Source organism: Lissotriton helveticus, chromosome 11 (assembly GCF_964261635.1).
Source record: "Lissotriton helveticus chromosome 11, aLisHel1.1, whole genome shotgun sequence".
Taxonomy (NCBI): Eukaryota; Metazoa; Chordata; class Amphibia; order Caudata; family Salamandridae; genus Lissotriton; species Lissotriton helveticus.
The window spans coordinates 617,330,728-617,402,816 of NC_136072.1; positions in this window are offsets into that span (position 1 = coordinate 617,330,728).

The following is a 72,089-nucleotide window of genomic DNA, read 5'->3' on the forward strand; positions in this document are numbered from 1 at the left end:
TTGCAGCGGACTCAAGTTAGCCCTGCTCGCACCCCGCCCAAGTTATTTTTAGCCTGTTCCTTAATGTGCTGTGCTTTGTAAGTTGTTTTATTGTGGTGCTGTTTTTCTGTTTTAATACTGCCATTTTATATGTCTTTTTAAAACCTTATTATACGCTGCTGCTTTATTCAGAATCGCTCTAACTCAGGAGGTACTCATAGTACGGCCCGGCAAGACTTCCTTGGCGGCCAGTGGACCTTGCGACATCCTACCTGTGTTTTTTTTATATTTAAATAGTGTCCTATGTCCGCAAACACTGCCGGTTGCAGCAGAGCTCTATGGGGGCCGGGGGATTCCAGCGAAGGTCAGAGTGGAGCTGCAGGGGCGCTAAGAAGAGGTGAAATACAACAAAGCCTCATTAACAAGTAAGTGGTCTTTTAAAGACCCGTGAAGTACTCGAGTGCGGCCGAGAAGCTGTCTCAGCCCTGGCTGACGCACACTCACGCCAGGTGAGGTGACAGAGGGAGGGAGAAGGAGGGAGACAAAGAGAGGGAGACAGAGAGAGGGAGACAGAGAGAGGGAGGGAGACAGTAAGAGGGAGGGGGAAACAGAGGGAGGGAGGGGGGACAGAGGGTGACAGACAGAGGGAGACAGAGGAGACAGAGAGAGGGAGGGAGACAGACATAGGGAGGGAGACAGACAGAGGGTGACAGAGGGAGGGAGAAAGACAGAGACAGACAGAGGGACGGAGACAGAGGGAGACAGAGGGAGCGAGAGGGAGGGATACAGGGAGGGAGGAAGAGGGTTACAGAGGGAGGGAGGGAGACAGAGAAGGAGGCAGAGAGAGAGGGAGAGAGAGGGAGACAGGGAGGGTGACAAAGAGGGAGGGAGACAGAGGGAGAGGGAGACAGAGGGAGAGGGAGACAGAGGGAGGGAGACAGAGAGAGGGAGACAGAGAGGGAGGCAGAGAGAGAGGGAGACAGAGGGAGACAGAGAGGGAGGGAGACAGAGAGGGTCGGCAGAGAGAGAGGGAGATAGAGGGAGACAGAGAGGAAGGGAGACAGAGAGGGAGGGAGAGGGTGACAGAGGGAGGGAGGGAGACAGAGAGGGAGGCAGAGAGAGAGGGAGGCCGAGGGAGCAGGAGACAGGGAGGGAAATAGAGGGAAGGAGACAGAGGATGATAGACAGAGGGAGACAGAGAGAGGGAGGGAGACAGACAGGGGGAGTAGGGCAACAGAGGGAGGAGGGAAGAGGGAGGGAGGTAGAGGGAGGGAGGGAAGGAGACAGAGGGGGAGACAGAGGGAGGGAAACAGAGAGAGGGAGACAAAGGGCGACAGACAGAGAGAGGGAGGGAGACAGAATGAGACAGAGGGAGAGGGAGACAGAGGGAGAGGGAGACAGAGGTAGGGAGACAGAGGGAGGAATACAGGGGAGGGATACAGAGGGAGGGAGACAGAGGGAGGTTGAAAGAGGGTGACAGACAGAGGGAGACAGAGAGAGGGAGGGATACAGACCGTGGGCGATGGAGGGAGGAGGCCGACAGTCAGAGTGAGGGTGACAGAGGGTGAGAGAGGGTGAGGGAGAGGGAGACAGAGAGAGAGGGAGTCAGAGAGGGAGACAGGGAGGGGGGAGGCAGAGAGGGAGGGAAACAGAGGGGGGGGACAGAGGGAGGGAAACAGAGGGAGAGTGAGACAGAGGGAAAGTGAGTCAGAGGGAGTGAGACAGAGGGGAAGTGAGACAGAGGGGAAGTGAGACAGAGGGGGAGTGAGACAGAGGGGGAGTGAGACAGAGAGAGGGCGACAGAGAGAGGAAGGGAGGCAGAGAGAGGGAGGGAGGCAGAGAGAGGGAGGGAGACAGAGAGAGGGAGACAGAAAGATGGAGCCATAGGGAGGGAGGGAGAGAGATAGAGATAGAGAGAGAGAGAGAGGGAGACAGTCAGAGTGAGGGTGACAGAGGGTGAGAGAGAGAGAGGGAGGGAGTGAGACAGAGAGAGAGAGGACACAGTCAGAGTGAGGGTGAGAGAGAGAGGGAGACAGAGAGAGAGGGAGACAGAGAGAGTGGGAGACAGAGAGAGAGAGGGAGACAGAGAGGTAGGGGGACAGAGATGGAGGGAGGCAGACAGAGGGAGGGAGACAGAGAGAGGGAGAAAGAGGGAGGGAGACAGAGGGAGAGAGCGAGAGAGAGAGGGAGACAGTCAGAGTGAGGGTGACAGAGGGTGAGAGAGAGAGGGAATGAGATAGAGAGAGAGAGGGAGACAGTCAGAGTAAGGGTGACAGAGGGAGACAGAGGGTGAGAGAGAGAGAGAGAGAGAGAGAGAGGTGTGTGTGTGTGTGCTGGGTCTGGTGGTTCAGTGGACGAAGGCGTCCGCTGAAGTGACCTGTGTTCAACCTCATGGTCACAGTTTTTTTTGCTCTAGACCAGCCCCCCTCCCCCACTGACCCCACCCCTACCAGTGCAGCCCTCGGCCACAAACCACACTGTAAATTTGGCTCCCGAGAGAAAGTTTATGAGTACCCATGCTCTAACTGGTCTGCTTACCCGACACATTTACCGCTCTTCGCTGTACCACCTGGGTTGAGTGGGCGCTGACCCAGTTCCACCGCGGCTGCTGTGTCGATTGTGCGGAGGGCGGTGCCACCTCTACCACTTTCCCTCACTTCCACCAACAGGCACTTTGGTTGGTCACATTCTAGTATTCCACCGGCGATATTGCATTTAAGGGCCAGATGGTACGGATGCGTAGTGGACTCAAGTTTGCCCTGCTCGCGCCTCACCCAAGCTATTTTTAGCCTGTTCCTTAATGTACTGTGCTTTTTAAGTTGTTTTATCATGGTGCTTTTTAGCTGTTTTAATAATGCCATTTTATATGTCTTTTTAAAACTTTATTATAAACTGCTGCTTTATTCAGAATCACTCTAATACTTCTGCTTACCTGACTTATTTACCGCTCTTTGCTGTACCCCCTGGGTTGAGTGGGCGCTGACCTCGTTCCGCAACATCTGCTGTGCTGATTGCGTGTGACTTTGGTGTCTATTATCTGTTCATTGAAGTTGTCGTAGAGGGACTAGCTCTTGAGATAGAAGTGCGAGATGAGTTTGTTGCAGAGGTCCTGGGAGGGCGTGATGTCTGAGGCTGCCCTGGGAGGTCTGGTGATTCTTAAGAGTTCCATGACTTGCTGGAGTTGGCCAGAATCTTGTCCTGGATGAAGTTCCTTTTGGTGGATATGATGCGTTTGTGGTGCTCTGCCATGGCGTTTTTGTAGCTGGTCCACGCTTCAGGGGTTTTGCTGTTTCTCCATACTTTCTCGAGACATCTGCAGATGCGTCTGTATTCTCTGAGGTCAGTGGTGAACCAGGTGGCTTTCATGGGGCGCTGTCTGTCGAAGTTCCAGAGGGGGTCAAGCTTGTTTGTGCAGTCAGTGATCCATCTGTGGAGTTTGTTGGCTGCAGAGTTGATGTTGGTCGTGGCGAGAGAGGGAGCATGGTTGAGGATGGAGTTGAGATGCTCTTCAGTCATCTTGCTCCAGTTCCTGCTAGGGGGCATGGTGTAGGTTTGTGTATGCGATGGGTTTTGAGACTGGAATTACATGTAGTGTATTGCTCATCTCCATTTGTGGCTGAGTGGCATAATCCCACCATGTTCTACATTTTGTTTAGCATGAAAAACCTCATCATGCACCACAGTGTTGGGCGGGAACTCGTTTGCCATTATGTTCATACCGAGATTTGCCAAGGGTGACCCGGACCCATTACCTGGGAGATGTATATTGGGGGATCTTTATTCTAATGGCTAAGTGCCCAACTCTGCCTCACTCAGGGGCATATGCACAAGCCCCTATCACCACCACAACATCAGTGTTATCGACAATGTGGTGGCGATAGGGGCTTAGCCGTATTGACAAGGCAGTGTTAAGCCACTTAATGTGGCTTAACGCTGCCTTGTAAATAAGGTCCCCTTTCATGCTATGCTTAGCGTGAAAGGGGTGGGCAGTGGGTGTTGCTGTGGGCATTCCACCGTAACACCTATTGATTTTAACGCTGACCCCTCTGTACAAGTTCAGCGTACCAAGGAAGCAGCGCAATAATTAAGACCAGGTAAAACCTGGTCTTAAGTTGGCGAAACAAGGAGAAATGCATTATTTCTCCTCGTTTTTGCTTTTTCATTGTGAGCTGCCATATGCAACACACATGGAAAAAGCAAAATGCCATGGATTGTTTATGTAAATAAGGCACCCTTTCATGCTATGCTTAGCGTGAAAGGGGTGGGCAGTGGGTGTTGCGGTGGGCATTCCACCGCAACACCTAATGATTTCAACGCTGATATGCAGCACACATGGAAAAAGCAAAATGCCATGGATTGTTTATGTACAGGAAGGTCCACCTTCCTGTACATAAACAATCTTAAAAAATAAATGCCATTGTGCGACTTTCATGTGTGCTGCATTAAGCAGCACACATGAAAGTGACAAAATGATATTTCAGGATTGTTTATGTGCAATAAGGGATACCTTCCTACACATAAACAATCCTCCCCAGTGACTGCCAGCAGATACCAGTAATGCGATAGCCACAATTCATGCTACAGCAAAGACAGCCCACCGTGACCATCAACACAAAGCTACAGCTATGACTATCTGTGAATCCTCACTCTACAGTGACTTCAGCCTGCATTGGCCAGCTGGCTCTTCGTGCTACAGAGATGACCACCCACAACGCTCTACCTGATCCTCATGGACTCCTCCACAATGAATGGAACTCTTTGCACCAGACTCAAAGGTAACTCTTCATTGGGACTAACTTGGTTTCTGTATCTGAGCTGGGCTTCCTTGAGGTCAACCTGATCTTGTGGAGATTCCGCCACGACTGCAGGGCCTCCACCACAAGTACAGAGTCGCTTACTGCATCAGACATGTGGTGTGTTTTTTTCTATAACCAAATAAGGTAACCAGAAATGAAAATATTTACGATATGCACATATTTGGAGGCAGGTTATGTGAGCTGTAATGCCCCTTCAATACTGCAACTTATAATGTGTTTTACAGACGTCAATAGAAACTAAAAGATGACACATTAACTACTGTTCAATATTTATTTTAGAGAATAAGGCCTAGATGTGTCAAAATTCCATTTTGCGATTTCTTAATAGCGATTTTTAAGTTATCGCTATTTAGAATTCGCAAAATGGAATGTATGTAAAAAATCGCTATTTAAAAAAAAAATGTATTTATACAGAAACACATGAGTCGGTTGGAACAACAACAGAAAAAAAAAGAGAAGACCTTTTGTCGAGCACATACAAATCAAATCATTTCATTTTGACCCATACAAAAAAATATGAATAAAACCAGCTGTTAGGTATACATTTCGTCAGGGCAGCCACAGTAAGGACCGAGATAAATTATAGACATTTCCCGCACATCCCCCCTTACATCTCCAAATAATTTGTAACTAACCCCCATATCTGTTCCCCAATCTTCCTTCTGCGGGAGCCCTTTAAAACATACAAGCTGTGCTCCATATTATGTACCGAAAAGAACCGGGACCGCCAAGCTTCAAAGGCAGGCGGTTCCTGTTGCAGCCATGCAGATGCAATACACAGCCTATAGACTGCAGTCACTAAGAAAATTAATTTAACATGCTTCTTCAGAATGTTGGTGCTCGGTATGCCCATTTCAACACCAAATAATATCTGTGTTGCTGTTAACTGTATCTGACCACCCACAATTGCCGAAATACATTTTTCTATCTGAGACAACAAGGGAGCTAGTTCAGTGCATGTACAGAAAATGTGGACATCATCCGCTGAGACAAGCCCACAACGAAAGCATTTCCCTATTGCATCGCCCGGCCATTTGGACACTTTGTCTGGGGTGTAATATAAATTGTAAATTGATTTAAAATTTTGCGCCGCCAACTTTGGAGACAAGAATAAGTCTTTAGCCATGCCTAATGAAATTTCTACTTGAATATCCTGTCTGCCGAGTTTAGCGCCCCATTTACTATTCTGTTGCTCTATATCATCTTCTTTAGTATTTAACATATGATTATATAGAACACCAATCCTTGCCCCTTTCATAATGTCCTCAATCAGAGGATTTGGTTTGAAGTTACTCCCAGTACAAATTAAATAATTTCGAATCTGTAGATATTTCACAAAATGCTGTCTAGGGAGTAGATATTGTTCTCGTAGTTGTTCAAAAGATTTAAAATAGCTAGCATCATACAAGTCACCCACCACTCTAATACCTTTCTCCCTCCAATTGTATACTACTCTATCCCACACATCTACAGGTAAGAAGAACGACGATGACAATGGAGTGTACCACGTTATTTTCTCCAGGCCCAGTAGCCCCCTAACTGTACGCCAGACCTTATATGCAGCCTCCATTGTCTTAAAGCGCGTGCGTTTGTAATAGCTTTGTTCTAGATACATAAATAGGCAATTTTTAACTTTTACCCCCAGCAACATTTGATAGATCGAAGGACAGTCCGCAGGCCTTGCCGGACCTTTGCCGGTTAATAAAATCCCCATACCTTGCAACATACAGGCGTAGTAGTATAATGTAACGTCTGGTACCGACCAGCCCCCCAAGTTTATTGGCAGAATCATAAAGCGCCTAGCCCTTCGTGCTTTGCCCCCGGACCACAGAAAGCGCATACATATTGCCTGCAATTGTTCTAAACTTGTCTTGGGAACCTCTAGGGGTACACATCGAAAAAAATATAAAATTTGAGGAAGAATCAACATTTTTAATAGGTTACATCGTCCCAATAATGAGAGATATAAGCATTCTGCCTGGTCTAATTTTTTCCGTACACCGACCAGGTTAATTGATCCCAATTAACTTTAACTAAAGAAGTTTTACATGCTTGTAACGTAACTCCCAAATGTACCACCTCTTGGCATAGTCTTGAATCAGTATAGCTTGGTATATTTATACTGAGTAGCTGGGTTTTGGCCGAATTCAACTTGTATCCTGACAATTTACCAAATTCTACCGCCAGCTGCTCGATAGCCATGATGGGTTTGGACGTGACCACTGCCACGTCATCGGCATATGCCAACACCTTGACCTGATATATATGCACCTTTAACGGGGTTATATGCATATTAGTATCCAGCATTCTTAAAAAAGGCTCAATATATAAAGAAAATAATAAAGGGGGAGCAGGGGCAGCCCTGCCTGGTCCCCCTACAAATTTGTACTACCGCCGATTCCAAACCCATAGTACTAATCCGGGCTACCGGATGGTGATACAAGACCTGTACTGATTTAATAAACTCTGGACCAAATCCTCGACCCTTCAAAATATCCCACAGAAAAGACCATGCAACGCGGTCAAAGGCCTTCTCAGCTTCTAATAAAATTAAACAAAAGGGTTCCCTAGTTGCCGCAGCATAGTCAAGTAAAGTTATCACTCGATTAACATGATTGGTAGTGCTGCGTTGAGGGATAAACCCATGCTGTGTTTTTGATACAAGACCCGAGATGACCTTGGAAAGTCTGTTCGCTAAAATCTTCGAATATATTTTTCCATCTATATTTAGAAGCGATATAGGGCGATATGATCCCGGTAGATTCGCTGGTTTGCCCTTTTTGTGAAATACCACTATACTTGCTTCTTGCCATGATTTGGGAGATGAGCCTTTCTGTGCTGCTAGCATTGTTGCCAAGAGATCCTTTTTTAAAAGCGTGAAAAACGTTTTGTATATTTCCAATGGCAATTTATCTGGGCCTGCAGCCTTTCCCAGAGCCAATCCATTTACTGCTAATTCTAGTTCTTCCAAAGTAATGGACGCCTCCAGCATTGCCCTATCATCTACCGAAAGATCCTTCAGACAGTATTGACTAATCAATAATGCAGCATTATCACCATTATACTCGTCACTCTGATATAGCGCCTCGTAAAACTGCCTGAATAACTCCAGGATACCCTGCTCGTCCTTGACAGAATCACCATTCTGATCTAGTAACTCATCAATACGCTGGGCTGCGATTTTTGCTCTTATTTTTTGGGCGAAACATCTGCCACTTGCCTCGCCATATTCATAGTGGATTTGTTTTTTAGCAAAACATTTCTTGGCTGCTTCCTGGGATCACCTCAGATTTACCCTTGCCTTCAGACGCGCTACTTCATTGATCTCATCATCTATATTAATCCCTGCCTGTACCCCCACCATGAGCGCCTCTTCGGCCCTAATCAACTCCTGCTAGAGTATCTTTATTTCAGCTGCCTGCTTTTTTTGATTATAAAGACCCAAACTCAATGTCTCCCCACGAAAGGCAGCCTTGAAACAGTCCCACACACAACCCTCATTACTACTCCCGCGATTGATGTTAAAAAAGGATACGATCCACTCATTCATATGCTCAATGAAGAATTGTTCAGTCAATATTTTACGGTCAAAGGAGAACTGTCGTGGAAGCTCACTAGAAATGATGCTAGATAGAGTCAGTACAACTGGCCCATGGTCTGATGTCACTCTAGGATATACTTGGATCGCAGCCTGATTTACCAACAATACAGAAGTAAAGAAATAATCTAATCGAACCAATGTCCGATGTGGAAAAGAAAAAAAAGTGTACCTAGGTGACCCACCCCTTAAAAACGACCACACATCCACCAATCCATGAGCTCCCATGAGTGCCTGTAAGGCTTTAAATACTCTCGGCTATCTGCCAGTATATCTCAACTTCTCATTATTTAACGTGTTGGGTGCTAGGTTTATATTGAAATCACCACACATGATCAATGGTGTGGGCCAAGCTGCTAATTCTACGTTTAGGACATTGAGAGTTTCTGCTTCATCTAGATTTGCCCCATATACCACACACACAGTAACTTTAGAGTGGATCACAACACATTCTGCAATTGCCCAACGTCTTAGCCCATCAGATTGTATCCTCCCAGTAGTACCTATATAATTCTTGCCTAGAATTGCCACTCCTCTAGCCGCCCCTGAATATTTAGTGCATACAATTAAATTAAACCCTAGTTCTGTTAAAAGTTGTCTCTTAGACCAAACCACATGGGTCTCTTGTATGCATATGATATCACATTGCAAAGCCCGTATCTCCTGTGCAACTCTTCGTCTTTTCTCCACTGAGTTCAGCCCCCTGACATTCAGCGTGCCCACCCTTAGACCCCTTAGACCCCTACCTGCCATTTAGCCACTTCAAAGTTTGCGCCTTTAATCCAACTAGTTTTCGCAAAGTGCTCACCGACAACAACAAAATACAAGTTTCTTCCCAACCTTATCCCATGTGTTATTTTCTTTTTCCACCCCACTTCCCCACACCCCACCTTATTCCCGCCCTCCCCGACCCCACCCACCCACCCTCGCCACCACCCTTCGCGAGGCTTAAGGACCATGTCCTCTGCGATGTAGAAGTGCCTCACTGCATATCATGACTCCCCTTCTCCCCCCACAGACTCAGTCGCTCCACACCCTGAATCACCGGCCTTGCTTCAGGCTTATTATATCCTCTTCAGGATGTCCCCCATAAGTTCTAACTCAAGAGCATTACATCATGCATATAGTGTTTCTCCCATCCACAGATAATCTTAGGGAACAGGCCTTTTTTCTACGACCAAGTCAAACATTACATCATGTTTATAGTATTTCAGGTCCTTGTCCCCGGGGCACCAATTACCTAACCAATATTCCTGCACTAAGTTTCCAATGCTAACTCCAGAAAATGTTTTACCTAAAAAGAAAGTTAGATGGGGGAGAACAGACCATCAAATGTGCAGGGCCTATACTCTAAAAACAAAACAAAGTTACCTCCCCTACACCCCTGATCACCCTTAGTCACCCTCTTAGGTTACAACTCAACTCAAACGCCCTCCCACAAATGCAACATGTCCTTTATGGCTTATTCTCTTAGGGCAAGTACTTGGAATTAAATTTTCGTCTGTTTATCCATTTGATCCAAATATAGCTGAGCCTCAGACCCAGAAGTGAAATATCGAGTTTGTCCTTTAAATATAATCTTCAGTTTAGCCGGGTTGAGTAGAAAGCATTGAGCGCCTTTTTTCCTGGAACGGCGCGATTAATTTCCGCATTTGCCATCTCTCGTTCACTGTTGTTGGACAAAAGTCAGGGCGGACAAAAAACTCACACCCACCCCCGTTCCTCCTTTTCTTTGGGCGTGCGAGATCATACAAAGCCTCCCTTAAAAGAAAGTTGTTCAAACAGATCAAAATGGCCCTTGGATGTGTTTTCTGACCGTTGTCACGCCGCCGATTCGCAAAAGGAAACCTATGTGCGCGAATAATTTCAATGTCCCAATTCCAAGATTTTAATTCCGGAAAGGCCTCCCTGAACGCCTGGATGATAAAGCTACGAGGGCACGACCCCTCTTTACCTTCCGGGATGCCCAGAACACGTAGATTATTGTGCCTAGCGCGATTCTCAAGATCTGTGAGTTTCCAGTCTGTGTCCGACTTTGACTTTTGCAGTGTCTCAATGGCCGATTGTTGTTTTCCCAAGCTGTCTTCAGTTGAGGAAACTCGCTGTTCCACCTCCGTCACTCGGGTGGTTACGTCGGTGCAGGTTTTCACTAGGCGCCTTACTGTATTCTGGAGTTTTTTCACCGCTCCTTGTGTCCGCAGTCCTTCAGCTCTAGTCTCATTTCGGTGAGCCATTAAACTTTTGTATATCAGCCCTAAAGTGACTGCATCTTTGGTAATCTCCTCCTCATCCAGATTGAGCTGGGCATATGGGGCACCTTGATTCTGGTCTAGGTTTCCTGCAGCTACTGCCACTTTCCTGACTGTCTCACAGATTACGCCGTGTTCATAATCGTCATGTTGTTCCTCACCCGGCTTTGTCCCCCAGTCACCAAGGTTACTTAGGCTGTCTTCATCATTTTCTTAATTTTCCTTATCTGATGGAGTGGTCAGATCTGACATTGAGTAAAATTTTCCATCTGAGCCTGCGTATTCTGACCCGTTACCTCTCTCCTCCCCCAGAAGGGTGTCTGTAGCTATAATATTATCCGCCCCTGTGCTAGTGGTATTTACTACACCATGTGCCTCCCTCAGTATATGCTCTTCATCGCTATTGACAAAATCAATTTCCTCCCCCAGTTCGGGCTGAGATATTAAAGACGGATTGTTATCAGATAACGGAGTTTTCTGCGGGTCATATTGAGATCCAACCTTCACTTGATCACTATGGATCTCCAAATTTGGGACGCCGACCTTCAGCTTGTTACCCTTTTTGTTAAAGATTGCTGGGACGACTCGCTGTTGCACTGCCCCCTCTTGTGAACCTTGGCTTGACTGAGTCGAAACATTTTTTTGAGGCTGCTGGGAGCTGGGAATAGAGAGAGTTGCTGATGCATCTTGTTGTGCATTACTCGCGCCCATGGAATGCTCAGCATTACATACAGTCTCTAGAGTTCCATCCATAATACCGGGTTGCATGGTATTACCGGCCGTATTCACTTCTGCACCCCCTTCTGTTGACGCACCCACAGGGGCTGATGCAGCTGGGGCCCCCCGGTTCCTTGTGCCACCTCTCCTTTCGGTGCCATTTATGATTCCAAATAAGAAAAGCAGGCTCTCTCTTCAAAAACCTCCCAAAATTGGGCGTTTTGCTTTGCTTTTTTTTCCCCCCACTATAGTTTATACTGGGTTTGCATTTGCAATAAGCAATAGAGCACCGTGCATGTAATAGGCAATATACGACGGTATATAAAGTGCAGCACCAATTGTTTTTTTTTCCTCAGCGCAGCTCACCGTTTCAGTGTGGGTTTCAGTATCAGGAATTTCTTTTATGCCAATAGTGTCCCAGCCGCCGCGTTTCAGCTCTCACCAGCGGCGTTCTGCCGCACTCAATCCAAAAACTGACCGTAGGAGCACAGCTGTAGTGCATTTGCAGGCTAATGGCCGGACACTCCCTGCTCACTCCAGGGGCCGCCTCTTCCTCGAGCACCTCAGCGGCTCCACCAAACCGTTGACCCGAGCCGACACACGAGCCGACAATTCCGTGCCCAAGGAACACCTGCTCGAGAAGCCTCATGTTCTATAGACCAAAGACGGCATCGATATCTGCGGTAAGCCGCCGTCTCATGAGTGTAGAGGTGTAGGGAGGGTCTAGCAGGGGGGATTAGCGAGGAGTCATGCAGAACGCAGCTCACAACACTTCACCGGCCACAGCAGCGGCCGCCATCTTGTCTCGGAAGTGATTTCTCTCCAAAGCTTTTTTAGCGATTTCTTAGTCTTCCTTATTTGCGAATTCGCACTTTGCGAATTCGCAAATAAGGAATAATTTCCCATGCATTCCTATGGGCCAGGAGGCCCATAGGAATGATTGCAAAATATTTCTCAATTTGCGAATTGCATTTTGCGAATTCGCAAATTGAGAATAATTTCAAGGGTGCAGGGGTGTCTCAAAGACACCCTGCTGCACCCCCTGAAATTTACATGTGTGTGCATATGGCGCACATACATGCCGTATGGGTATGTATGTGCGTCACATGCCACCTTCACAAATGCCAAATAGGGCATTTTTATATGAAATCGCAAATTACCACCACAAGTTGGTGGTAATTTGCGATTTCTTAACCAAACTTCGCAATTTTAGAACACCACATACATCGCATTTAAGGAATCGCAAAAGTTGTGATTCCTTAAATGCTTCGGCCTTTGCGAATTGCAAAAAGCTTGATACATCTAGGCCCTTGTCTTCTATGCCCCACACACTGACTGACTGAGTACCAGCTCATCTATGGAGTACACCACCCACCTCAGATTCTTGGCACTATATATCTTGTACTGTATATTGGTGCATAAGTGAATAGGTGTTCTTTTAAATACCAAAATTGTAAATTTGTAATTTTAAATAAATAGCATATCTTCACCTTTATTATTTACGTCCTTTTGCTGAAGCTACCTCAACATGTTGGAGCAGAAAATTAAATACATTTACAACGCTACACGTTAAACAGTCACCTCTGGTCAATGATCTGCGTTTATTTCATCGTTATTTTGCTCGCAACAACATTCCAGTTTGGACACAGCCATATGCAAATCATCCTTGACCCTGCTCCCCGTGTGACTGTCAAGCTAGAACTGCCATGCTAGGTTCTCCCTGGACTAAAAACAAGCATTCTGGGACCTGTTTCAGGGTATCACTTCTCATCAGCCAGGCCAGCTAGAAACCGGTGGTGTAGCTAACACGGGACCCACATCTGGGCACACCCTTCACGATTAGGGGAAAAATGCTACTCAAAAGAAATGGTTCCAGGATGCTTGTTGCTAGTCCAAGGAGGACCTATCCTGGCAGTTCGGGCTGGACTGTTCCCATGGGGAGCAAGGTCAAAACTGAATTGAATGTGGTTTGGTCCAAACTGCGGTGATGTGGGGAGCAACATAACAATGGATAAAACCCAGATCTGTGACTGGATTGTGAGTGTTTGAAAAGTTTCAACACTTCATCCATCCTTTTATTTTGTGATGTTGCTATTTGTGTTCTAAGGGGCTAAGGGTATGCCGAGATGTGGGTCCCTTGCTTACTGCGCCACTGGATTCAAGCTACCCTGGATGATGTAGGGTGATACCCTGAAACCGGTCCCATGATGCTTATATCTGGTCCAGAGAGGAACTGGCCTGCCAGTTCCAGCTGGACTGTTCCCATGGGGAACAGGGTCAAGACTAGGGGTGGGCGGAAGCCGCAGAAGGGACTTACGCGGAGAGGCACAGAGATTGAACCAATCTCCGTGCCTCTCCGCATATTTCCGTTAGGCGCCTCCCGCCCGCCTCCCGCCCGCCATATTAAATGATATTTAAAAGCCTAAAATTAAATTTAAAATAAAACCTACCTTGTTGCAGGCGCATCCTTGCCCATCGCGGCTTCTTCTTGGAACTGCGCATGTGCGGCAGCCTGCGCATGTACATGCGCAGTTCCCAGATGAAGCCGCGGAGATTTGCCTCGTTTCTCCGCCTTCTTTGCACAAGGCAGAAGGGGCAAATCTCTGCACATTCCGTGGGCGGAACGGAGATGTCCGCCCACCCTTAGTCAAGACTCATTTGCATATTGCTTGGTCCAAACTGGGGTGACATGGCGAGCAAAATAACAATGGATTAAACCCAGATCTGTGACTGATGGTGTTTGTTTGAAAAGTTTCAACACTCCGTCCATCATTGTATTTTGTGATGTTGCTACATGCACCCTAAGGGTTAAGGGTATGCCCAGATGTGGGTCCCTTGCTCGCTGTGCCATTGGATTGAAGCTAGCCTGGCTGAAACTGGTCCCAGGATGCTTGTTTCCTGTCCAGGGAGTACTTGGCCTGGCAATTCGGGCTGGATTGTTCTCTTGGGGATGAGGGTCAAGACTGATTTGCATATGGCTTGATCCAAACTGGGGTGATGTGGTGAGCAAAATAACTATGGTAAGCCCAGAACTGTGACTGGGGGGGGGGAGTGTTTGAAAAGTTTCAGCACTCCATCCATCATTTAGTTGTAGTTTCTTTTGTAATGTCCACAAAGTACGTCGGCCACATTCCTTTGAAACTCAGTTAAGCAGATTCGGCTCAACTGAGCCATAAAAGTCATAGCAGAAAAAAGAAAAAACATATACAGTATAAAAAAACATAGGAATGAGGCAAACACTTGTTAAAAATACTGAAAACAGATATTAAAAGACAACTATTCCTGGTCTTCTTCAGTGCTCCTACCCATTTTCAAAAAGGGAGAACGCGACAACCCGGCTTGTTACAGACCTATTTCCCTCTTGGACTCGCTGGGTAAGGTCGCTGGGAGACTAATCCTGGAACGTCTCCAAGATTGGGCTAAAGAGAAGAAGATCTTAACAGACCTACAGTTCGGGTTCCAAGAGGGGTTGGGTACTGTCGAGCAGGCCCTTAACTTGACGCTACTCATGGGCAAATATGCTTGGGCTAAAGGCGGTAAGCTTTACCTGGTCTATGTGGACTTAAGCTCCGCCTTTGACTGCGTAATTCACTCTAAATTATGGGAGATTCTGAATAATTTGGGCATCGATCCTCCACTCTTGAAATTCCTTCGTGAGCTCTATTCGGATGCCAAAGCATGTGTGAGGTATGGCTTAAATGGTGAGCTTACGGATTCTTTCAACATCACACAAGGCGTCAGGCAGGGGTGTGTCCTTGCTCCATTTCTATTTAATATTTATACAAATGGATTGGAGCAAGCGATGTTGACGGACAATAAGGATCTTCCCTGCATAAACGCCCGGCCAATTCCCGCATTATTGTATGCCGATGATTCGGTCATTCTAGCGAGAACACCGATCCAACTTCAGCTCCAACTGGGCAAATATTGTCAATATATGCTTTCTCTTGGTTTAAAAGTTAATAAATCCAAGACCTTTGTTATGCAAATCGGTAAGAAAGCCCCAAAATGTAAACCTCTCTACATTGACAATACTAGGCTAGAAAGTGCTAGAAAATATCCATACCTAGGGATCCTTATCGACGATCGTATGTCCTGGAAACCTGCCACATCCAGTAAGACACTGCAGTTTCAGCGCACTACAACGGCGCTGACTTCTTTTTCAAGGAAATTGGGTAAACCCGCTCCTGCCGTACTAATGAAAATATATCAAGCTAAATGCCTGAGTGTGGCCACCTATGGAGCGGGTGTATGGGGCCATGCTCCTGTTACTGAGCTCCAGGTAATTGAAAACGATTTCCTGAAGTATGTATTAGCCCTTCCTCGCAGCGCCCCTAACTATGGTAGCCATGTTGAGCTTGGTTGGGATTATCTTTCTGACACCATTAGATACCAACCGATCCTCCTCTGGCATCATATTTGGACTAAGGAGCAATGTCTCCTTACTCGGTTGTTAATCACCGATTGCCTGACATTGGCTCACTGGAAAAAGATTCCCTGGCTTTTGTATGTCTTTAATTTCTTGAATGATTTGAATTGCCCAGCGTTTTTCACCAATCCTGTCTTACTAACGGCCATACCTAGAAAGACTCTGAAAAACCTATGTGCCACACATTTAAGAGAACTACGCTTGTGCTCTGAAATCGGCAAACAAACAAATATTCATTTAATGATGGCACAATCCTCCTACGGAATTCAACCATATCTGTCTTTTTATTTATCAAATTATGATAGATACGTTCTAACCAGATTTAGGTTTGATTGTTTTTATCGCCTTGTTTCGTTCCCTGAGCCCCTAGATTGGTCCCGTGAATTAAGCAGATGTCCCTGTGACGATTGTTCCATTCAGTCTACTTTGCACGTAACACTATTCTGCAGCCTGTATGAGACCCCGCGTAAACGCTGGTTGTTCCCATTACTTCGACAATTCGGGCTGAGAAGATGCAGACCTGCTCTTTTGGCATTACAGTTTTTAGATACTCCATATGTTGCCAAATCTATTGCTTGCTATTTAAAGGCCTGCCTGAAGATTCGCTTTTATTTTACTGTTTCTGCAGCTTAAATTTTCTGTTTATTGTGTGTATAACTTTTATTCTTCCGTCACACAGGATATTACTGTACAGATGACTCTTAGGAGGATTCAATTTATGTTTCTGTATATACCAGTCAATATTGTCTTTTTAACCGTTGTACATTTTTACAAATGAACTTTTATGATTGTAAATTCAATCGAAATAAAGTTTGATTTGATTGATTGACAACTATACCATGAAAAGAATCATTCTAAAATAAGATTGTACCTTTATGGTACTTAACATGTAATTTAAAACAGCATGAATAACGGTTTTGCTTCCCAGACAGTGGAACATGGGATCTGATTTTTAATGCTCGTAGTATATGACGGATAAACTGCACTCTTTGTGCAGTGTAAAATGTGCAAAAAAGCAAAAAGTGCATAGTGCTTTGTTTTGCTGGGAATTCAGTAATAGCGAGGAAGAGTCGAAAACCACGTGCCTTTTACCCAGAAAGCTAGCTGAAAGTGTATGGTTTGGAGACGGAATCCATGTCAGACACTGTTATAATGATCTGTAAATAAAGTGTGGGGAGTGCAGGAAAAACCCTAAGTGTGTTTTCTTGCCGTCCTGCTCTAGTCTCAGTTAAGCAAATTAAAATATGACATATAATACATGAGATTCTGGAATCTATGTATAAATATCCATGTCTAATTTCTTCTTACTCAGTGACTTGTGGCATACCTTAGTCACCCATTATAGATACATGACATCAAAACTCAACTGTAATGCCGATTATAGATAAATGACATCAAAACTCAACTGTAATAACTTATCACTGTTGATTTCTGAGAACACTGTGCCTGTTGCCAGAGCCAGTAGACAGAAGGGAAAGGCAAATCAGATTACAGAGCATAACTAAATAGCTGCTTTCCTTTCTTCTGCTCTATTTTTCTAGCCATATATTGATAAAAAGATAAAAGATATTTATGGCAACATTTATTTTTTGCACCCCTGTAATTATAAAAAAAATAGAATATTTCTACAAGTTGCTACTGTGCCTTTCGTTAAAAAAAATTAACCTGTATTAAACTGCTCTAATATCGTTTTGCAACATATATCTAACAGCTTTTTTGATATGCCAAATTTTTGCTTTAGGGTTTGATGGACAAAATTGCAGCGAAATAATCGAAAATGTACATTGTTCCTATCATAAGATAAAAGTAGTCTTTAACTGGAAAGAGGAGTTGAACGTATTGCAGTCATCCAAGACATGTAAACAAAATATTACCAGAGAGGAAATACTGTGGGAAAAAAAGAGGACTGCAGTGAAGATGCGCTCCATTCAGGCAAAACCAAACAAGCAGTGAACCAATCAGGGGACAGACCCAAAATCATATCTACAGCAGTAATTTTAAACACACAACAAGAGAGAATGAGACAATTCCTCCTCCAGATCAGCGAACGAAAACAAGAAAACCAAATTATAAAACTTACCATTAGCTGCCATGAAGGACATACATGATGTCATAAAAGGCACTGGCATCTTTTAGCTAACAATCCTACATTGTCACAATGCACATCCACTATGCAAAAGTCGCCCTTCCAGAAAGGTACTAACCTCAAGACAATTTGAAGTCACTCAGAATTCGAAGACAATAGACTAAAAGAAACCTCTTTTGGGGATATTCTCAAGAACGTACGATAATCACAGCAAAATTAGCTTAACGAAACTTTTCATATCACAGTCTGTCGCGGGAAACAATGTCATGTTAACTCAGTATTCACAACACGGAGGTACTATGCGATAGACCCACAACAACACGCCAAATGTCCACGATAAAGACAACGCGATGCCGCAAAAATGTGAAACACCAACAGAAAAAAAGTTGTGATGAGGCCAACAGCAATACAAAAAGCGGGGAATATCGGCGACAGGCCTGAAAATCCCATGCGTCGGGTGGGAAAATGCACTATAAAAGCAACAAAAAGAACACACCAAAAAGGAGGAGGGAGTACGGACACAACTCGATAGGGCCTGACACAACATCAACAGGTTGAGTAACAACCAGGGGTGGGGGGGCGGGGGGAGAAGGGCACAATGACACACATGCACCACGATGTGTAGCACACTGCACACCCACAATTACCCTGGATCATGTCCCAGATCGCCGTCTCACACTGTAGCACACACACATAGCAATCACAGCACATCCCACGACATTGTGGTACAAAGTGCAACACCAACACTGCAGAACAGAGGACACAACTGGGTCCGCTCATTAACAGAAACAGGACAATCACATCGAACAGAGAAGGAAACTGTGAGATTCATATGCACTTGTACAACCTCACATCCGTCACGTAGTCCAAATGTCCACTGTCCCGCATTAAATTGCCAGCACCACCCACACAGTCACAATGTGCATGTCAACAAGAACAATGCGCCAACATACATGTCAACACTATGTCAACATGCATCTCTCCTTCACATTGCAGAGGGACAAATAACACCTCTAGCAGAGCAGACCAGACAACCCATCAGTGATACTGGAGACGACCACCACACCTTCGACACCGATGCACCACAACAGCTCATGGACATCTCAGGCAACCCAACCCCAGGAACAGGGCAGCTAGGCTACATAGAGGAGACCGCAGACCCTGCACTGACCACACAGCAGGAAGCACCCACCACCACGGCTGGCTCCCATCACGCCACCAAGGTACACATTGCATTCAAATGTCAGGTGTCAGAATGCCAAAAGGAGGTGTCTGAACAGGTGCAGGTGGGGTCAGAGCTCATGGAAGCCAAACTACATGACATACGGGGTGTCTAATTCCCATCAGGGACCACCCACACCCCACAAAGGAGACCCACACTGTGACAAAGACACATGTATTTGCACATTTCCTGTACTGAACGACGCCCAGAGCCTCGGAATTACCATTCACACACCGTCGCTGGACCTCCGTACAAAGGCCCAGTACACTCATCTTACGTATTGAGTGGCTGATGACAAAGCTACATGTCCAAGCTCTAACCCGCTGCCTACGATGACATGGTTGCGCCCGCTGTACATAGCACAATGTAATGTTGTAGGGCCTGGGGTCCTCATGCACACACCATGACTACACGGACACACGCAGATAGTTTGTGGAACTGGCTACGGGCACATGCACCCGGCCCCTTAATTGGCAGGGTCACATGTACAGTGATGTCTGTGCTGGATGTGTGTGGGGTGAGTGTAAGCCAGCCCTCAGGGAGTTGTTGGTGTTGGCAACAAATACAACAGTGAACACTTTTAAGATGGAAACAGAAAACACCAGCATTACAGAGACAACAGCAGTGCATTATGGTGGTAGCCGGAGCAAGTACAGAGGTCACCCAATGAGCATACAGAAGTGTCCGTGAGTTGCAGTGCACTGAGGTTGGGGCACTAGAGCTGAGCACACTCATGTGAAGAAAATGTCTAGGAGTGGGTCCCTTTGGGATATTCCTGATGCAGCTGCAGTGGGGTGTGTCACACTGGCATCATATTCCTCATCATCGTCCCAGGTCTCCCACACTGCCTGAGGTGACATTACTGCTTCAGCTTGCCACAGCACATTACCAAAACAGAAATGAACGATGACTCTTGGTGTACTGAGTTAGTGGCACTTGGAGGGCTGAGCAGGGTATCAGGCAAATGTTGGCATCCACGACAAGTGTGAGCAATTCCGTTGGTCTGCCAGTGCGACTGTTTCAACACTGGCAGTTGGCGGTGGTGGCATATGCCTCCTGCGGTGATGCGGCATCCGGGCCGACTGTACTCGATTTGATGTGTGAGCCTTGGTGTACCCAAGGCCTTCATCTCAGAGGCCATCCAATATCTCAGAAGACAGGGTGCCAGATTTTAGCTGCACAGAGTTAGTGGCCCCAGATGCACAGCGGCCGGCACAGGCACCCAGCCATGGGACGGTGCCTTGGGGTGGACTGAAGCAGGGCCACGTTGACTGAGCGGGTCCTCGTCGATCTACAAGGGGAATGTGGTGGAGGGCTGCATGGGACAGTGGAGGGTGTCCTCCACAGCATGATGCAGTGGGCATAAGCTGTCTGGAAGCAGCAAATGGAGGAGTGGAATGGTACAGCCACGTTTTCACCACCATTTCGGTATCAGCTACATGAGGATGAAGACAACCCCCAGTCCATAGACTCAGACGCCACCGAAGTTCTACCAGAGAGTGCCCATGAATGTCGGGGAACAGACTTAGTGGCACCGAGGCTGAGAGGGGATGTTATGTTTTGTTATCTGGTATTTATAGAGCACGTGGCTACTCCCAAGAGTGTCCAGGCACTAGGAAAAAGACCACACAACAGCAAACTGATACTCGCCCTCACCGCAGAATCGGAGAGGCCTAGAGCTGGAAGAGCCATGTTTTCAGATTCCACCTAAAAGTCAGGAGGTCCAGGATCTGTCTCAGAGGAGGAGGGAGGCTATTCCATAGTCAAAATGCTACTGCTTGAAGGATCTTCCCCCAATCTTGGAGAGCAGGACCTTCGGAGTCGAAATCAGGCATTTGGTGGAAGACCTCAAGGTGCGCTGCGGAGTATAAGGCTGAAATCTTTCCATTAGGAAGGGAGCACCAATCTTATGAAAAGCTTTGAAAACCAGGACTAGAGCTTTAAAATTAATTCTCTTAAGCACTGGAACTCAATGAAGTGGGGACAAAAAAAGATGAGACGTACGAGTCCTAGGTCTAGTCAAAAAGATGGCCCTGGCCGCCATGTTTTGAATCATCTGTAGTTGGCTGAGTAAGTACTCCGGTAGTCCCAAATACATGGAGTTGACATAGTCCAGTCTCGACACCATGAGAGCCTGGAAAACTGTTTTCCTATGGGAAACTGGGAGTAGGGGGAGAAAGTTCTTCAGCATTTTCAACATCCCAAAACAGGCCCCAGCCACAGATTGGACTTGCGCCTTCATGGAAAGGGCGGCATCCAATTTAACCCCCAGGTTTTTCACAATAGTAACAGCATACGAGGGGGGGACATGCCCTGCGCCCACCAGGTATGCCATGCTTCATATAGACGAGAGCCGAAAAAAATAATCTCTGATCTATCAGAGTTGCACTTCAATTGGTTTTGGCTGAACCAAGAACAAACCTCCGAGAAAGCAGTTGTTTATCCTAGTCCCATTGAATTCAATATCCTTCTTGCACGTGAACAGCAGTTGAGTGTCATCAACTTACGACACTATTTTAGCGCCGTGCTTCTCGGGGAGACGGGCAAGGGGGACCATATACAGATTAAATAATGTAGGGCTCAGGATAGAGCCCTGCGGAACCCTAACATTCAGGGGGGATTTCAGCAGTGAAAGTTGGTGATCAGATTGTTTGAGAGCGGTTACTTAAAAAGGACGTAAACCATTTTAATACCGTGCCTCTGATCCTGCCCTCCCCAAGTCTTTGCAGAAGTTTCTCGTAGGGAATGGTATCGAAAGCAGCGAAGAGGTCTAACAGCACCAACACCATGTTACCTTCTCTATCCAATGTGGCTTTTGTCGTCTCAACAACTTCTAACAAGGCAGTTTCTGTGCTGAATTTGGCTCTAAAGCCGGATTGGCTCGGTGCAGGAGATGATTGGCCTCTGCATATTCATGGTGACTTCATTAACATATTTCTCCAAGACCTTGGAGAAGAAGGGCAGGAGGGAAACAGGCCTATAATTACTGGTGACCTCAGGATATGCCGTAGGTTTCTTTAAAAGAGGGAGGATTTTGGCATGTTTCCATGTTTGTGGCATAAGCCCCTCCCGCAGTGTGGTGTTTAAAATCGGGTTAACTACCGGGTTGATCACTTCTGCTATGGAAGACAATACTTTTGCTGGACAAGGATCGGAGGCTGAGCCTGACTTAAGATTTTTCATGAGTGTGAGGGAGTGCTCAAGGGCAATCCCAGGGAATTGGGAGAGATGGAAATCCATGTTACAGCAAGCGTCTGGGGGTAGATCACAAGCTTCCTCGTGATCTGATGGCTGACTAGCAAAAGAGTCCTGGATGCTTAGAATGTTTTCATGGAACAAACAGGCCATACGCTTGGATGGAGGAGACGAGAAGCTTTTTACAATATTGGCTCAGAGCACACTGTATTGCCTCCGGTGAAATCAGATGAAAGGGTCTAAAACTTCTGCGAGTGAGAGTTTTTCCTTGAGAGTGAGGCTTGTCAGGTTCTGATATTAAAAATTACCAGATAGTGATTTGACCAGGTTAAAGGGAGGGGAATCTCAGTTTCAATCTGGTTTGACGAAAACACCTCGTCTAAAGTGTGCCCTTTATACTGTGTGGGGAGATTAAAATAGGGGGTTACATAGAGAATATCGAGGGATTCAAACAGCTTCATGGTCTCTGGTTCTAAAGCGTTATCCATATGGATATTAAAATCGCCAAGGACTAGGCATTGGCTGTGTTTGGCCGCTATAGGAGCAAACACGTGGCTAATAGACTCCAGGGATTTACCTGCCAGGCCTGGAGGGCAGTAAATCAATGCCCCTGCAATGTACTGATGGGCTGGGACGTAGAAGAGGAAGTCCAAGCTTTCCGCTTCCTCTAATTCCGAAATCGGTAGAGGAGTGCAGCTGAGGGATCTCCTGAAAATTAGGGCTAATCCACCCCCTTCCCCGTAATGCTGTTCTTTCTTAAGATCTGGTAGCCCGGGTGGGGTGGCATTGGCGATAGTGGGGTTGGAGGCTTCAGTTAGCCATGTTTCTGTCAGAAACACCAAGTCAGAATTTGGAGCTCATGCTTTTTTGCGGAATGTGTATTCAATAGGAAAGCCTTCAGATATTTGCCTATATTCCCCTGCAGTAACCTATATGAGCTGGAGACAAGTGTGACCTCAGGCACCCCTGGGTTAGATGTGGCTACCCAGTTGCAATGTTTGCAACCGGGAGAGGAATTACTCCCACATAAATAATAGTGAGGTCTGCAAGACATACAGCTGACAATATCAAGGAGACAATTTCTATCATACCTGAGCCTATTGAACTGCTCCGGTGGCAGACTAGCAGTATTCCCAGCCCCGGCCACCTCCGGGAAGCTGACGACCTACTAGTCTGCTGTGTATTCTGTTAGAGTGCATCAACGAGAAAGGAGTACAGCTGGCCTGTGCTGCGGAGGCCGTGATGGTCTGAGGAGGCTGCCAGGACCGCGACCCTCATGCTTGGAGCTTGCACCGGTGCGTGGTGGGCCCTCTTCGACCCACGCCAGTGTCGGCATGAGAGCATTGAGGCCTGGGTGCTCAGGGGCCGGCAAGACTGGTTCGGGGACCAGCAGCCCGGCGTTCAGCAGGCGCACAGGATCGCAGGCAACACCGCTCATGGTGATGGAGTCAGCCTTGTGGCGGAGTGAGAGGTGGCACCCTGGCAGACACGTTGGGCATTCCAGAAAAGGAACAAACCCAGAGTTACATGCCTTTTGTTCACACCCCTACGCTGGCCTGGCATACGCCGGGCCAGCCAACTCCCCTCACTCCTACAGGGGGACGTAACAAGCTACATTTCCCCGATGTTCCCCACTGGCTGGGGTGACATGGTTGCGTCCACTGTCCACTACACTACAAAAACCAGTGATGCATGTTCACATGGATATGTGTGTGATCTGCATACTGCAGTCTAGCCATCACATCCACACCACACTTGGCATTGTGTACATTCTCATTCATCGGTCACCTTTGCACATGCCTGGGCCCACCTCTCCCCCCAATTTGCTGTTGTGTGGCCGAGGTGCCATCCCATTGATGGCTTATGTGCATGGCTGGCCCATGTTCCCACAGTGAGTTGTGCTGTTGTGTCTAGTGGGTGGGCATGTTGTTTGGCATGTTGTATGTAAGTTTGTAACGTGTGCATTCCCAGTGGTGTGCGTTGCATGATTGTGGAGTTGAGGTGTGTGGTGTGTTCATTTGGTACTTGCCCACGAGCAGTGCTGTTCCGTAGCTGCCATCCTCGTAGCGCTGGTTGATGATGGATGTCAGAAGATGTAGGAATCATGTACACTGCCTGGGTGGTTGACGTCGATGTTGGCGGAGTTACCTGGGTGGTCCACTATTGCCTGCACATTGATGGAATACATGTGCTTTCTGTTGCGGTTATTGTGTGCAGTGTTGCCAGAGGGCAGAAGTAGGACATGTGTACAGTCAATTGATCACTCACACGTGCGGGAAGCCAGGTATGGTGTAGATGCCTTGCTTGGTCTCCATTCATTCCTGTGCAGTGTGGGGGAGGTATAGATAGTGGGGTACCAAGCTGATGATGTCACCCACGACCGTTGTGTGGAACTTGTATTGGGCTGAATGTGACACTCCTCCGACTCTGGTGGTTGTTGGATGGAGGATACCATTAGCCCACTCGTGCAGCACGGCCAGCAGCTTTATCTGAGATGGGATGTTGGTTGTCCGCTGTGTTGGTACCGTCAGTCTGTGGGCAATGGTGGTCAGGATGTGGAGGATGGTTGTCCCTTTGAGCCTGTAGTGGGCAATGGCATACTCTGGTGTTGAGTCTGTGAGGTTTGTGCGTTGTCTGAGGGTCGCTATCTTTGTCTGCGCTCCCTCAGTGTTGGTCCAGGGGGGCGGTAAGGGTCCGGCGGCGTGGGGTGGGATGTTTGGTCCTGGGGTGGTGGCGGTGGGTGTTGTTGCCCTCTTGGGTGTCTGGCCTGCATATTTAGTGGCTCCATGGCATCTGTTGTTCTTCATGTATGGCTCTGGCCTTGGCTTTCTTTTCTGGTGTAGGCTGTTGTCCGACCTCACACCAGGTCAGAGCAGGTGTTAATTTCAAGCAGCTAACGCGCCTTATCGCATGTTTTGTGATCTTCTCGCCGATATGGCTGGTCGGTGAGAATTTTGCGGAGCTTTGTTGTTGTGGCTTTTTGCATGGGAACGCCTACTCTGCATCTCATTAGCGATAGTTGCGGGTGTCATCGGTGGCCATGTTTTTTGCAGCTGCTATTGCAGGTAAACTGGTGATATGGGCTGCTAGCACCAGCTTGTGAATGGGGAGATAAATTTATCGCAACTTTGGCTGCGATAAAGTGCCGATAACTCGGCGATTGCTCCTTGAGAATATGCCCCTTTGTTTCTTAAATCAGTAGTTTTCTACATATACCATTAATTATGCAGCCTGCAGGTTAAGTGAACAAAATAACTTTATTTACTATGGGAATAAGGCGTAGAGAATAAAACAGTCGCTTTACTGCAATAATATCTATTTGGTACACCTGCTAGTCTGTCCTTGGCAAAAAGTATACACAGAAAGTACAATAAGACGTCAAAAACTTTGGAGCAGGACCAACACCTCAACAATTATCAAAATGATGGCGCTTTCCCCTTTTTTGAACAATTTAACAAATACCATGATCACCAGAGAGATGTTATCTTCTTTGCCATTGATTCCCAACCCCAAACCAATTCAGGGAGTTACTCTTGAACTCAGCTAAAAGGAAATGTTTGATATTGGAACTAGATAGTGTCAGGCAAGAATATGTCTAAGGAAGCAGAATAACACTACTGGCTTTAAGACCATGTCTTCTATTATCCTACTACCCCCACTCCTACTCCTACTTCTCTTTCCTTCTCTCTATGAGGGTGTACAACAGCTATTAAATTGTAGAACAGCCAGTGGGCCTACAAACCAGCTGCACCAGCCTATAACCAATTCTAATCACGGGGATCTCTGATTTACTCTTCCCCAACAATAAACATAAATGACTTACATTTAGTCTATGTCCCTTTGCTCTGCTTAACCCTGCACTACTATTAGTATCAGCTGTTTCCCTCTGTTCCAGACTACTGCGCACCATGTGTGTTCACTAATAATAATAATAATATGATTGGTGCAGACTATGTGCCATTCTTCTAGGTGTTCCTAATTTTATGTTGATTTCAGCATATAAAACTGTAATGGTGGGCATTTACCACATCTTCCTGTTGTACTATCTTTAGACAAATAACAGCGATCGCTTGGATGAAGATATTTTGCCTTGGACAGGATATATATAGTGTGGGGTGCTGAGTGTTGGAAACGATCCACAATTCAAGGTGAGTATAAGCATCAATTGAATTTATTTACATGAAATATCGGAAGTGCAATCCGGTCAGTGACATACATATGAATGAATCAACTGTAAGCAGCCTGCCATATATATCTTTCCCCTAAAGTTTACAACACATAGAGCCACAAGCCTGCCCCACAAAGTTGATCTACAACTCGAATAATAACACAGAGACACAAGCATGCATACATAATGGGCTCATGTCTTGTGCCAGTTATATGGCCCATTATTCAAACGAAATGAGCATGAGTGAGAGACATGAGCACAAATGCAAGTCAAGCTCATGCACTCTACTAATGCAAGCGTTACACATGCAACACACACCTCCCCCATTTGGAAAGAAAAAAAAGGAGAAAAAAAAGCCCAAACTATACTAACACATAATCTCAAAACCTTACAGGAGGTTTGGGTGTCCTCGCACTCCTAGCTACACCCAAAGAGTCCGTTCCTCCACTGGACTGCATTCCTCTGGACCTTGAAGGATCTTGTGCCAAATCAGCTTCCCGACATCCAAAAAAGCAGTAGCTTGATATTCCGCTAGACAATATTCTTGCCCTTTGAACAAAGACACGTCACCCAAATTCCAAATGACACCGCCTTCCACTCGCACAGCACTGTTAAACACCTCAATGATTCAACCAACACATTAATCCCTTACTGTTCATCCTTCCCTTCTTGAGGCACATCATTCCACCATCATTCACCTTCTGCTTATTCTGAATGCTTTTTTCCTTCCACTAATACATCCCTCATTTTAAGCTTATACTCTTCTACTATGCGCCGGATCACCTTGGAATCTACCTTCTCCACCTCATCCACATTTTTCAACCACCAAGTAATCAGTTTCATGCTAGGTTTATGCCCTCTTAGTAACTTAAAAGGACTCACTGAGGTTACTGAATTAGGCGAAGTTCTGTAAGACAACAACATATACTGCAAAGCCTTCCTCCAGTTCAATCCCCCTCACAGATAACTGAATAGCTTCCTTGGCCACGTGGTTAAATCGTTCAACTTGACCATTAGCCTCTGGGTGGACACACCAATGTGTCTATGCACACACCACATTTCTCAAGATATATTTCCATATAACGACTCACAAATAGTGCACCATTGTCAGTCACCCCTCCTGAGGAATGCCTTTCCTACAAAAACCTTCATCCAGAAACTCCACCATACTCTCTGAGGTGACCTCCCTTACCATTTTAATCTCAGGCCACTTACAAAACAAGTCCAGCATGACTATGCCAAACTCCTCCTGCTTGGGTAATATAGAAAATGGACCAAGATATCTAAACCCAACATTTCTTCCAAGGAGCAGCCGGTAACTCTACTGGCTAGGGGTCAGAAGACAATACCTTTGCAGTTTTGTCACTCAAACCCCCACACATTCTCACATGATGTTATATAAATGCATCAACTTCTGGCCACCATCAATTCCTTCTGGCCTGCCTCCTAGTACATGACATACCCAGATAACCTTCATGGGCAACATCCACTATAACCGTTCTCAAATTAAAAGGAGGTACAAACTTGTCCCCCCTATGACAATACCATTTTCTACTGCCAATTCTTCTTTCACCTTAAAAAATCCTAATAACTCTCCTGGAACCTTCCTTTTCTCTGGCCAATCACTTCTGACTCATTGGATTACCCTGTCCAATTTGCCACCCTCCCCATTAGCTCCTTCCACCTTGTCTCCTGGATCACTGGATACTTCAAACTTAATAAGTTAACATACTGCAATGTGAAACCTACTTCACACTCATCTTCCTCCATGCTCAACTGCCCCTTACAAGGTAGTGGAAGCCTGGATATGCAATCAGCATGCACATTATATTCCTTTTCCAGACAACACTTCAAAAGGAGGCAAGATTGGGTCACGACATCAAGCGTATCATGGTTTGGAACCCATGACTGCTCCTGCTCTTTGGTCTATTTCACACTTGAAAGACTAATTGGTGTTTTGTCACCGGGACAACTAGGCTCCGGTTTGTTTTATTAACGCAAAGCACTTTCACTTTCTTGCAACGTGAAATAGAGTGGACATGGATTTGCCCATTCCCTCTTGCTGTTGTCTTTTTTCCATCAGAGACACCCTGATGTCACATGTTAAGAGTGCCTTATACATGCCCTGAAGAAGTCCATTTGTTTGGATGAAACGCATCGTCTGTTCATTACAACTCGAGGAGTTTAATATTTTGAATAAATAAATGAAGATTTGAAGAAAAATAACCTTGGACACAGATCTGATCATTTTTTTTGTGATAGATTATAAAGTGGTGCATCATTTGCTCTTATTAAACATTGTTAAGTCCAATCCTGGACTGCACAGTGACAGTGGTTGCACTAACTGTGTGCACACAAAATCCTGGGTGCTTCCCAACATTTATAATAAACAGGGATAGCAGGTCAGGTGCTTGTTTTTTGTAGGTTTCCACTGTCCTAGCTTGTTTGATTTAGCATGCTTATTATACTTCCTAGAATGTACTCCATGTGGTATTGGAAGTTCTGCAGTCTGGACGCTAACTTGGCCAACCTTGCTGACATAGCTCGCCCTCCACCTTGTGCCACAATATGAACTAATGTGGTTGTGAGAATTTGGCCTGGCATATGCTGTCCACTATTCTAGTGGGCACCTTGCACCAGTCCAAATTACCCTTATTGATGGTAGGTTTAAAGACAACCTATGTAGAAAGCTAACCTGGTGGTAGCTGTGGAGAGCAGCCTTCAGGATAAGTCTTGAAGGACTGTAAAGCAGCTTGTTTTACCAGTCTATAATCTCATGAATGACCAAATGAAAGGGAACCACACCAGGTATACATATAAAATATATGTATTTATTCTAAACACGTCCCTCTAGTCTCTTTGTGAGGCTAGAGGCAAAAGTACATAAGTAAACTTATTTAGCACATAGTAAATTAGCACAATATATGATTATCCCTAGGGGCGTCACAAGCCATATACTAAGAAAGTGGTATAAGAATCACGACTGACATACATACATGGCCTAAAGCCTTTAGAACCGCTGGGGCCACCAGGAACCACCCAAGGTAGTGACACAGGGGTCCCACGGGGGACGCGTGCAGTGTCTAAACTAAACACAGCCGCGAATCACCATTTACTTCTATGGGGAAAGTTGCAGTTGGAAAATTACAAAGGAAGGACACTTAGGAGAGGACTTGGAGCAAATCCCTTTAGAACTAGGTAGTTCTAGAGTCAATACCAACGGGAGCACCGGAGTACTCAAGTTACCTCACCCAGGGAAGCTGGGTGCATAGGTGTCTTTTAATGTCAGGTTTTGTTGTTGTTTTCAATGGCGAGCTGCTGAAAAGTGCTGCAGGCAACCAAGTGGAAAGTGTCTGGATGGATCCAAGCCTGGATCAGAGTCGAGAAGAACGTGAAAGCAGAGGGGGCAGAGTCTGGGTCACTAGCCAGTGACCAGGAAGGCGAAGAGAAGATGTCAACCAATGTCGGGTGATTTCAGGTGAAGAAGGTGAAACTTGTCTCTTTAGCCACGAGGATCAGGAGGCATCGACGACAACCAGGAGCTGGATTCGAGCTGTGCCACAAAGGGTGTTGAATGCTGCAGTGTCGGTTTCTAGATTGGACCCAACAAGCCTTAGCAACAGCAACCCACGCAGACAGCAAAGATTGGCTTCGGTGCAGACCAGCAAAGTCTGAGGGGCTCACCCTTAGGATGGGAGTCAGGGCACGTCTGGAGCAACCAGGAAAGCCCAAAAAACAGAAGAGTTTCCTTCATGGGAACCCACCAGTTGATGTACCAGGGATCGAAAAACTACCTCAAGTGGAAATGCTAGAAGCAGGCCCATGGAACACTCGTGGAGTGTAGGCCCACACTCTTCAGTGCACATGGTGCTCGGGGCTTGGACTACGAGTAGCCCAATGCACAACTTCAGAAAAGCTCTGGAAGTTGATGCACTAGCAAATGTGTCAAGGGTTCAGGTTTCGGTTCCACGTCACTCATGAGTGCTGCTGGTCTCACCTTTGCTAGGATCTTGTGTCGGCCTTGGAGAAGTCTGGAAGTCTGAGTCCTGTGTCGCAAATCCATCAGGATTTGGCAGGAGCCTTGGAAATACAGACTGGAACAGATGCTTCTTTGGTGGCTGTTTGAACAGGGAGTCACTCCTTGACCCCAAGGGAGATTCTTCTGTCTTCTAGTCGAAATAGAATGTCGAAGTTCCAGGATATATGTTGCAGCGTTTCGTCCAGGGTAATCTAAAGTCCTAAGGACTGGTTTCCTATACTTATACTAGGTGTTGGACTTACTCTAGGTTCCCACCGATGGGAGGACACAGGGTGGGGGTGGTTACACCCGTTTCCCTTTGTCCAGTTTCACGCCAGAGCAGGGGCTGAGTGCCCCTGCAACCGGTTTGAACTGGGATATCCACAGGGACACCAAGTGTGCCCCAGCACTGTCTGAAAATCATTCTCTGAGTGCACCCACCCAGCCCCAATACACTAAAGCCTGCCTGGGAGGTGGTTACACCTCCCTGTGACAGGAAACCTATTGTCCAAGCCTCCCCTGCTGGTGTTTCGTCCAGCAGTAGAAGGTCAGACTTGTGTCTTTGGCTGCAGCATTAATATTCTGATGCCAGGGCTCTTTTAAACTATTACCGGTTAAGCAAGTATGTACATGTATTCTCCCTCTAGAATGGTGTAATTCTACCCCCGACGCCAGGACTGGTTGGGGTGGGGGGGGGGGTAAGATTCCAAAGTGTTTGACACCAAACACGCCATGTATCCATGCACCATTCCAAAGTTAGCATTAACCGAGAGGTTATAATGCATTTAGGAGTATATGGTCTGGCTGCATCACAGAACAGCTACAGAGAATAGATTCCGAAAGCTGCAGAGGGGTCCTGCTCATGCATGGGCACCCTCTCACACAAAACCAAACACTCTGCCTTCAGGATTGGTAAGACCTGCCATAGGAGTGACTTGTAGGTTTATATGTGTCAGTGATATAAGGTAGATATAGGTAACCTATATCTTAGTAAGGGGTGCCTGCACCACCTTACCCAGGCTGCAGTAGCAGATCTGTGCTGCCATTTTGGAAGGCTTCCCAGGGGTGGCATAATAACTGCTTCAGCCCCTGGTAGGCCTCTGGGGTAGTTATCAAAAAAGGGGGAGAGAGTGATCAAAAGATCCGCAGGGTACTCTTTACCACTCAAACAAGTGGAAGGTCCAGTATCAGCCTGTGCCCCCACCAAGTCATGGTGAACAAAAAGGGTAGCTGAACCGTTCCTGGTAGAGAGAAAGCTGTGTATCAGGCGTGACCATGGGTGTGGATGTGGCACCCTTGGGCATCCATTATGTTGGAATTATTTGCCTCACACACCCGGATGAGTGTCATGCTTCATCATCGGCGTTGCTCCTCGTCGGGGAGGCGGTGCAATCCCCGACGGGCTCACCTCAAAGAGGGGCTCTTTGACGGAGATCTTTTCTTCCAACAGCCTTATGGTGAAGTGCGGGTATGTGGGCAATGGAGTAAGAAAACTAGAAGGTGATTAAAATGTAGTAGGGGGTACCCAAAAAGTACTACTTTATTCTGGGGGTCTCCCTCTACGGTTAAAAAACGTGAGAACAACTTCCTGAGTACCACTGAGTAAAGTGTGGTGGGACTCGGTGTTGTTGGATATTTACGTGGTCAACATGTTTCTCGCACTAGAAATTTTTCCGCGATTCTTCAGGACCTATAAAAATGTGTACTATGCAGTCATTCAACAACATGCAGGTGTCATGTGTGTAAATGCAAGCAATGTCAGTAAAGTTTACCTCTGTGGTAATATCCTCTGCCTAATGGTCTGGGGTAAAATACCACATGAGTTTTCGGCGGTGATCGAACATCAGGGGAGAGCCATAAGGTGTAGCTCCATCAGCCCGTGTTCCTGCTCCTTGACCTACCCGTGACCGCCGAGCTCGAATAGGTCACCGTAGAGGGAGACCCCCAGAATAAAGTAGTACTTTTTGGGTACCCCCTACTACATTTTAATCACCTTCTAGTTTTCTTACTCCATTGCCCACATACCCGCACTTCACCATAAGGCTGTTGGAAGAAAAGATCTCCGTCAAAGAGCCCCTCTTTGAGGTGAGCCCGTCGGGGATTGCACCGCCTCCCCGACGAGGAGCAACGCCGATGATGAAGCATGACACTCATCCGGGTGTGTGAGGCAAATAATTCCAACATAATGGATGCCCATGGGTGCCACATCCACACCCATGGTCACGCCTGATACACAGCTTTCTCTCTACCAGGAACGGTTCAGCTACCCTTTTTGTTCACTAGGCCTCTGGGGTACCCATGCCCTTAGTACCTAAGATACCATATACTAGGGACTCACAAGGGTAACCCAGTAACCAATCTGAAGTGTACCTAATGTACATGCAATACATTTAGAGTGGAAGCAGCTAGGCTGGGGTCCTAGTTAGCAGGGCCCCAGCCAGACTAAAGTTGTAAACCATCAAAACACCAGAAAAAAATGGGGGCAACCATGCAGTAAGATTCCACATTCCTACAGTGGTCAGTTTTTAAAATGATCGTAGTACCCCACAAAAAGGTGTTAAAATGCTCTGCACCCGACACACAAGTCAACAGCTCTTTCTCTATAACCCAGTAAATCTTCTCAGCATTACACAAAGCATGTGATGCATAAGCCAAGATAAATTCTTTGTCATGTTCTTGTTGCATTAACACCCCACCTAGCCCACAACTGCTTGCATCAACCATTACAATGCACTCCTTGCCAATACCAAATGATTTAGACATGGAGGTCCAACAATTATCTTCTTAAGTGCACTGAGAGCCATCATCATTACTCCTTTCCACTCAAATTTTGCATTTCTTGTTAAGAGACCCCTGAAAGGGCCCACCCTGTATAAATAATTAGGAATAAACTGTGCATACAACTCTGTAACCCCAAGAAATGCCACTAACTATTCCTCACAGTTGGGAAAGGGAACATTAGTAATATTCTACACATGGTTATCCTTAGGTTTGATGCCAGAACCACTAATAAGATGCCCCAGACACTTCACTTCCCGCTTCTTGAATCTACACTTTACTGTACACAAAGTAATGTTTTGGGATGAAAGTGCCACCAGTACATTTTTTAAGTTATTGTCATGGTCCTCCTCATGCTTGCCAAAAACTAAAATATTGTCCTGAAATGCTATTGCTCCCTTAATTTCCTCCAAAGTTTTTTTCATCAACTTCTGAAACACAATTGCGGCATTTGCCCAGACAAATGTCATCCTACGGAATCTGAAAAGCACTTTTGGTGTATTGAATGCAGCCAGATTTTTTAAGTCATCATCAAGACAGAACTGATGATACACACTTGCCAAATGTATACATGAAAACATTATGTCCCAGTTAATGTAGTAACTAGTTCATGGAGATTAGGCAGAGGATGGGCATCCACTCATAATGCACTGTTAATACTGAGCATTCCACTCACCTGAAGCTTTAACTAATATTACCACCTGACAAACCCATGGTGGAGACTCTACCAAATCAATTATGTCTTTCATGCATAAATCTTGCACAATATCCTTGAGTTTGTCCCTGTATGTGAGTGGTATATTCCTCACTCTGTGTTGCATAGGAATAGCATTGTCACTAAATTTTATACAGTGTTTAAATTACCAGAGATCACCAAGTTTGTGCTCCCCTCTGACCCCCACCCAGAAGCATTCTTAATAATGTAGACAGAAGGATCTGCTCTTCGGTCCAATCCTATGCCCATCTCCTCTTGCTGAGACCAACCCAATAAGGACTGACAACTCCTCGCAACATGCACTTTCCCCCGAGTGTGATGGCCTGAAAAATTCAAATCTGCCATCAAATACCCAACAGGATCTATTTTGTGACCTGTGTATGTGTACCCCCCACTCCCCGGGACACCTCAGGTATAACAGTTTCTTTTTAGGCCACTTTTCGTTCACGATTGCAAAGGACGAAATGGTACATCACACACACAAGTCAACCAACACAGGAATCAGTGCACCATCAATGGAAATGTCACGAGCTGGAAAATTACTAACAGCCGTCCCAGCACTGATGTTGAGAATAGTATTGGGATCTTGATCAAGACTATCATACTCCGCTTCGTCATTATCTAAACACTGCACCAAATTCATGGTCTCGAATGCTGATCTGCACCCCCCAGCTAAAATGCCCCTACTTACCACATTTTGTGCAAATCTTTTCCACAGCAGGACAAAATTTAGCATTACCTAAATGTGATCCACTTCCACACCTATAACACACAGCTCCAACCCTCTTCCCATCAGTTCTTTGCCACAGAGATTTACCCTCCGTTTTCTGACCCTCAGATCTTTGCCACATAGGCTTCACACATTGCACATGTAACACTGAGTGTTGCACTTGGCTGCCCTATCTTGAGACACAAAGAAAAGACTGTGCTTATAAATGTACATGGGCACTGAAGATGTTCATGATTAGTCCACTGATCCATCTATGTGATTGAATGCAGCTCATATACCATGCTTTACACTCCTCACAATGTAAAATTAACAATTGGTGTGTATGCACAGTGATTTGTTTGCCACAAGGCTGACACTTGGGCATTCAGAAAGCAAGGCTCTCAAAGAAGGATGATGACAATGTGGTGGTGCCCCTTGACATAGTCTGAGGCTCTGCTCTGCTCAGAGTTCAGCTGCAAAACTGCTGGCCACTTCACAGAAATATGAAATGAACAGTGAGCTGAAGCTATAGGATGTGAGTTATGCTCTCAAAATGAGACTGGAAGTAGGTCCGGGTCAACCGATGTTGTGTGCTGCCACAATGGCATATTAAGTGAATAGTAATCCTGGTCTGCAGAACGTTACTTTTAGCTCTGTCCCCTAGGGCATCAGGATGTGCTGATTAACCAGCTATAATTACATACGAATTCTGTTACGAAAATAACTCATGTCACTTATTCGGTAATTGAATGTTGAATGTTTATTCAATGATTTCGTATTTCACTTAGATGTTGAATTCACATCTCTTTTTATATCCGTTATTTCATTGCAGAAACATTGCTTTAACAATCCAATGCATCAAATAGTTCCTCTATTCCCAATGCATTTCGGCGCTCTGCGCCTTTGTCAAGGGATTAATCTATCAAAAAAACGATAATACATTTCATTAATCACATGTTCTCATGCCACCGTTATCAACATAAATGATACATATGGTTAATACTGTTACTTTTCAACTATTTAACACATAACCGTGACAACTTCAAAAAAATGCATACATTTAACCTGTATCCTCTGTTATCTCACATGTGTTATGGTCCCTTCCCGATGCTAGTTTTTTAAAGAAAACTTGCGTTTGTCTAAAGATGTTGATCGTGTTGTTGTCTAACTCGCAATGTGTGTTATCGGTTTAAACCCCCCCTCTGCGGCAGTGAAGTTACTGTCTCCGTAAAAAATGAATCAATACATAACGCAAATGCTTTCTAAATGGTGTGGTGAACCCTTCGTGGAGAGTAACGCTTACCGTGTTGGCGTTTTCGGGCCGTTTCTACACTCTAAGCATGCTGGGAGCTGTGCATGTTACGTGGGCGTGTTATTCGTGTATTTAAAAGGGCAGGGATTCCCTATGCGGCTAAACCACTCTTAAAGGCACAGTGTTCTATTTCATAACCTCAATATAACATTTTATCGATATTGCGAGTATACCACCCAGTAAACATGTCAGATATTATCTTATACACAGATAACAAGCAAATTCGATCCTGTCATTTAACCCTTTGGGTTTCATGGTCTGTAAAAAATAAATCCAATGATTTTCTCTTTTAATCAAAGTTTTCCTGTTGTCTCTTCCTGGTATTCTATCCACTTGTTCCAAAATGCAAGCTTTCATTCATCGGTTTGATGTTGAGCCTCTGTAAAGTGCGTAGCTAATGATGATTTTATCGTTTTGGTTCTGATATTACTTTTATGCTCATTGAGCCTTACTTTTAATTCCCTTTCTGTTTGTCCCACATACTGTTTGTCGCAGGGGCAACTTAAAAGGTAAATGATGTTTGTAGAGTCACATGTTCCATTTACTTTAAGTTTTACCATCTTACCACTTTGTGTGTGGCGTATACTTTCGCCTTTCATGATGTTTCCACAATTATGACAGTTTAAACAGGGGATCGTTCCCTTATATTTGATGGGAGGTCCTTTTGTGATGTGGGGTTTGGGGTTCAAAAAATCATCAAGAAACATTGGTTACTACTAGCTACTGAACCAGATTTTAAAGGTCAATTCAGTCAAGAGCCGCTTTTTGCATACACAAGATCCAAAAACATTGGCGAACTGCTCAAACCCCACATCACAAAAGGACCTCCCATCAAATATAAGGGAACAATCCCCTGTTTAAACTGTCATAATTGTGGAAACATCATGAAAGGCGAAAGTATACGCCATTCCAAATTCATCAGTGATTGACAAAAGTCCTACCACCCATCATTCCTACACACTTCACAGACCATGGCTGGAACATTAAAGGGGTAAGATTTCGGTGCATATCCAGAGGCTATACCACATGGCACTTGAAGGACATGATGTTCACGTCCTTGGCACTGTGGCGGTAGTGCCGATGACGAGAACAGCCCATCCTCTATATTTAAACGGTTATTTCTCCTGGTGATCATGCATGTTGTGTTTCAAATGTCAGACATAATGTTCATAGCCACCTTTTGATTAAAGAGGGGGTCCCACTCACATCTTCACTAACCAGCAGAACTTACATGGCTTGGCTCATGTCCACATGAGCCAAGTTTGTTTGTCCCCTTTCTAAATTGGAAGTTTCATCTTCGGAAGTTCTTTTGTATTGAAACCCAAATAAACCAACTGATTCCTCTTCCACTTCCTGGCAATCAGAATAGCTCAATGAAGGTGGAGGCTGTACTGATAAACTTAGGGCAATATGTCATAATTTCTTGGTGTGATGTCTGGATTCCATTTCACAGTAGCTCAAAGTAATATTTCTCTTCTATTGTTCCATGGAAGTAATTTATGTATATTGTTCCTTCCCTGAATCCCAGTATAAGGCAATTCCTCATTGCTTAAAGACACTCAGGACTGTTGTCAACTATTCGTAGAGATTGCCCATCGTCAGGAAATGCAAGAATGCATTTCTGGTATTCAGCTGCTTAAGGAAGATTTTCATGATGTGGCTATGTGATTTGATGAATTCTTTAACTTAATACATTCCCTAAGGGTGTTGCTGATTGATTATTTTTATTTTTAAATATATTCTTGGATTTGTCTCGCTGTAAGAATGGAGAATACGGACATATATATATATAAGGCACAGATTTCTCAGTGGTAATCATCCATACTCGCGTTCTACTCATTCTCATTACAGTCCATATGAGCGCTTTGGCCCTGTTACAATATTGTACATTAATGATGAGGAATTACAAGAGAGGAGGGGGGTGATTCTATGTGCCTCCAGTTTATATGTAGAAAAAAGTCTTCCTCACTTCACATAAAGGTTAAAACGTGAGTCACAGTGACTAAACATTGTGTCAACACCAGTGATTTAGGGAGACTCTTGTATTGTTTTTAATTTTAACATGCATTGTCTTTCAACCAGTGCCATGGACAATTAGTAAGAGAGGCCTGTGAACCAAGCACTGTATAATCTAGAAATCACTCACTGCAACTCAAATATTCAAGATACATCAGCCTCCCCACATGTGGCACCCTAGTATTGAGGCCAGCAAATGCCCCATCAAAAATTCCAAACTGTTGGGGGCAGGTTTACTAAAGTGCCACCCAACGTAGCGCAGCAACCGAAAATGCTGTGCTGAGTTGTGTGACAAGGAAGGGAGCAGGAGAGCACCATGTCTACAGAGATATGGCTCTCTCCTCCCCTCTACGTAGTACCGGCAGCATATTTTGCTGAAGTGTGCCACGCACACACCATTGTGCCATAGTGCAAGTGCGTGTGGAAGAGTCAAGCATAGATTTTGTACTAGAAGGATTCCCTATACTATGCCTAGACAACATGTAACACTTTCCCTACTTGTGCTGTACAGTGCAGCACACATGCAAAGTCGGAAAAGAAAGGAGAAATTAAAATATTTCTCCCTTTAATGCCTGGTTATTTTTGTGTGCAAAACCCTGTCTCACATTTTTGGTAGATTGTTTTTTGCCTAAAAAAGTGTGGTTTTTGCTGCATGGGAATGCCTATGTAACGCTCCCTTGATATTAAGTAATGCAAAGCAGGGCTTCATTCTGCTTTGTGTTACCTTTAGTTACTTTCCAGTGCAAAATAAGTTTTTAGCAGGAAAGTAAATAGTAAAAGACACATTTGGTGCTGGTTTGAGTTACTTTTATGACGCAAAGCCAGTGCAAAATGTTAGTAAATCACCCCTTAAGCGTCATGCTGAATGCGTGCCACTGCCAATGTGTCCCCAGGGTATGCATACATGGGTGTGTATAGTTTTACAACTCTTAACTCCGCATCCACTTACCTTGGTAAAATAGCTGTATTCAATACAGTGGTAGCAGTATACTTGTAGGTAGATATGTTGCCTGTGTTGTACTAGCCTCAAAGTCCAGGTACCTGACATGGTCACAACGCAAGTCATTGCTGGTCAGAAAGGTAGTCAACAAAGTTAATCAAAATCCCAATTCCACAAGATGCGAGATATTCAAATAAAATCCTTGCAGCAGAGAACAGGTAATTGCTTTGCCAGAACAAAACAGCGAGTTGGGTTCCATGATTTTATAATAACAGAAGTAAACACTACTTCGGATTAACCGTTTTACAATAAATCGTATAGTGCTCAATACATCTAACGCAGATAAAGAGCAATAAACAGTAATAAAACGAGGCATCCCAAATATGTATTGAGAATTTAATAAAGATCACAGACTGGGTTTGAACAGAGCATCAACTCTGCAGGTGACTAATTGGTAAGCATCTGTCTATGACAAGATGGATGCTGGAAGCTTGGAAAAAATGCAAATCTCAAGAATGGGAATCGTGTTTGCCGGCAACTGTTAACAGTTAAGCTGCTCCTGTGGGGAAGAGGGATTACACCAGAATGGAAATAGCATAATATTTCAGAAAAATTGTGCATTCAGTCTCATATAAAAGTACATGCAAATGCTTTCTGCATAAAGACTAAAAAATCGAAGTATTTTTCTGTTTTAAGAGTGTATTGCATATGTTCAGCAACATTTTGTCCTTTGGCTTTTAGGAAGATTTGTAAAGGTCAGATAGGATATGGTGAACGTCATCAAATCAAGCCCCCAACCCCTCAAAAGGTCTGAAAAGTGTGCGGTATTTTTAGTGCTTACTAAATACCATTACCCTGTGTACTAAATACCCTGATTCATGTTTTTTTAATGGAAATCTGGCATAACAAGCCGAATTGTTATTCTGCTCACTGATTTCTACATTATTTACCACTTTACAGGGCCTTTTTTTGTAAATTTCAGGAGATTTAAGATGCTGAATTCTGTCAAGGGAAAATAGTGATGGTGAAATTAATATTGCACAACTCAAAGTTGTTGTCCCTGCCAGGGATTGGGGTTTGACTGCTGGTAATCAAGGCCAAAGTCTTCCTTGAAACTAAACTCTAAGTCATAGCCGAACCTCTGACATGCCCCATTGCTCTACGTCTACGGAATAACTTACTACTTCTCCTTTTTGTTCAAATTTTAGCATCTCCTGGTCCATAGGCTTCTTCTTTCTGCTTGCCCAAATTGATCAAAAGACACCCCCCCTCTTTACGACTGACTTGTGATAAGCCATTTCCTGAGTCTATAAAATACATCATTATTCGGGGAGGGTGGAGATTATGGAGCAGAGGGGCATATGTATCTAACCCTTTTCCCGTTTGCAAACGGGCCGATTCTCAGTATTGGCCCATTTGCGAACCGGAAAAAGCCTTTTGGAAGGTATCATCCCAAAAGGCCATCGCAAAATATGGATTGGCAAAATTTGCAATTCTCTTTTTTACAAACGCATTTAAGGAATCGCAAAATGCAATTCCTTAAATGCAATTCTGGAAGCACCCAAGTTGGGCAAATTTGCCTTAAGAAATCGCAAATTCCCACCAACTTCGAGTTGGTGGTAATTTGCGATTTCCTAAAAAAATTCACTTTTTTGCATTTTTCAAATTGCCATGTGGCACACATACATGCCCTTGGGGCAAGTATGTACACCACATGTGCAAACATGAATATATCAGGGGTGCAACAGGGTGTCCTTTTGACATCCTTGCACCCTTGAAATTGCATTTGCAATTTGCGAGCACCTTATGGGTACTAGAAGCTCATAGGAATGAATGGGAAGGTATTCCTTAATTGCGAATCGCAATTTGTGATTCGCAATTAAGGAATATGTAGGAATCGCAATTAATATTGTGAAACCTACATACATAGCCTGTTGCGAGTTCTTAATAGCCATTCGCTACAAATCGCTATTAAGGACTCGCAAAACCGTTTCTTGATACATATGCCCCATAGTAACATAGGAGAGACATATTTGACCATGATTGTGAGGTATGGGATGAAGGATTAGGCATTTAACATCGAATCAGTGCCACCATCCAGTTGGTGAGGTATTTCCTGGGTGTAGTGGCGCAGTGGGAAATGTAATGCTTTGTAATCTTACTAATCATATGGTAATCTGTGTGTTAATGTGTGGCTGTATACGTATAAGGAAGTCACACTTTGCATAATCGAAGTATAATCATACAATTGTAGTATTTTTATGTTTAACCAAATGTGCAGTGTGACTTTGGCCTAACTAGAAGTAGGCCAAGAGCTTTTTACTGGTAAATATATTGTTGATTTTGAATGTGCTCTCAGAGTTTCCTTTTTGTTGCTGGAGCAATATAACCTACATTAATTAAGAAGAGTAGCTAATTATTTGCTTTTAAAATATGAGTAAAGATAGGATTAATTAGAATGTTACTTTGATTTACACTGTGCATGGGGATAAGACAGATCCTCCTCTACCATACAGCCAAGACCCATACATTCGAGGTTGTGCAGCTGTATGTACCATTGTTTGATGATGGAAACAAGGGAAATTTACCTGTTCCGGAAAAATGGCCCAAAATAATTGATTCTAGTTTGAGCAGGCTTTGGGAAGACGTTCTGAGAAAAATAACTGCCATTTTAATTGTGTATCTCAGGGATCCTGTCCTAATTTTACAGAAGGAAGACCTTTCTCTTGCTCTGCTGCTATGTATTTCTTGATTTAGAGTCTTGAATGTTTATGCCTAACTTTACCCTGAACAATAAATCGGTTCACTAAAGACTGATACCTTCTAATTAGGATTTCAACTTTGCAATTCTTAGATTTTTTTTATTAGTTTAGGAAAGTTCCTTTATGAAACTGATACTTCCTTCATTCAGCATTTTGTATCTTGTAATAAATTGCATTGCCATTTATCTGATATTTAGGGCCTGATTACGATGCAGGCAGTAATCACTGATTCGTATTCCCTTCCGACCAAGCCATTTCGATGGGATCGGTTGGCAAGCAATCCATATCAGTCTTCCGAATGGCTTACAACGGGCTCGGAGAGTCAGCCCACCATTCGGAAGGCCCACAACAATCCCCCGTGCTGGCTCTTTCCGGCCCAGGGATTACGATGGCAGTTTCTCACTGCCTTTTTGTGCTGACTTTTCTGGCACAAAAGGGCATTGGGAAACAGTTTTGGTGGCCCCCAGCAGGGCTCCCATGGGTGCAAGCCCGCTGAATAGCAGCCTAGGAGGCACCTATGGTGCCCCCCTGTTGATCTCTGCACTGCTTGGCAAGAGACCTTGAGGTGCCTGCCACGGGGTGCAGGGATGAACTGCACCCCTGATCTTTTTTTATAAGAGCATGCATTCCGTTAGGATTACATGCTCTCATAGCAAAGTATAGGATTGCATTCTAAGTCCTGGGCTGGAACCGATAACTGAATGTTGTTCAGTTCCAGTTCCAGAACAATGCTGGATGGACTCGGGCCATACAGTATCTTAATCGGCACCTTAGTGATGGATTGCTTAACCATATCGAATGTATGCTTAACTGACCATTGATTTACTAAATGAGTGGTAGTAGTAGTAAAAATACTTTATTCGGATATAAACAACCATCAAAGTGTACACAACCAAAATAAAATAGTACAACACACAAACCACATGATACATATCAGTCCTCTTATACTTCATTTCACATTCTTCGAAAATACATAAAATAGCAATTATCATCACTGATTCTGCAATAAAACAAATCCGAATTTGTCCTCGGACTCTTAAAAAAAGATAAAAGCATCCTATACACCTCATGCAATTTCATAAAGCAGCGTTCTAGCAGGAACAATATAAAAGAGGACAGTAAGTCCATAGTGTAACAATGCCTAGAGCAACCTGTACTAATGTACAAAAAGCAGATGGTTACGCTACATGTTCAGTTAGCGCAACACAATATAACTTATAGCTGGTAAATTTAAGTTTTATTCTCTTGAACAATAAAACTTGTGAAAATTTGTCTGACTACAAATCACCTCATGCAATTTTATAAGGCAACATTCCCACAAGAGCAATAAAGACAATACAGTAAGTCCATAAAGTAACAGTGCATAGTGCAACTAGTACTAATGTGCAAAAGGAAAGATGGTTAAAATGAGTTTGCAGATCATTAGCTCAACTATCAGCAATTGGTTTTAAAAATGTTGTTCTCTCGAACCATACAGCTTGTAAAAAATTGCTGACTGCAAACACTATTTTATAGATGTATTGCTTTTTAAATTCCTAAAAGCTACCAGGTGTCTGCGTATTCCCATGTCATGGCAGATAGGCACAATCCATTTGCAACATAGATTACAATATTCAGGACAGACGAACATTTTATGTATCTCGTCTTCGTCATTCAGATGACATGCAGGGCAAATAGTAGGATCTTGCTTCATGTACCATTTACATGTAAAAGATCGTAAAGGGAGAGATCCATGACGAAAGCGTATATACAAGCGCCTAGCTAAGGGCAGGGACATTACATTTAGAAATCTCTCAAACACAGGGGAAGACTTAAAGTCTAAACACAGAGTAGTCAGGGACCCACTTGAATGGTTAGTTATGTGTCTGTTATTTATATAGGCCCAATATCGGGCCTTTATCACCTTCAGATCATTTTTACAAATCACAGTGGGGTCATCCAAATAGCTCTTCATCCCCAGTTTCCCTAGCCAAACCAAGACAAATTTAACCTACAGGAGATTCCTAGTTACCGGGATTTTTAGTAAATCTATAAGTGAGCCTTTATAAACGTCAAGCTCTGGTGTGGTCCAAAGTGAGACCCAATAAATACAATTTTCTAAAACAGCCAAATCGGGAACTCTTTTCAGACCCACATCAAAATACATGGTGGTAAGGGGTGAGCTAAGTAGTACACAAAGCAATTTCCTAATAAAAGTGTTTTCCACAGAAATTCGCAAGTGAGGGTCGGCGTAGCCCCAGATCTCGGCACCAGACAGTGCAGCACCCTGAGAGGTTGTACGAAACATTTCCAGGGTGGGTGAAATTACACATGATGTTGTTCGGTTATAAAATCTGATCTATGTTCTATTGTTAAGGTGCTTTTGTTCATTTGACTTGTCCACCTATAATTGTTCATAAGTCTGACACCCAAATAATCAAAGCTGTCTTCTCTTTAAAAAGACTCATTGCCTATACAGACAGTACAGCTCTTCTTTTTAATCTTCTCAGGCACTATCTACTTTGTTTTGCCCATATTTATCTCTAAACCCCTAGAATTACAAAAGCTACTAAATGAGTAAAGCCTGTAACTTTGACTAATTTGCTAATAAACACAAAATTTTACACCTAATTCAGATCACAAAGAGATGGATTCAATCTATGTCTCAGACTTATCTCGACGTTGGCGGTCCTCTTGCGGAGTGCCACACTAGCGCTTCCCTGGAGGACCACTAAAGCTGTCCTCACATCGCCCACCAAATTATGACTGTAATCCTTGATGGGTGGATGTGCTGCGGCAGTCCCACTGTGGTGCCTTGCTAAGGCTTATAGGAGAGCCTTAGAAAGGCACCTCTGTGGGACTGCCACAGTATGTTCCTGCACAGGAAGGATGCACCATGTAGTACATTCCTTCCCGTTCATCAATTGGGGGTGCAAAAAGGCAGGGGGAGCGCAACATATCCCCACCCTGCATGCATCCCATGCACAGCGGTACAATGGAGCCCTGTCAGGGCCCCCTTTGTTACCTCATCACCACCATTTCCATGGCGGTCTCACCACCATGAAAAGGATGGCTGAGACAACTCATAATATGCTCAGCAGTGTCACAGCAGCACCACCAGCATATTGCAGTCTCTGACTACTGTGCAATCACCATGAGATCACGGATCCCCCCACGATTGCAGTGGTCCTGTGGTGGTTCAACCGCCGAAGCCGTAATACAGCAGGGGGACCACCAGTATGGCGGTCCACGGACCACCAACATGACTACAGCAGTCCAATGGACCACTAGAGTCATGAACAGGTCTCTAATTCTTTCAATGGGCACTGACAGTAGAGTTATGATGACCTGGTGAGACTTTTGTAGGATAATAGGTGATTATTGGACCATTTCATTTGTTTTTTCCGCAGCTTTCAATGTATGTTTAAAGACAGGCAAAATGCAAATGGCAATCAGTCAGTCAATACTTTATTCAGTTTTTGCAACCATAAAAGTACATGTAACATATACAGTACACACAATCATAATAAAAAACATGAAACATCCAAACTCACGTCTTATAAGTGATCAACCATACATATAAAAACATTTGAAGTGAAGCATATCAACTAGAAATCTAAAATGAATTGAAGAGGCATATGAAAAGAGAGCCATAGCAGCCTTCACAATAATAAAATGTAACATACTTTAAGATTTATAGCTATACCTGCACTCACAGTTACTGGCAGATCGCAAATCTGAGTGAATAATAAATGTGTGTAATCGACAAAAGAAGTGTGTCGTGAAAAGGTGTAATACATTTGCACTCAGCAAAGTATTACCCTATATTAAAGCAATTCAAGGAAAAGTATAAATTAAAAACAATCACATTGTCAAGTCCCTTAGCAGCTCACACAATAGAGTCAACGGTCTTTCTGCAGTTGCGGCATGGGTACCTACATTTGCTAGAGACTGTATAGTAGTATATGCAAAAATAATGCTAATGCAGGACAGGCTAATAGCAGTAAATAAAAAGCATATGCCTAAAACGTATTAAAAATTGTTGTGAATGCAGTACAAATAAGGTGTGATTTCAGAGATTGGAATCAATGACAGTTCATATAAAAATAATCAAAAAAGAAGAATAAAAATAAAGAAATAAAACAAATTCTACAAACTGCAGGAAAATGTAAATGTAATTATGTCAGGGAGACACTGATTTTTTATAAACTGTAGTCTATTCTGTCTTTCATACTCATCTATGTTTTAATGTCTGGCATCAAGAAAATATTTTGTGACACATGCTGCATAATTTTAGGATCAAAAATCTAATTGATAGTGTTGGGATTTCCACCAGGCACATTGGTATTCACAAATATTTTCAATGTTTCCTTCACAGTTATTGGTCTTTCTAAACATACACCTATATGAATGAGGAATCTGTAATGTACTAAGGAGGAAAATAACGAATTTGAGAAAAAAGTTGCTGTGCTGCGTTGTGTGAAAGGTAGACAACAGAAATGCGCCATGCCTACCATAGTGCATGGGTGTCTGTGTTAAAGACAGGATTGTTTTGGTGCAGGAAGGGATACCTTCCTGCACAAACGCAATCCTTAAAGACATTTTCCACTTTCTATGTGTGCTGCAGAATGAGACACACATAGAAAGAGGAAGTAACTCAAAGAAGTAAAGATATCTCCGTTACGCCTGGTTCACGCAGGCATAACATTTTGGCCCAATCTCATGTTTACTAACCTTAGTAAATCTCGGATTGCATCAAAATTCATGGGTGAATGCCCATGCTTCACCCATGCAGCGCCTCCCTGACGCAAATAACATGGGCAGCGATATGTGGCTTTCCATGCCTTAATAAATCTCTAAAACAATTTTTCATCTGGGCTGTACATCTAAAGTGACACAACCCTGACTCAAAATCTTAGTAAAGCTACCCTTATGTGTGGAAATGTGCAGCAATATTTATTTTTTACGTGGGTTGTGTTCAGAGGTAAATCTATCAAGGAAAGTATTTTTATATGAAGGGAAGAATGGGAGAAAAAAAAATTCTAAACATCTCTAATTGCCACACCCTTTGAATGTGAGTTATTTCATGAGACATTTGAATGTATATCTTTCACATGCGCAATGGTTTTCCATGACAGTCCTGTCTTTCCAAATGCCCTATGGAAAAGGATAGCTGCTCCTTCATGCAACATTCACCAGGGAAATTTGTGAAAGACTGCAAAACACACTTGGACTTCAGAAACACGGAATGGTGGACTTGTGAGCATTATGTTTCTCCGAAAAACCCACTATCCCCTACTAAAGTGTGGTTCTATTTTTTAAATTAAATTAAGAAAGTTCACTGACACATGGGGAGCTTTTCCCTCAAGGCTTGGGGGCATTTTCCTGATCTTTCGTGGCTATGGCATTGAGAACAGGAAAAACAGCCCTGGAAGGGCTGCCTTAAATAAGACAAGCCTTCCACTACTGTTTAGGGAACAGCAATGTTAGCAGAAGGGAACATAAGCAGGCAATGGAGGAGCCACCTGATGCTCCACCGTCAGACAGTCAGCCTTTCCATCACCTCTAAATTAGACGGTGGAATTGAGGGACTGTGGAATCTCTTCATGAGGAAGATGAACCCATTAAGTAGCCATACCATAAATTGGCATGGTATTCCTGATGCTTCTAAACCTGTTGTCATGATTGCCTGATGATAATTTTTTATACCTCACACTGACAGACTAAATCTCTATACAAGGTTCAGTTAACCTGACTTGGTGTTGGGAAGATGGCAGGATTATTGAGCTTATGAAGTTGAAACCATTTAGGACCCAATAAAATAAAAAAAATATTATCTTGAACTTAAAAACTGATTAGGAAAGTCCAAGACACAACTTAAAGAAAATAGCATTTAGGTAAAAGGTTGTGTTCACATTAACTAGGAGGCCATCGGTGGCACTTATCTAAAACGCATAATTGATCGATAACACTAGCTAATTGGGGAGGACTCCCTTTACTTTTTTTACACCTCGCCTAAATTAGATTTTGTAAATTGAGTTATGAGAATGAGGCAATTCTCATGGTTGGAAAGGGGCAAGCTAGGTGAACTTCTTTTTTCTAAATAGCCAGCCACTAGTCTATTGCATTTGTAAGTACAAAACTAGGCTGGAGGAATCTGGTGAGCGCTGTGTTTGATGAGCACTCATTCTGCAATTGAATGTGTCATGAGACAAAACACTTGGCTCAGTTGGCACTCGCCTCTCTCTGCCATGATACACCAAGACACAAACTCAAGCCACAGTTGCAGATTTCTAATTTATTGTGAATTATTGACAATTGAACTTTGAAGACTCTGAGAATTGTAAAGGCTAAAGTTTGACCTACTGAAAGAAAAACAAAAAGCAAAATCTAAAAATAATTTCCTTGAACATCTTTCCAGAACATATCCCCTTCTAGAATTATCCAGAATGCTTTTAGGTCAATCAATCAATCAATCAGAACATTTGTAAAGCGCACTACTCACCCGTGAGGGTCTCAAGGCGCTGGGGGGTGGGATGCAGCTACTGCTCGAACAGCCAGGTCTTGAGGAGACTTCTGAAGGTCAGTAGGTCCTGGGTCTGATGTAGAGGAATGGGGAGGGTGTTCCAGGTCTTGGTGGTGAGGTGTGCGAAGGATCTGCCGCTCGGGGTCGCTCTTCAGATGCGGGGGACGGTGGCGAGGGCAAGGTCGGCGGAGCGCAGCTGGCAATTGGGGGTGTAGAAACTGAGTCGTCCGTTGAGGTATGCTGGTCCGGTGTTGTGGAGTGCCCTGTGTGCGTGGGTGAGGAGTTTGAAGGTGATCCTCTTGTTGACGGGGAGCCAGTGCAGGTCTTTCAGGTGCGGTGTGATGTGGCTGTGGCAAGGGATGTCGAGGATCAGGCATGCAGAGGCATTTTGCAAGAAGGATGTTCAGTTTAATAAGATCAAAGCACACATGTCAGTGACTGCTTTTATTCATTCTAGGATGGCTTGGGATGTATTTTACCACTCAAAAGCGGTAATACTGTGCCTGAAGTGGTAAAAGGCATTTCTCATTTTTCAAAATGGTGTGGATGGCACTAGCTAATACTATGCTTAAAAACTTTGTTGAAAAAAAGTGAAGGACTCTTCCCTTTTTCTAGCTCAGCGTGGGTTGTATAAGGCTAATCGTATGCTTGAAAACTCTCCTAGAAAAACGAACATTTGAGGCAAGCAGTATAAAGTCCCGGTAGTGTTGTAGAGTGTTCCATACAAAGGTGCTCTTCTCTAGCTAAAACCTGGGAACTAAACAGACATACCTACTTCATTTTTTGCATAAATTATGTGGCACTCTGAGCCAGAAATAAGAAATAAATAAATAAGCATATGTGAGTGTGCGGTGTCTGTGTGTGGGTGTGTCTTATATTGCCAGACACCAAAATGGCAATGCAGCCTGATGAGCTGGTGCTCAGTGCATTTTGGGTACGGTCCAATCTTGACTCCACGATCCTTAACTTCATAACAAACACAGCTCCAGCACACAGGTACATAGACAATGTTGTTACTCTCTTTTATTGAGGAGTGTGCTAAAACTTTAACCCCATCATAATAGCCTTTCTAATTTTTTGACACCTGAAATATTGGTAATCCAAAAGTGGTGTAAATCTAAAGTATTGGATCCAAAATAGTTCAGATTAAAAATTGCGGATCCGAAATTGTAGTAGTACACTGGAAATCAATTATTATGTAAAATAAAAAGTCAAAGCTCTCCTCTGGTTGTTTCTTCAGAATCATTCTCATCTAAAGACAAATTCAGTGGGGAATGATTGGATGCAACCATTTTACCAATATAGTTGGAAATATCAGTATAAAACTGTACAAATGAAGCAAAATTCCACAAACATATTGTTGGGAAGCGTCAGGCTACCTGGCTAAAGTGGTTTCGCTTATGCAATACTGTAAAATGCATTACAAAATTGCACTACTAGATAAGGAAGGTTGTTCGAACAGTCCTCCTAGAAGCAGTTCAAGAGATATCATGTCTCACAGACATCCTGTTAGTGAGAGGATATCAATCCAAAGGCAGGCTGGGTATTTAAAGTGATAGCTCTTTAGACCTTTCTTTAACTCAAGGTAGTTAAGTGCACCTTTTAAGAATTGGTTTAATTTGTTTCAGAGAGAAGGACCAAGGACTTTATAAATAAATCTTCCTTTATGTTTGATTAATTTGGGATAACATTGGTAGAAACCAACAGCTTTTTTGGAACTCACATTCCTAGTCGATTTTACAAGTAAAAGAGATATTTTCTCTGGAAACACTTACGCATTATGCATAGTACTTAAACCTGGATTCTTTGCTGTACCAAAAGCCAGTGGTGGGACATGAGGAGGGATGTCAAACTCATGTTTTTTATATTAAGGCACAATCTGTTTGTGTGATTCTGAATGTTCAGAACATTTTATATTTGTGGTATGTGTAGGCCCAAATAGCAGATATTGATATAGTTCAGTCAAGATAAGAGTTAATTTAGAGTTTGAATTTTTTGGAGCCTCACTGTCAATTGCCAGGGCTCCCAGCTGACATACCCCATATAGAGGTAAGGGGCAAGCTTCAGGGGTTCCCCTGGCAGGGGCTCATCTCACTGACTTCCAGCTCATTCTCTCACTTATGGATAGCACTAACAGCAGCAGAACCAGCTTCTCCATATTGCATAACCATGGTAGCAGAATAGATGAGCACCAACTGCCTGAAAAGAAACTCCAACAAGACACAAGTACTAGTCTGGTGGCCAACCAAGCCAGGACCAACAACAACACCAACGGTCCTTGCCAGAAACCTGGAGAGCACTCTGGACAACTAGCTCAATATGACAGCATAGGACAAGGCAGTAAGCACTGCCCACTTCCACATCCTACGCATGCCCTAAAAGATCTTCACATAGCTGGCATAGAACACTAGATAAAAGGTCATGCAGACACTAATCACCTGCAGACTCAACTATGGCAACACTCTCTCGGCCAGAATCTCCAAGCAGCACACATACAGACTTCAGACCATCCACAATGCCACCACAAGACTCATCCTCAAACTTGAGAGAACTCCACAGCCAATTTGAACACCTCACACACACACAAAGCCTTGCACAACACCAGACTAGCTTGCTTGAACAGCTGTACACACTTCCAAAAGCCAGCAAGAGAACTATGCTCAGCCTTATTCTCACTTGCACACACACCCTGCATTCACAAAAACGTATCAGGAGGGTTCATTCTCTATCATCACGCCTAAAACCTGAATCAGATGACCTCAATTCATCAGAGCTTCCTCCCCACTTCTTATGTTCCGCTAGGAAGCTGAAAACCTGTTTTTTCAAATAACCTTCCTAGCCTCTCACCTTTCACTCCTGCACAATCAACTGGATACCCTCACAGGTGATTAGTTCACTCTACAAATCAACATAACATAACATCTTGCTCTGCTGATGGCAACCATTGACAAGGCGGCCCATTTGCTGCTAGGGTCCCAGGTCATAGTGATAGTTCCACCACCCTATTTATGGAGGGATGACTATCAATAGATTTCTCTGCCTTGGATTGCCATGCATCACACTCTCCATGCCCCATGCTCAGTAAAAACACCCTGTATGTGAGGACCACCTACATTTTGTTTTTTCAAGAACAAACTCAGGCTTTCAGAGTTTATTCACGATAAACAGAAGGTTTTGGTCAGCTGGTTCAACAAAATGGTGCCCCTCTCTGCAACTCTTCAGAGCAGCTGCTGCCACAGCAGTTGTTCTGAAGAATTAAAGATCCCTGCTAGGTTGATGGGCTTGGGGAGAAGTGTCCATAACTGATCTGAGTGGCTGGAGGTCCACCCACTATGTATAAATGACATTTAGAGGGTTTTCTAACTGTAATGAAATGGCTGGCCTGTTATAAAGGGACATATTTTCACAGCATGGATAGTTGGAAGGTTTTTTTTTAATTACCTTGTTTAGTTGAGAAATAATTAATAACTCTAAGACTCAAACACTCTATTCTTTTTTTACATCAGTCATGGCTTGTCCCAGCATACTTATTGCCATTCTCAATAATAATTACCTCAGTTGTATCCCATGTAAACAGAGGAAGCATTCCTACATCCATAAAATATGTATTCCAGACTTAGTGAAGTTTCATTGATCACTCCAGGCAGCGTAGGACCTAGATGTCATCCGCATGCATCTATAAATGAAGGTGAGAGACCTGAAAATTTACAGTGAACCACTGGGAATTCTACAATGGAAGAGTCAGCAATATAGCGATTCACCATTATGCAGAGGAGATACAATGAAACTTTAAAGTGACATTGCAAAATTACATCAAGTTACTCTGCAAGTTTCTGAACAACCTGGAAACATAGATGTTTGCATTCTTCCAAATCTTACAAAAGAATTGAATCTCTACTGTTAACCAAATAAAATATAAATCATACAATATTGAAACTCTATGTGCAGCCCCATAGCTAAAAGTTAGAGAAGAAGCCTCTATAGAAGGCTCTATATTCAAACTAAATCAGCCGAGAGAAAAAGAAAACCCTGGATGACTTTCGAAAAAAAAGTCTAGGAATTTAAAATCTCACACATAGACAGGGAAAATGTAGTGTTAATGGTCTTTCCCAATATAACATTAGCCCCTCTCATAGGCATAGTGCACATGGTAACAAGACTGTTGGAATGACCCATATTAAAAGTACACTGCCTCACACAAGAGGCAAGAAATAAACTTCAAAATATTGCATGTCACATTCAAAGCAGTGTACCTGAATCAAATAACCTATCTACAAGAAAAACAACCAACATAGGGAGTTCACAGATACCAAGAAGCACATTCGTATTATTGAGAATCATCCAGTCCAAAGGAGTCTCAGCTCTTGACTCTAAACTGACACTTCACCTGAGAACATTAAGCTATCCTCATCTACATAGGTAGATGGCTCAGCACTGCAGTTTTTATGTGTGATTGTGACAGTCTAAAATTCAGCTCAATGCAGTTAAACACAATTATACAACATACCACACAGCCTTCATTGTGTTAGTTAAGAAGAAATTTCTATACTGATATTCTTCTTCTTTTATTTTCTTACAACACAATCTTCTTTAATGCAAATGTAGTCAACGCATTTCGTCACAAAGGACTTCTTCAAGGCTAAAAGGATTTGGAAAGAAGAAAGAAAGAGAAAAAAGATCAACGTATCACCAGTTACACGTGTTTGATAGACATTAAAGGGCTTATTACGATGTCGGGCGGAGTTGCCTCCGACCAACACTGTCTCGATCTCTGGTCCGACGACCTCCGGTCAGCGGTTCCAACTGCCTGATTACAATGTGACCAAACAGCAACTCCCATTTCTCTATGAGAGCCAGTGTTTATGTTGTAAACCAGATGTAATACAGGCTCCCATAGACAAATGGGTGTGTGTGTGTATAACCCTGCACCCTGTGTCAGTCACCCCATGGTGCCTGCACAGAGCGCAGGGATTTACATGTGGGCACTGTAGGTACCCACTCGGCCACTAACCGTAGGCTGCGGGGGCAAGGGGGCCCTGTCACTTTCCGACAGCCTTTCTCTGTCAGAAGGTCTGGCACAGACAGGCTGTGGGAACCAACATCTTAATCCTGATGGCGAAAAACGCATCCGGAGGGGTTTACGGTGCAGCTCCAACTAGTCGGAGGACTCCGAGAGCAAGTCAGAACCACGCCAAAATAACCAGCCGGTTTATTCTCCAAACGCTGACATCGTAATTCGGCGGTCGGAATGCAAACTGATTTGTCGGTCGGAACGCTTCCGACTAGCGGTCAGAGGCATTCCAACTGACATCGTAATCGGCTCCTAAGTGTTCCACACCTGTAAAACAACCATCTAAGCAATCCATATAGCTAAATAGTCACCGGACCAGTCTGCCCTTACTCCAAATAAATCACTGTGCATTGCAAAATTCCCAGCATCATTCTGATCATAACAGAAATGTAGTTACATTTATCGTGAAGCCATTTTCCCTAAATAAAATTTTCAGCAAGCTACATAATAATTATATTCCTCTGCATTATATCACTATTCCTCTTATCTCACATTTACACTGAGGGTATGTAATTTTTGTCCATTATTATTCTAACTAGTCCTGGTTTGGAAACCCATGCCCTGAGGTAAGCTCAACTGTACCTTCAAATAGACGTTCTTCTAAATGTGGCAGTGTAGATATTTTGTAATGTAAATAATGCACTGTTTTTTGCAACACTGTCAGGATTTTCCTAAGACCTGTAATGGATGTGAAACAATTGTGCTGTTTTCAGAAAGAGTAATGGATTGATAAACAAAGAGATTTTCTAAACATGTGACATCCAAGTCAGGGAGGGAGGGAGACATTTACCTTTTGCTGGACAATGAACCCTTGTGGCTGTGCCACTTAGTGTGAAAAGTCCCGGGGTCAAATTGTTCCAAGCAGAAAATGTCATTATAGGGTATCACAGTCATTATTCCAGTAGGGGATTCCTTCCATGCATTGTCCATTGTTCTATGCATCTTGGTAAAAGTATGTGGAATTTATTTAGGGTAAAATGGCATGTGAACACCACACATGACATGAATGCTTTGTTTTACCATCTTCTTTTCACTAGCAGCAAGTAAACAGAAACAATGTCCTGTCATTCTAAAAACATAAGCAGACATAGACTTCACTTGTTTTCACAGATTGATTAAAGAAAAAGAAGGTTTGAGCATTCAACAAATCCATCATGTAATAGCAGGTATTAAAATACTTACCAAACAACCAAATGGCGCATTCTGGTAGTACAAGACATGTTGCTGTTAGTCAATAAGAAGCTCGTAATCATGTGTATGTTCGGAATAAGTGGTTTACCACGTTACCCACACTCACAACACCTATCATAATATTGGTTGCACATATTATTTCAAAACTTGGTCTTCTGAAAATGAATGTTACTTCTGAGCACATTGCTGATTTCCCGTAAAAACACCCACTGATATGCCCATACTTGGATGCCCTGTAAAAAATTGCATAAATATTGAATGGCAAGGCACACTCATGTTATTTCAACATGTACTTCCTCAGCATTACACAAATAATAGAGCAACATTTTTTTTTAACAGAGTCCGCCCAGTGATGCAAGGCAGATGCTTCTATGCATTAAGTTTATGGCGGTTAAAAGGAGAAGTGTGCATGAATCAAAAACGCTATTATATGCCGCAAAAAGTGCATCGCATATAATATGCTAAGCATGCTAATTCCCCATGTTGCACCAATATTACATTAATACTACTTAGAAACACCAATCTTTCTTAAAATACCAGCCAACGTTGACATATTTTTTGTGTTCTAAACATTAAAGAAAACTCAATCTCGTTCGAGAGAATGTGAGTCACTTATTTCAACACACAATTCCCACGGAGAGAGTCCTGTGACATGTCCACAAAGCAAAACAGGTCACTAACTGACTCAAAGTTTTAAATAGCCCTCCCAATCAGCACCATCTGAAACAGCTGTGTTAGGAAGACTCTGCATGTCGTTCTTATACGGGCGCCATTTTTCAATGTTGAATATGTCTGAAAAACTGGGAGAACAGTTATCAACCCGTCCGTATTTTTATAAATTCTCATGTTCTGGTAGCATATCCGGAATAAAGTTAATATTAAAACAGCTGTTGTGTCATTTGATTTTGAAGATTAACATGTATAATATTGCGGTTTGCAGCCGTGGAAGCATTCACATTAGCTAGTGTCCCAATGTATGCTAAAGTAGGAGCAAACACGGATGCCACCTTTAGATCTCACTCTATTTCCTTCGGTGACATTCAGAGAACCATTATGGATTTACCTAATACGTGGTGCAAAGTAGACCTCATATTTATTTTAAAGACATGACAGTGACAGTTATACATTGAATCAGGTACAATGTATCCACCTTTCATAGATGCCACTCAGGGGATCTTTTATACTGGGATCAATTTATATACCTTAAAGAAGATATATCACTTCGTGTTCAAAAAGCTCCATATGACCATAATCTGGGTCTCACAAAGACAGGCACCCCACTAGAATTTGAACGTTAGGGCTATTCATTGTGTTATATTACATACGATATTCGCCGGCAGTTATATTTCATCGGAGCAGACTATAAATTGTCACATAAAAAGGGAAGAGCACGAGCAGTGGGCATACATTAATTAGGACATGCACCATCAATTTTAGGCCATCTAAACAGTCTTCTGAATCGTCGTGTAAAAAGAATAGCAAGGGGCTCTCTCAGTCCATTCAAGATTGTATTGTGTATCTCTGTTCTGCCTTTTCCCGTTAACCTAAGACCATATGAGGGCTTTCACATTTGCTTATATGCCCAGAATAGTACATAATGTCCAAAAGGAACATTCCTGGTTTAAGTTTCCTCACAAAGCACATTTATTGGCATTCAGACCCCCAACACAGGTATTGATTTCACATCCCCTACACAAAATTGTGACATTTGTAGTTGGTATTAAGACCATTGAAGGCTGTTCACCAAAGAACCAATTGTGTATACAGTAGTGGTGTTATCTCTAAATTTTGTGGGCCTGTTGCATCCCAACTGACACACAGAGCACATGCCACAAGTAAAAAAATCTAGGCAGTTTTTCTGCAATCCAGCTTTTCAAACTACCCTTCTCACTCCTTTCATAGCAAAGGCACAACACTTTTTTAAAGGTGTTTCTCTGCGATAAACTACTCTGGGCTTTGTGGCACAATTTCATGTGGCAGTGTGTTGGAACTGAGTAGGTGCCAATCCATTCTCAGAAATGTCATACATATGATTACTAAAAGCATTGTACTTTGTAATGAATGTAACCTATTTGTTTATTTTTGTTATTTTATTCACATGCCTTTGATTGGTAACAAAAGTCTGTTTTCTATCCAGTTTCTTAACCCTGGTTTGTGCTTTCATCGTACACCTATCATCATACCCTTGTTCCTTGAAATCTTGTTTGATCCCTTGCACCCTCTTAGGTAAAACCTGTTCTTGGCTGCAGTTGTGCCTTGCCTTGCTTTTATTGTTGACATGGGGTGCTGGTGGCATGGAATACACTATTGCAAGCTGGTAGTTTCCTGAAGATATCATTTTATATGCCATTCTGATGTACATATAATCTCAAATCAAGAAATTCAATCTCCTGTTTGTGATGTTTAATGGTTCATTTCACATTTTATCGATTGTTATTTAGGTACACGTGATATGACAGATCACTCTCGATGCTATTCCTGATGAACAACATTTCATCTATACAGCGCCCATATATAGCTCTATGCTAGGAAATCTATTTAGTAAGGGAGGATCAAGTTCTAGACAAACTTAGTCATTACCTTCCAAAAATAAAGGACTGAAGAAAAACTCAAGACCAAGCTAAGTGGTGGGATGGAGCCACACTAGAGAAATATATTGAGAATAAAAAGATACGGAGGAGTCTGTGCATACTCATTTTTCCAGAACTTAATGACATACAAACATCTGTTTTGCATCACGGGGCTGACCCTCATTTTTGTAAAATGTTTCTCTATTGTTGTTGGAATTCTGAGAAAGGACATGTTAGAATAACAAGAGATTGTATTGGCCTGCAATATTTATGCACTTCTTATTGGGCACAGTGCAGATAATTGACACGCTGTGCACACTTGATGAGATGCACTTCTTGCTGGCACTCAATAGCGGTTTTGATTCATGCTCACTTCTCCTTTTAACTTTCGTAACATAAATGGCATAAACGTGTCTGCCTATCATTTTGAAGCAGATACAGTTTTTTAATATTTCCTCCCTGTTCATGGTGGTATGCTGAGAAAAGATATGTTGAAATAGCATGAGAGTTCCTTACCATGCAATATTTACCTGGTATCCGATTATGTGCATACCAGTGGGTATTTTTGTGGGAAAGCCATCATGTGGCAGCAGAACTAACATTCATTTTTGGTTTAACAAATAATTTGGCAACCGACCTGCTCCGAATATACGGATGATTATGAGCTTCTAAGTCACTAAGGGGCATATGTATCAAGATACCACTTAGCAAATCTGTAATAGAGATTTTTAAGAAATCGCTATTTCAGAATCGCTAAGTGGTATGTATGAAAGCAATCGCAAAAAAATAGCGATTACTTAAAATTCGCAAAAATATGTGCGATTCCTACAATAGCGATTTTTTCCGGTAAAAAATTGCAATGTTGCTATTCCTTAACGGAAAATATTGCAATTTTGCGATTCCTTAACGGAAAAAATCACAAAATTGCGATTTTCCGATTAAGCAAATCAGAAACACAGGTACAGATTGATGACATCACAACCAGGAAGTGAGTCTACCCAACGGAAAAAATCACAAAATTGCGATTTTTCGATTCAGCAAATCAGAAACACAGGTACAGATTGATGACATCACAACCAGGAAGTGAGTCTACCCATGCTGCACCTGTGTTACTGATTACTAGAGTGAAGGAGTGTTGGAGAAAGAACACTGCAGTGCACTGTAAACATGCAGGACATAGGAGACATGCCCAGCCAGGACACCCCCCAGCAGCAGCAGCAGGAACACCAGAGGAGGAGAAAACTAAAATTCTCTGAAGCAGAGCTTGAAGTCCTCATAGAGAAAATGGTAAAAAGCCATGAACTGCTGTTTGGGAGGAAGTCACTGAGGGTCCCTGAAACAAGAAAACGGCGCCTATGGGCAGACATTCAGGATAAGGTGAATGCAGTTGGGGTGACACATCGGAGTGTGGAAGACATCCGCAAACGATGGTATGATATGCGGCAGCGCTCCAAAGAAACGGTGGCTACCAGGTTGGAGCAAGCAAGCAGGACCGGTGCATGGACTTCGACTGCCACAGATTCAACACCATTGGAGGAACTTGTGTAGGCAACACTACTGCCAGAGAGCGTCATGGGAGTGGCTGACCTGGACAGCTCAGACCCCCCAGGAGCAGGACAAGGTAAGAGGCATGCTTTCACACCCCTGACCCATCCCAACTACCATCACACACCCAGCAGCAACCCTTGGGCAGTAAGAAAGTAGTAATTCAGTGCAGGTATACAAACACACACTGCAATGCATTATGGGAGATGTAGTCACGTGCACATTACATTGGTAGTCTGACACCCAGCCATACCCCAAAGCATATGTCCATCAGGAAAGTGAGACTCAACAAAAATGTAATTAGCAAAAGTTGAATTTATTTATTTACGAGGGCAAATCAGAACAGAAATTAAATGTATGCCTTTATGTCCACAGCATCTAATACTAATCAGGCAACAGGCAGTGGGAGGCAGGGCAAGTCCCCTACCAGAACAGCAGCTGCGCAGGAGCAAGAAATTGAGGATGGGGCTAGTCCAGTCAACCCCCCCAAGCGCCACAGGAGGATTGCAGTGAGGCCTCTAACCCCTTTGGAGGACGAGGGCCAGGACACTGATGGGGGTGGCCAAAGCAATGACACACAGCCTGAAACACAACAGCACCGCCATGCAGAGCCTATGCAGGAAGTCCGAAACAGGCGCAGGTCCCGTGCTGCAACAAGTGCTGTACATCCTGGGGATGGGTCGGTGTTTGCCGGGCTTGAGCTCAATATGTTGCAGGTCCAGCGCCTGCAAGCCAAAAACATCAAGTTACACCAAAGGGAAGTCAGGGCAGGCTTCAGGAGCTTAACATGTTCCATGGAGGAACTCTATGGCGAACTCAGGGCTGACCGTGCAGCCAGGCGTAGGGAAATGCAGCGTCTGGACCTCTACACACGTGCTGTGAACCGCCTGGCCTCCTCAAACAACATACTAGCTAGACGCTGCATCAGTATGCAGTGCGGGTTTGCGCACAATAATCAGGACGTTGGAAGGGCCCTGCTACAAATCTCTATGGCTGTATATGAACTGCGCGCAATCCGCACCACAGGGCCAGGAGTCCTAACTCCAAATGATGATGATACCCTATCAGTAAGGAGCAGCGCAACCCCCCCACCAACCATGGATAGGCGCCGTAGTGGACGCAACTGTAGGGCAACTGATATGAGTGAAGGAGGCAATATGCATCCCCAGACAGGAGCTTCCTCCCGCCCCCGCCGCTTATAAGGACACTTCAATTGAGCCACTGCATTGATGCAGCTAACCACTGTGCAGGGACACTTGACCATGAATGGATACATGCACTGTGCATCAACATGTGCTGGACATTATGAAGGACATTGTTTCCCAGTCAGCGTGTGTGTCTTTTACATTGCTGATGTTAAGGAATAAACACAGTATGTCAATTGTAAATTAGTATAGTGTCATTTTTCTTACCTAGAAATAGTTGCGCGTAATCTCATCCCGCCTCTGACGGCCAGCAGCTGCACCTGCTACTCCGGCAGCCATGCGTCCTTGAGCTGGGCCCTCCACATCAGATGTGTCATATTTACTGACCTCCACCGGTGTGCCTTTCCTGGTTGCAATGTTGTGCTGGATGGCACATGCGACAACTATTTTGCAGCACGTTTCTGGGCTGTATTGCAATGCCCCTCCACTTTTGTGTATACACCTGAATCTGCTTTTGAGAATACCAAAGGTCCTGTCTATGGTGCCTCTTGTTGCAATGTGTGCCCTGTTGTACCGCCGCTCTGCTGCATTTCCTGGACTGAGGTAGGGCGTCAGAATGAAGTGACGTACTGCATATGCACTGTCACCTGAGGGGGGGAAGGTATATGGTTAGCCACTGTCCAGCACATGCAATCCTTGACAAGTGTGTATACTGTACAAATGCATTCACCTAGCAAATAGCCATCGCCAAAGTCCCCATTGAGGAGCCTACGGTGTATCCCCCTGTGGCGGAAGATGTAGGAGTCGTGCGTGCTGCCAGGGTATTTTGCGACAATGTCCGTTATGATGTGTTTAGCATCACACACCACCTGTATGTTCAGGGAATGGTGGGATTTACGATTCCTAAACACGTACTCATTGTGGGAAGGGGGGATATTGCAACGTGCGTGCCATCTATGCACCCGATGACATGGGGAAATTGGGCCATTTGGTAAAAATCCTGTTTGGTCTGATGCAGTTCCTGTGGGGTTCTGGGAAGGTAAATGTGGTGTGGCATCCTCTGTACCATGGCGTCAAGGAACGCATGGAAAAAATGCGAAAGGGCACTTTGTGACACCCCTCCTGCTGTGGCTATCACCCCCTGAAAACTACCTGAGGCCAATAGGTGTAGCGAACAAAGGACCTGGATGTGAGTGGGGATGGCTTGTGTCCTGCGTGTGGGGTGTTCTAGGTACGGTCTGAGTTCTTCTATTAAGTCATCAATACTGTCTTCATCCAGTCTGTAATGGGTAAAGATATCCTCATCAGTGCGCTGGTCTATGGTGACACGCAAACGGAATATCCTCTCCTGGCGTCTCCTCCTCTGGGCAGCAGCTCTCAGTCGCATCCTCCTGGCTATCAGGTAAAGCCCCGCCATTGTGGAAAGAAGTCTGTTGCATTATGTTGCTGCTTAAATAGGTTGCACCTGGTTACCACCTGCTCCTACTTGGTGGTAATTGCGATTCTTTAAATTGCGATTTTCATCAAATCACAATTTGCGATTTTTTCATACATACCATTGCGAATTCTAGTTGTGCGATTTTCACTAAGTAAGAAATCGCAAATCTAGGTATTCACAGGTAAATCGCAGATTTTTCATTTTCGCACAATAAGGAATCGCATTTTTTGCGATTCCTTATTTTAGTACGGATTTTCCTACATACATACCTTTTTGCTAATTCGCATTCGCAAAGGCCAAAATTCTGCGAATTGCGGCCTTTGCGAATGCGAATTTCAATGATACATATGGCCCTAAGAGCCAACATGTCTTGGAGTACCCAAATGCGCCGCTTGGTTGTGTGCTAAACATTTTAATACCTGCTACTACACGATGGATTTGATAAATGTGTGAACCTTCCTTTTGTTTAATTGATCTGTGAAAGCAAGCGAATTTTATGTGTACTTGTGTTTTTAGAATGACATGATATGGTTTCTGTTTACTTGATGCCAGGGAAGTGAAGTGGATAAAACAAAGTATCACGTTGTGAGGTGTTCACATACCATTTTACCTTAAATATATTCTGTGTACTTTTACTAGGACCCATAGAACGACAGACAATACATAAAGGAATCCCTAACTGGAATAATGCCTGTGATGCCCTAAAACAATATTTTATGCCTGTAACAATTTGGTCCTGAGACGCTTCACAGTAAGTGGCACATCCACAAGTTGGCATTGTCCTGCACAATGATGCATTTCTCCCTCCCTCTCTGACTAGGTTGTCACTTGATTTTGAATATCTGTTTGGTTATCGATCCATTACTCTTTCTGAAAAAAGCTTAATGTTTTCACATCTGTTACAGGTTTTAGGGAAATCCTGACAGTGCTGAAAAAGCATTGCACAATTTACATTACAACATCTTTACACTGCCCAATTTAGAAGAATGTCTATTTGAAGGTACACCTAAGCTTACCTCCTGACAAGGGTGTCCAACCCAGGACCATCACAATGCTACGCCTCCCCAGGTGAGGCTTAACAAGGAGAAATATCTATATTTATTCTCGTTTTTTCCTCGTTCTTCGTATGTTGCATTTTGCAACACATGTAGAAAAGGGAGAATGTCCCTGAGGATTGTTCCTTCCTTCACATAACAAGCCTCTCTACAACACAGGCACCCTTCACCATGATGCAAGGTTGTCTTCGTCGGCGCTAGGCAGCCAAAAGTACGGCAGCACTAGGAAAGGACAGGGATTTGCCATGTAAGGCTACATACGGTGCATTACATTGCTTCTTTCAAAATTAGCATAATGAGGCCATGATTCTTGAAACCTTGATAATTTTCTATGAATTCCTGTACTATTAGTGCTCTCTTCACAATGAGAACAGTCATTTAACCCCCTCAATGTTGTGTGAAATACGTCATTCATTCATTGATTATTCAGAGTTTTAGTTCCTACTCATTGTTCATGCTTCCTTAGAATTGTTTTATAATGAAATTCCATAATCCTACGAGTTTATTGGAATAACTAGAATTCATTTCCTTTTTATTCAATGCCATTACATTTCAACAATTCTTTATCATCTACCTACAAATCTCAAAGCTTTTTGGACCCAGTGAGTTTTCCTTTGTCAGGAGGTAATGTTAATGTGTAACTCAAAATTGTAAATAAAGAAAACATAATAAACTCAATAAATTAATACTAAAGAGGCCAATAAAACTGAATTAAGATCGAAAATCAACAATATATTCTTAAATTGGTTAATCACTTAAGCTATATGTGTAACAAAATCTGTGAAAGAGAAACCCAACATATATTTGTGGTAAAAGAACATTACAACATGTTATAGTTAGTTTCATGTTTGAAAACATATGTCTATAAGAAAATACTAAGCAAAGTTTATGTGCTGTTGCTTGACATAATAAAACCTTTGGGTTCTCTACTGGTACATTAACAAACACCACTCATTGTGGTGCCTCTATATATGTTTGAACCAAAAAGAACTATTAGGTAGAGAAAGTATAGTAAAAGCATACTTAAAGGAGGTGCACAGTGATAGTACAAGATGCAATGTGACCGAGCTTAAAATCAAAACAACAGGAATACCTGTGAATAGCTGTGGGATTCAGAATTTATCTGCATATCAAACAGCACGCTATGTGATCTTACTTGGCATTCCTTGCATGTGCTATAATGGATTAGGAAGAATTGTTTTAACCCCTCTGGTGCTATGACATGACCTGCAAATCCTTAGTACTCACAACAGGTAGCAGCTGTTATATGCTGCTCCGGATCCTCACTGGTTGGACTGGGAAACTCTCCTGCTCCTGCCCGGGGGGTGTGTATGTCCTTTTAATGATTTTGCTGTGTCAGTAAAGGGATCATGCCATTGGCAGGCGTGGCACTCAAAAAATGGATTGCCTTGGGAGGCCGGAGAGGACTGAACACAGCCCCATTGTTAGCGTTCCCATAGAATTGCGCTAAAACAAAGTTATCACTGGAAATCTGTGAAACCCAGCTTTACAGTGATACCTCCCTTTTCCTGCAAAGCAACAGGCGATCACAGTGTGATGTGATCACCTGGAGCTTCCACTAGACACCAGGGTTATTTTTTAAGGGGAAGCTGTCCCTAGTGCAAGGGCCTGAGCTCTCCCCATCCACCTCATACTTTCTGTCTTTCTGCCCCCCATGGGGTGTATTGGGGTAATTGCCCGGATTCCTACCCCGAGGGAGCTGAAGGCCCATTATCACCAGGGAAGATTTGATTAATTAAAACGAAGGGGTGGGGTGACCAATCAGGCACAGGGCCATCTCCAACTTTAAAAAGTACATAACTGTCTTTCTCCTGCCCACAATTTGCCCCCGGGGCATCAGGGATATCAAAATAGCACCAAAAGAAGCCAAAATATTATAGTTGCCTATCCTCGCATCGAGCCATACGCCCACGGCAGAAGGAGCAAAATAGTGTTTATGCCCACATGGAAGCAGGTAGGAGGTTTGTCCCAATGGGGGAGTTTGCCCTTATTTGGCCCCCATGGGAGACAGCCCATTAGACATCAGGGAATTTACTTTACTAGGGAGAGGTGTGGCGCCGCGGCCAGGGCGACTGACGCTGGAATCTGGGGACCACGGTTCGATCCCCGGCTCCGGCGGCAGGTTAGCCCAGCACCATGTGACTCTGGGCAATAGCTCGCTTAATCTTCCCGACGGCCCCCAGCGCCTAGAGACCCTTACGGGTGATTGTGCGCTTTACAAATGTGGACTTTACTTTACTTTTGGACAGAAAAAAGCATTGCAGGTGTTCCTCACTGGCACTGGGCCTTCAAATATGGCAAACTAGTCTTTTTTCCCCCGTGCCTAGGAAAGTGGTTAGTCCCAATTTGCCCCATGGAGGCAGAAAGCCCACTGAACGTGACAAATATATTTCATAAAATAATGCTGTGGGTTCTAGCCCATCCTGACTTCAAGATCCACACCTACCCCCAAAGCCTCAACAATCTTTCTGCTCCCCTGGGGACTAAAGCCATCCCTATGGCAAGCAAGGTGGTGGACGCGTGAGTTGTACTACCCCTGAGGCGGAAAGCCGGGGGCTGTTTTTAGACTTTAGGCACTGTTTTATTTGTATTGCTCTGTTTTTAAACAAATCTATTTCCACGCTATTTGCCTCATTTAAAAAAAACGATAACGAGCATTACGTGTGCAGAGATCGTTTGTGCTCTTTTTAGAATACTTAAAATCAGCACCAGTAAACCCTTACCGTATTAATACCATTTTGGCTCCCTACTCCCCGTACAGCTGATTCAGGGCTGCGACGAGAAAGGGGTGGACGCCATCTTGGGGGGTACGGAAGAGCAGCGCTCTAGCTGTTGGCTGCCTCCCGCCCAGAGAAACTACTTAAGCCACGCTACACAAGCATTGCTAATTTGGTGGACGCGTGAGTTGTACTACCCCTGAGGCGGAAAGTCGGGGGCTGTTTTTAGACTTTAGGCACTGTTTTATTTGTATTGCTCTGTTTTTAAACAAATCTATTTCCACGCTATTTGCCTCATTTAAAAAAAACGATAACGAGCATTACGTGTGCAGAGATCGTTTTTGCTCTTTTTAGAATACTTAAAATCAGCACCAGTAAACCCTTACCGTATTAATACCATTTTGGCTCCCTACTCCCCGTACAGCCGATTCAGGGCTGCGACGAGAAAGGGGTGGACGCCATCTTGGGGGGTACGGAAGAGCAGCGCTCTAGCTGTTGGCTGCCTCCCGCCCCGAGAAACTACTTAAGCCACGCTACACAAGCATTGCTAATTTGGTGGACGCGTGAGTTGTACTACCCCTGAGGCGGAAAGCCGGGGGCTGTTTTTAGACTTTAGGCACTTTTTTATTTGTATTGCTCTGTTTTTAAACAAATCTATTTCCACGCTATTTGCCTCATTTAAAAAAACGATAACGAGCATTACGTGTGCAGAGATCGTTTGTGCTCTTTTTAAAATACTTAAAATCAGCACCAGTAAACCCTTACCGTATTAATACCATTTTGGCTCCCTACTCCCCGTACAGCCGATTCAGGGCTGCGACGAGAAAGGGGTGGACGTCATCTTGGGGGGTACGGAAGAGCAGCGCTCTAGCTGTTGGCTGCCTCTCGCCCCTCCCTCTCTACAGGGCATAAATGGTCACCATCTTCCGACGGCGCAGCGGGCGCGCCGGCGGCGCGCCAAAGGCGTGCCCGTCTGCGCCCGTCCGCGACGGGCCGGGACCAGGGGCCCCAACCCCTGGCCAAAATCCTACCCATATCTATAATTCCACCTCACTACGTCAACTACGAGTCCAAGTCGCCCCTTCTTGTCTTAATTCATGGAATCCCACAATAAAACACTTCTCATGTCAGCACTGTGCCTTCCGGCCCCCCTCCCTCACCTCTGCACCTAAGTACCATATGCTCCTGGCAAATTGCAGGTCCCTTCCTAAGCACTCCACGGAGATCTGTCGACTTCTATCTGAGAGGGAACCAGATGCGCTGTTCCTTACGGAAACATGGCTCCACTCAGACTCGGACCCCGATATCATACAAACACTCCCCGCAGGGTACCAGATACATCGATTGGACCGCCCGATTGGGAAAGGTGGAGGTATTGCGATTATACATAAAGATCGCTATAAATGCCGTAGTAATCCCAACTATCTGCCTAGTTGCGAAAACTTATCCTTCTCACTAGATTTGTCCCCCACATGCTCCTTTTCAGGGACTCTCATATACCGACCACCTAGCAGCTCAGGTAATTTTATTAACAGTCTCCCCTCTTCCATTGCTAATGGAGTCTGCAGCCTCCCAAATTACACTCTGCTGGGGGATTTAAACGTTCATCTGGACGATCCTTCGGACCCTGCTGCCACGGAACTACTAAACTGCCTAGAAGCAATAGGACTCTCCCAGCGTGTTGAAGAACCCACTCACTCTAGGGGACATCTTCTAGACCCCATATTTAGTAATTGTACACAGCTCAAAGGTAATTCCCCCATCCCTCTCCCCTGGTCCGACCTTTTTCTGATCCCATTCACATGGTCTCCGCAAATTTTACACACTGCTTCCCCTCTGATACCCTATAGAGACCGTAAATGGTCAAGGCTCAATCACACACATTGGGCCACCATTCTAGAAACCTCCACTCCAGTATGTAACGCTGACCCTACAGTCAGTAATGATAACTTTAATAAGTGGATCTGTCACTCTCTGGACTGCATTCTCCCAATCACAAATCTTAAATTGAAACACAAACCAAGAAACGCACCCTGGTATACTCAAGATCTCCATGATATGAAAAAAGAATGCAGGAAACTGGAAAGGAAATGGCGCCTCGATTATTCATCATCAAACAAAGATGCTTATCGATTGGCTATAAAACTTTATAAAACCAACATAAAAACTGCTCAATCTATCTACTACGACAACAAAATAAATGCGGCGGCATCACAACCAAAAGAAATTTATCGAATAGCTAAATCCCTTCTAAAAATTCCGGATAAACTACCAGACCCTCTTACTGCCCAAACCCGTTGCAACGAACAGGCAGAATACTTTCATAGCAAAATAGCCACAATTTATGCATTCTTCCCTCTCGTCCCCTCTATTCAAACGGGTCCACTGGATACAGTTTCACCCCTTCCGGTTGCCCTGGAGGCCTTTCCACCATTAGAACCCACGGTGCTTGAATCCATCATGCTCCAGGTGAAATCTGGATCCCCTGATGACCCAGCCCCCGCACAATCCTTGAGGTCTGTCACATCCTCCATTCTGCCTATAATCTCTAATTTAATCAATGCCTCCCTATCGTCAGGCATTGTTCCACCAAGGTGGAAACAAGCAACGGTAAGAGCTCTTTTAAAAAAAGCCAATTTGGACCAGTCAAACCCTGGAAACTACCGTCCAATCTCCTTACTGCCATGGATAAGTAAGCTCGCAGAGAAATATGTAAACACCATTCTTACAGAATTTCTAGAAAGTAACAACTTATTGGACATATCGCAAACCGGGTTTCGACCCATGCATGGGACCGAAACAGCGCTTCTGGCCGTGACGGAAGGAGCCAGAATGATTGCGGACGTAGGCGGCACTGCAGCTATCATTTTGCTGGACCTCAGTGCCGCCTTCGATACCGTAAATCATGACATCCTTCTTCAGAGGATCTCAGAACTCGGAATCGGTTCAGGGGTAAAGGCTTGGATTCACTCCTTTCTATCAGACCGATCTTTCCGAGTCTGTGAGGGAAGTGTTACATCGTCCAGCAAAGCACTCAGTTGTGGGGTTCCTCAGGGCTCTTCCCTGAGCCCCACACTGTTTAATATTTACATGCGCCCCCTTGCCGAGATCGTCCGCCCTTTTGGTGTCCAAATTGTATCATACGCTGACGACACCCAGCTGGTGGTAACACTGAATCATCCATCAACCCAGCCAAGTAACCTAAGGGGCTGCATGGAAGCAATCGGCACCTGGATGACCCAGTCATATTTAAAATTAAACGGAGACAAAACGGAGCTGATGATACTGGGCAACTCTCCGACAAAATCCATAGACTCCATTTGGCCACCCTCACTAGGTCCTGCTCCCGAACCCAAGGACACCATCAAAAGCTTGGGAATCTGGATGGACAAATCATTTACATTTAGTCAACAAGCAGTCAAACTTTCTGCTACTTGCCTAGCCATTCTTAGGCTTATCCGCAAGATCATCCCACTTCTTCCTTCAAAGGCAAAACAAATCATGATTCAAGGGCTAATTTTGTCCCGTTTGGACTTCGGAAACACCCTTTACTTGGGAGCACCGAAATCAACCATCAATAAACTTCAGGTAATTCAGAATTGCGCTGCTCGTACCCTTTTAGAAATTCCTCGTCGCCAGTCGGTGGAAGCAGAACTAAAAACAAACCTCCACTGGCTACCTATCAAGGCAAGAATCGATTTTAAAAGCTTGTGCATTGCTCATCGTGCCTTCTGGAGGAAAGGAGCAGCCTTAAATCACACCCTGATCAACCCATATAATCCCACCAGACAACTCAGATCGATGCATGCCTTCCGAGTAAACATTCCCAGGTTCCAAAGAGCGAGGTGTGGAGGACGAACTTTCTCTGTAAACTCGGCCAAACTTTGGAACTCTCTCCCCCTATCCCTCCGCTCTGAGCCCAACCTTCTCTCATTTCGGAAAAAACTGAAGACTTTCTTATTCAGTAGATAAAAGCAGGTCCCTTCTTTTATACACTCATGCAATCCACCAGCGCTAGGACGCCTGCGGGTAACTATCGCTCTCTATAAAAACCACTCCAATCCAATCCAATCCAAGAGAACACTTTTATTCTTTGGACATTGTTTTTTCATATGAGCCAGAACAGTGGGGCTACATCCCAATATTGTCCTACTTGCCATGCTGAATTTCTACACTTTTTTGTCTCGGGTTAGCTGCAACCTGGGTAACCTACCAAACCCAGACGTTTTGAAAAACTAGACACCAAGGGTTGGCCATGGTGGTGTGCACCGCAAGGTTTCATTGTGTTTTTTTACTCACAATGGCTTAAAAACCATACATTTTGCTTAAAATCACACATTTTATTTTCATTTTTGTGATGTAAACTTCTGTAATCTGCAGTGATCCACAAAATTCATACCATTCAGTGTTCTCCCACTTCTCCTGGAGAAAACACTACCCCACTTTTGTTGCTCGGCCATGAACTCGCAACACAAAACGACCCAAAATGCAATGTGAAGACATCAGCAATAGAGGTAGTGATGATACTTGGGCCTATCCTCGCTGACACTTAGGGAGTTCAACCAAACTCAAACATTTCTGAAAACTATACACAGAGTGGAGTCCAGAGGGGTTAGCAGCATGTTGATCCAACAACATCTGCTTACCAACAATACCTTTCAAACTTCAAATTTTGACTGAAATTGTGCATTTTCCTTGCACTTCGATGCTGTAAACTTTCTAAATCTTCTGGGATCCACAGATTAGCCTAATGCTTGCAACTGGAACCAATGAAACCAGTGATAATAGGAGTCCTCATGAAGGACTCATGTTGAGTACAGTTTGATACTGGGATGCCAAACCTTCCATTTATGCCATTTTTAGAATAGAAAAACTATCTGGCAGATGAATCAACGTAGCCTTTTGCTATTCCTAAATAGCGATTTTTAAGGAATCGCTATTTAGGAATAGCAAAAGCCTATGCATGTAGGAATCACTATTAAAATAGCGATTCCTAAACATTCCTTAATTGCTACTCGCAAATTGCTAGTCGCAATTAAGGAATGCTGTACCATTCATTCCTATGGGCCTACAGGCCCATAGGAATGAATTGGAGATTGCATGAGCAATTTGCGAGTACCAGTAGGTACTCGCAAATTGCTCATGCAATTTCCAGTGTGCAAGGGTGTCAAAATGACACCTGTTGCACCCCTGAAATTGATCTCTGCACATATGTTGCACACACACATGCCCTAAGGGCATGTGTGTGCGCAACATGAAACTTTGAAAAATGCACAAAATTGCTTTTTTCAAAGTTTTAGCAAATTACCATGAAGTTCAACTTCATGGTAATTTGCTACTCCTATTAGCGAATTCGCAATTTTTTTGACTTTCATGCATTGCATTCAAGGAATCTCAATTTGGGATTCCTTAAATGCAATTGCAATTTAAGGAATCTCAATTTAGAGATTCCTTAAATTGCGATTTTTGCATTTGGTATGATGCATCCCAAATGCAAAAATACCAGTCGCAAAGGGGCAGATTCTGAGAATCTGCCCATTTGCGACCAGTATTTACTTTGATGCATATGCCTGTATATGCTTTCCTGTACAGCATTTTCCCTCCCTTTTTCCCACAAAAAAACTAAATATCGCTGGATATCGCTATTTTCCTCCTGGGGAATCTACAAATACCGAATACCTTTAGATTCCTCAGGATGCTGCAAAAAAAGAGTGCAAATTTGCAGTGGGTAGCTTTTGTGGAAAAACATTATTAAGGTTGAAGCACAAACTACCCCAAACATGTGAAAAGGGCTTAGCACCAGGAGTCTAGAGGGATGCCCAAGCAGTCCAGAGGCTGAGATTAAGGAATGGTTCTTTAAAAAGTGTAACTGACACAGAGAAGAAAACAAAACGACAGCAAGTTTGTCAAGACATGCATTTGTTAAAAAAAATACATGTTTATTTTAGTGTAATGACATGCTGTGCTTCTTCATCCTGCAGGTCCAATGTTTTGAAGATGGAAAGTACTCTTGAAGTTACAACAGAGTATTATTCAAGATTAAATATAAAAGTATCAGAACCACTTCAGCTTGTGTTTAACTTCTGAATATTCTTTCATCATTTCCCTAGAAGTATGTATTTCACCATACATCGTATTGAGTCATACGGATCTGAAAAACATTGATCCATTATTATTCAGATTTCTTCTAAAATGTTCAGCAACTATGTATTATCTTGTGGCCAATTACTTCACATTACAAAAAGACTAGAAAGTCACTGAAAAACACAAAGGTTAAAGTGACATTATAGTTAGGTATGGTAATAATATTTTACTTTACATTTAAAAGCCCTTAGAAATTCACTGAAATAAAACAAATGTTTATGTGAAGTTAGAGTTATGTGAAAATGCCAGTGAAAGCGTTGCATTTTATACTCTATAAACCACTGAAATTCACCAGTTGTATTTAACTGAAGTATTTATAACTCGTGCCATCAAGGAGTTCTGGTGGCAACATAAATCATGAGACCAAGACCTAGCTTGGTCTCATGAATCATTTCATCAAAGAGAACAACCGACTTGACCCAATTCAATTTGGGCTCAGATCGGAACACAATACTGAGACGGCCCTAATTAAGGCCACAGATGAACTCAAGATCATTCTGGATGAGGGCAGAATGCCACCCTGATCCTGTTGGATCTTTCGTCGGCGTTCGAAAGGTCGGACCATTCCACATTGGACCACCGTTTGGAAGCTGTTTCCATAAAAATGTTGGCCTTGAAATTACTTAACTCCTTCCTTACTGATGAACATGATCAAATTAGATATATTCTCGTACAATTCCTTCTCTCTGCCCTGTTGTGTTCCACAGGGATCATCGCTCAGCCCTACTCTTCTTAATTTATATGTAACAGACCTTGCCCCTCTTATTCAATCCTTTGGCTTCTCGCTCACATCCTACGTGGATGTGCTGTCTGTCTCTATAATTCGAATGCCACTAGCCATCGAATTCAGAATTGCATGAGACAACTCAGAAAATACAGAGGTGATTTTGTTAGGAAACAATCCCAACTTCTGGTGTGCAGCCCGCTGGCCTGCAGAAATGGGCATGCTCCCCTCACCTACGACTAAAGCCAAGAGT